We start from the raw sequence: 72,089 nt of genomic DNA, 5'->3' as shown, positions 1-72,089 counted from the left end.
TAAAATAAAGTTGGTAGGAGTGTTTCTACTTCAGAAAGACGACGTCTATTCAAATTTCGCGCCAGTCGCGTAGGAGTGGCGCTAGTAGCGCCACTATGAAGATGCAAATCAGGTTTGCTTTGAACACACGCTATAAGGTAGTGAGCTTCAGCGACTGGACACGGTGAACTGATGTTAGTCAGAATTGCCTGTAAGGCGACAAAGGCGCCATCATCAGCATGCCACTGAGTTTGAACTAGGTTGCGTAATAGGGCTACGAGAAACTGGATGTTCTTTTGTGGCGGCGTTCGTAGCGACAAACACTTCGCTGTAGAAACGGCTTACGAAGTCACCGCCACACTTTTAATAGCGGGCCGACCGGTCCGCTGGAACAGTGAACAGAAAGATGAAAACCCAAACACTCTGATTAAATAAAAGTCGGTACTTATCTTTATTAACGAAGATACAGAAACACAGTAGTGAACTCCGTGTCTACAGAAATCTGTCTAGTTCGAGTCGGAGCGGCTAGGTCAGCGTCGGCTGACGACAAACACCAACTCTGCTGCGATGAACACACAACTGACTAGCAAGTACACAAATCGGTGCGAGTATACAACTGAGCGGCGAATACAGAACTGTCCTAGCGCTCGCGACTCCAGCGCTTAAGAAGCCAGAAGCCAGCGGTGGCGCGCGCAGACTTGCGGCGATTTCCGGTATCGCTGGCGCTGCTTATGCGGACGGCGTCCGGACTTTGATGCTGCCAACCTTTTGGCAGCGGGCTCGGTTGGCATTACTGGCTAGGATATAACATGTTCCACTCGCGATAGTGCAGAAAGATTGGCAGGAATGTGACCGGACGGCCACTCAGCTCTACTGGGAGGGAAGACCATCGTGTTCGACGTATGGCTTTGGCGCACATCAGCAGCAGCAATTTGAGCAGCAGGAGGCACCACAGTGACACAACGAACTGTTACAAATCGCTTACTTCAAGGACAGCTCCGAGCCAGAAGATCTGTAGCGTACATTCTACTGAACCCAGATCATCGCCATTTGCGACTTAAATGGTGACAAGCCAGAGTTCATTGGAGGACAGGGTAAAAGCTAGTTCTGCCTCGGTCCCAGTGATGGCGGTCTATTGGTTAGAAGGAGGCCAATTGAGGACCTGCAAGCAACCTGTCTGTGTGCCAGGCACACCGGATCTACACACGTGGTTATGGTCTGGGGTGCGATATCGTATCACAGCAGGAGCGCTCTTGTGTTTATACCACGCACCCTGACTCGTAATTTTTCCATCAGTCTGGTAATTCGACCCGTTGTGCTCCGTTCATGACCAGAATTCAAGGGTTTTTCCAGCAATATAACTGGCGCCCACATACCTCTGCTGCAACCCAACATGCTCTACACAGTGTCGAAATGTTGCCTTGGCCTGCTCCATCACCAGATCTGTCTCCAATCGAGGACATATGGGACATCATCGATCCACAACTCCAGCGTCATCCACAAACAGCATTAACCGCCCTTATATTGACCGTAATACCCTCAGACTTCAAGAAGAATATAATAATTCCAATCCCAAAGAAAGCAGGTGTTGACAGATGTCAAAATTACCGAACTATCAGTTTAATAAGTCACAGCTGCAAAATACTAACGCGAATTCTTTACAGACGAATGGAAAGACTGGTAGCAGCCGACCTCGGGGTAGATCAGTTTGGATTCCGTAGAAATGTTTGAACACGTGAGGCAATACTGACCTTACGACTTATCTTAGAAGAAAGTTTAAGGAAAGGCAAACCTCCGTTTCTAGCATTTGTAGACTTAGAGAAAGCTTTTGACAATGTTGACTGGAATACTGTCTTTCAAATTCTAAAGGAGGCAGGGGTAAAATACAGGGAGCGAAAGACTATTTACAATTTGTACAGAAACCAAATTGCAGTTATAAGAGTCGAGGTGCATGAAAGGGAAGCAGTGGTTGGGAAGGGAGTGAGACAGGGTTGTAGCCTATCCCCGATGTTATTCAATCTGTATATTGAGCAAGCAGTAAAGGAAACAAAAGAAAAATTTGGAGTAGGAATTAAAATCAATGGAGATGAAATAAAAATTTTGAGGTTCGCCAGCGACATTGTAATTCTGTCAGAGACAGCAAAGGACTTGGAAGAGCAGTTGAACGGAATGGACAGTGTCTTGAAAAGAGGGTATAAGATGAACATCAACAAAAGCAAAACGAGGATAATGGAATGTAGTCGAATTAAGTCAGTCGAAGTAAGTCGGGTGATGCTGAGGGAATTAGATTAGGAAATGAGACGCTTAAAATAGTAAAGGAGTTTTGCTATTTGGGGAGCAAAATAACTGATGATGGTCGAAGTAGAGAGGATATAAAATGTAGACTGGCAATGGCAAGGAAAGCGTTTCTGAAGAAGAGAAATTTGTTTACATCGAGTATAAATTTAAGCGTCAGGAAGTCGTTTTTGAAAGTATTCGTATGGAGTGTAGCCATGTATGGAAGTGAAACATGGACGATAAATAGTCTGGACAAGAAGAGAACAGAAACTTTCTAAATGTGGTGCTACAGAAGAATGCTGAAGATTACATGGGTAGATCACATAACTAATGAGGAGGTACTGAATAGAATTGGGGAGAAGAGGAGTTTGTGGCACAGCTTGACAAGAAGAAGGGACCGGTTGGTAGGACATGTTCTGAGGCATTAAGGGATCACACATTTATCATTGGAGGGCAGTGTGGAGGGTAAAAATCGTAGAGGGAGACCAAGAGATGAATACACTAAGCAGATTCAGAAGGATGTAGGTTGCAGTAAGTACTGGGAGATGAAGAAGCTTGCACAGGATAGATTAGCATGAAGAGCTGCATCAAACCAGTCTCAGAACTGAAGACCACAACAAAAACAACATATTGACCGTGCAATAGGCACGGGACTCCATCTCAAAAACTGATACCCGTTATCTGTACAACACAATGCATGTATGTTCACATGCTTGCATTCAACATTCTGGCGTTTACACTGGCTTCTGAGAGGAGGTGGTGTGCCGCCACTCCATTGGCTGGCATTTAGTTTCAGGTTAGAAGTGAGTAACGATCTACGACAAAAATGTGCTACGATCAGCCTCGCTTTGCATAGGCAGTTCCGCACAGATGGGACTTCGTCGCTTTTTATGATTGTCTGCTAGGGGGCTAGGAATCCAGAGAGCACACACCTTTGAGTACCCCGACTGGTGGACGTGTGTTTCAGCACTACCATTAAAGACGCCCAGTTGTGCAGCGAGGTGTTTGATCGTGATCCGTCGATCACTTCGAATGAGAGTGTCCGCACGTTCCAACGTTGCAGGAGACACTGCAGTGTGCGGCCGGCCGGCAAGCGGGAGAATGGACAGGTTTGTGAGTCCTCGTTGCGATAATGACAGACACCTCTCCCAATCACTCTCTGTGCTTTTGTTCACAACCACATCTCCGTAGACAATCTGCAAGCGCCTATGAATATCTGTGACGCTCCGGTTTTGTACCAAAAGAAACTCGATGACAGGTCTCTGCTTGGAAAGCACCTCCTTTACAGACACCATTTTGAAGGCTACGTACAGCACTGCCACTAACTGAATCTTTAGGAAACTATAGGGGCTGAAGCGGCAATATTCCACGATATTCATAACAAATGCCGCGTTTTTGTAACAGAATCTTGCTGAGAAAAAAAGTGTTGCATTACTCACTGAACACCCTTCGTGCTTCTGTGTATTTTCTTTGCATGACCTCTTTTCGATTGCATATAATTTGTCTTTCAGGTCATTTATAATTTATTACAGAGCAAAATTATTGCCTGCTTACGTTACAGTTTTGTATTTCTCCCCCATGATTTTTATTCTCTTAATAAATTTTCCATAGTTTCCTTTACTGCTTACTAAGTGTACATATTCAATAAGACATCGTGTCTTACTAGTTTTTCAAGTACTGTTTCCCTTTCCTGTGCCTTCAGCTCAAAATCGTTCAAATGCCTCTAAGCACTATGAGACTTAACATCTGAGGTCATCAGTCCCCTAGACTTAGAACTACTTAAACCTAACTAACCTAAGGACATCACACACATACATGCCTGAGGCAAGATTCGAACCTGCGACTTTAGCAGCAGCGCGGTTCCGGACTGAAGCGCCTAGAACCACTCGGCCACAGCGGCCGGCCTTCAGCTCTTCTAACTTCATCCTTGTTTCTGCAAAAGTTATAGTTAAGCGTTAACTCCGCGTATTTTATCCCTCACAACTTCAGAATCGGAAAGAATACAGCCAAAATTTTCAGAAGCGTGTTCTAAATTTATAAATGCTGTAAATGTAGGTTCGCGTATGTTCATCCTATCTTTCTTGATAAGTTATAGGATTAGTAATGCTTCCCAAGTCCCAACAACTTCTTCAGAATGTAACTCATCTTCCTCCAGGTCGGTGACTATCAACCATTGCGACTTTTAATTCCAGTTTGTTAGAACCCTGACTTGCAAAACTGAAATGTTTATTATACATTCTGCATGTCTGTGTGTCCTACCGTTAAGACCCCGTTTTCTGTGGGTATCAAGTTGAAATTGAAGTCTCGTACTAAGGTGTGCGGTCTCTTGACGGTGTGAAACATTTAACCTTCTACGAGGACCTCCGAATTTTTTATGCCAAACCTCTTCAAAATTTCTTCATGTTTACATATTTATTTCGCAACATGATCACCATAGCGATGAACACATTTCTCCCAACGTGAGACCAGTTTGTTGATACTGTCATTGTAGAATGATTCACTTTGTTGACAGAGCCCTCATCTCTGGCACCACTTCACCATGGAAGTGAAGTCCTCGAAGGCTTTCCTTAAGTTTTTGGAAACAGATGAAAATCAGATGGGACCAATTGGAATTCCATGGAGGAAATCCGATGGCAGTGAACCCAGGGCGTCAGGTTGTTGCCGACGTCGCAACGCTCTTGTGTGGTCTTGCATTGTCATGCTGAAGTGAGGATTCTCCACGGATTGACGTACTCTTAGAATTCGTTATTTTAGTTCTCTCAGGATCTCGCAGTACCTTGCAGGGTTTTTGGTGGTGCCTTTAGGAATGAATTCCAAATGCATCAGACTTTGAACATCCCAGAACACTGTGAGCATGACTTTGCCTGCTTATGGCATGATCCTGAACGTTTTTGGCGTCAGAGATCTTCCGTGAGAGAGGATCATTAATGATTTCTGATTTTCGGTGTCAAAATGCTGAATGCAGCTTTCATCAGAATGTCTGTGTGAAATTCTAAGGGACCAAACTGCTGAGGCCATCGGTCCCTAGACTTACACACTACTTAAACTAACTTATGCTAAGAACAACACACACACCCACGCACGAGGGAGGACTCGAACCTCCGGCGGAAGGGGCCGCGCAATCCGCGACATGGCACCTTTGACCGCACGGCCACTCCGCGCGGAGAAGCTTTCATCTGCCTCAGTATTATTACGGAAGCCTCACGTTCAGATGTTCAGTCTCCTCTGTTCCATGTGAGGAGTGAGCATTCGAGGTATCCACTGTGCACACAATTTCCTGTACTACAGTTCTTTAGTAGTGGCTTATATACCCTGTCGTGGTATGCCACACTTACTTGAGAGCTGTTTATATGTTATCCGACGACTTTCTCTGACGAATTCATCATTCTGATGGGTCTCGTTGGTTGCCGGACGCGGCCTTCCACTCCGACCTCCATTTCTGATGTCAATGAGTCAACGCCGTATATAGCTTTCATTCATGTAATATGCATGACTTATAATACCCGAACCGATGTTGAGAACAAAATAAAGAATTCGAAGGCATTACTTTTCAGCACGCCCTCATATGTTTAGCCAGCTGATATGAAGTGGACATGATCTAATTATACGCTAGCGGGGAAAAAAAATCGAAACACCAGGAACGAGTTGTGCTCACAAACAAAAGTTAGAAGGCGTGTTTCTACATCTAAAAGATGACGCCTCTTCAAATTTCGAGCCAGTCACAGAAAGGTGGCGCTAGTAGCACCGTCGTGAGGAAGCAAATCAGGTTTGCTTTAAATATGCGGTGTATCGATCGTGAGCATTAGTTACCTTTAAGATTGGACATAGTGAGTTCATGTCAATCAAGAAAGCCTTTAAGATGAAGAAGACGCCATTATCAGGAGCTCACTGTAATTTAAAGAGGTCGTGTAATAGCGCTACGAGAAGCTGGACGTTCCTTCCGCGATGTTGCAGAAAGACTTGGCAGGCATGTGGCCACTGTACATGACTGCTGGCAGCGGCGGCCAGGGGAAGGCAAGATCGCAAGAAGACCGGGCTCCGTGAGGACGTGTGGCACCACCGTGAGGGAAGACAGACGTATTCAGCGTGTGGCTGTGGCGCATCGGACTATGCTCGCAGCAACAATTAGAGCAGTTTCAAGTTGATCACATCAGGAACAGCTCCGAGTCATCCGTCCTGTAGTGTACATCCCACTGACCAAAAACCACCGTGGTTTGTGTCCAGCAAGAGCTCATTGGAGGGCAGATGGGAAGTCTGTTGTATTTTCTGATGAAAGCTGGTGCTGCCTCGGTGCCAGTGACGGAAGTGCATTGATTAGAACGAGCGCCTGCAACCGATCTTTCTGCAGCGTAGACCCACTGGACATACAGGGTGTTACAGAAAGGTACGGCCAAACTTTCAGTAAACATTCCTCACACACAAATAAAGAAAAGATGTTATGTGGACATGTGTCCGGAAACGCTTAATTTCCATGTTGAGCTCATTTTAATTTCGTCGGTATGTACTCGATTCACCGCCAGTTGGCCCAATTGAATGAAGGTAATGTTGACGTCGGTGCTTGTGTTGACATGCGACTCATTGCTCTATAGTACTAGCATCAAGCACATCAGTACGTAGCATCAACAGGTTAGTGTTCATCACGAACGTGGTTTTGCAGTCTGTGCAATGTTTACAAATGCGGAGTTGGCAGATGCCCATTTGATGTATCGACTAGTACGGGGCAATAGCCGTGGCGCGGAACGTTTGTATCGAGACAGATTTCCAGAACGAAGGTGTCCCGACAGGAAGACGTTCGAAGCAATTGATCGGCGTCTTAGGGAGCACGGAACATTCCAGCCTATGACTCGCGACTGGGGAAGACCTAGAACGACGACACCTGCAATGGACGAGTCAATTCTTCGTGCAGTTGACGATAACCCTAATGTCAGCGTCAGAGAAGTTGCTGCTGTACAAGGTAACGTTGATCAAGTCACTGTATGGAGAGTGCTACGGGAGAACCAGTTGTTTCCGTACAATGTACAGCGTGTGCAGGCACTATCAGCAGCTGATTGGCCTCCACGGGTACACTTCTGCGAATGGTTCATCCAACAACGTGTCAATCCTCATTTCACTACAAATGTTCTCTTTACGGATGAAGCTTCATTCCAATGTGATCAAATTGTAAATTTTCACAATCAACATGTGTGGGCTGACGAGAGTCCGCACGCAATTGTGCAATCACGTCATCAACACAGATTTTCTGTGAACGTTTGGGCAGGCATTGTTGGTGATGTCTTGATTGGGCCCCATGTTCTTCCACCTACGCTCAATGGAACACGTTATCATGATTTCATACGGGATACTCTACCTGTGCTGCTAGAACATGTGCCTTTACAAGTACGACACAACATGTGGTTCATGCACGATGGAGCTCCTGCACATTTCAGTCGAAGAGTTCGTACGCTTCTCAACAACAGATTCGGTGACCGATGGATTGGTAGAGGGGGACCAATTCCATGGCCTCCACGCTCTCCTGACCTCAACCCTCTTGACTTTCATTTATGGGTACATTTGAAAGCTCTTGTCTACGCAACCCCAGTACCAAATGTAGAGACTCTTCGTGCTCGTATTGTGGACGGCTGTGATACAATACGCCATTCTCCAGGGCTGCATCAGCGCATCAGGGATTCCATGCGACCGAGGGTGGATGCATGTATCCTCGCTAACGGAGGACATTTTGAACATTTCCTGTAACAAAGTGTTTGAAGTCACGCTGGTACGTTCTGTTGCTGTGTGTTTACATTCCATGATTAATGTGATTTGAAGAGAAGTAATAAAATGAGCTCTAACATGGAAAGTAAGCGTTTCTGGACACATGTCCACATAACATATTTTCTTTCTTTGTGTGTGAGGAATGTTTCCTGAAAGTTTGGCCGTACCTTTTTGTAACACCCTGTATACCTGGAGTTAAGGCTGGGGGGGGGGGGGGGGGGCGCGATTTCATATGACAGCTGGAGGACTCTCGTGGTTATCCCATGCACTCAGACCGCAAATTTGAACGTCAGCATGGTGATTCAACCTGTTATGCTACCATTCATGAACAGCATACCAGGAAATATTTTCCAACAGGACAACTCTCGTTCACATACCACTGTTGTAACGCAACATGATCTACAGAAGTTCGACATGTTGCTTTGACCTGCTCGGTCAGTAGATCTGTCTCCAATCGAGCACATACAGGACATCAGAGGACGATAATTCCAGCGTCATCAACAACCAGCATTAACCGTCCCTGTATTGTCTCACCAAGTACAACAGGCATGGAACCCAATGCTACAAACTGACATCCGTCAACTGTACGATACAATACATGCAGATTTTATTCCTTACATTCGACATTCCGGTGGTTACACTGGTTATTAATGTACCGGTATTTCACATTTTCACCCTTTAAGCATGTCGTTTGTGCTTAGCTAAAACCGTTATTTGTGATATTGTTGGCGGAGGGGACGTCATGTTAAATGTTTAAGAGGTATTCGTAATTTGTCTTGAGGACCGTGAGGAATGGTGGGGGCCGATGCCACCCGCTGCACATGACGCTCCAGCATCGCCCGACATCGGGTGCAGACTCCTCACTAGTGTTAATGGCTGTGGTGGCGGTAGAAGCGGCGGCGGTGACAGCAAGTGTATCCACCAACCTGTTCGCACATGTTTAAAGAGTAAATGTATAGAAATTCGCTGAAAATAAACGAATTTTAAGAAAACTACACTTGCTGGAGGTAAAACACAGATTCTTCTGGCTATATAACTGTTTTAACTTACGAAAAGTGGACTATTTTCGCAATTAAGTGCGCTGAAATTTGCAGAAAACAAGCGAACATTAAGAAAATTAAACGACCCAGGAATCGAACCCAGAAACTTTAGTCTGGAATGCCAGGGCAATCGGACTATCTTGTGACATCACGGGGTGTTTATGGATGTATGACCCTATTGAGTAATAGGGTAATTAGGATGTGAGCTTGGGCAGTCCAGGAAGACGTATGGACCCACTACTGTCGTTTACTGTGTAGTAAAGTCATCAGAAGATCAAAGCGAATTGTTAAATGGTCTGACAAGATATCTGCATCGTGCGAAAAGTGGCAATTGACTGTAAACAATAAGAAGTGTGAGGTCCTCCACACCATTTCTTAAAAAGACATCGTTAAATTTAGGATACACGATAAACCACAGAAATTTAAAGGTTGACCTTACAATTAGGAACAATTTAAATCGAAACCATCATATACAATATGTTATGAGGAAGGTGAATCGAAGACTGCATTTTAACTAAATTATCCTTAAGAGATGGAACAAGTCTACCAAATAGACAGCCTGAAATATGTTTGGCCACCTTCTTTTGGAGCGCTGTTGCACGGTAGGGAATGCTTACCAGATAGGATTGAGGCAGGACATCGAAAAAGTTCGAAAAAGGGCAGTTCCTTCACGAAATACAGTAACTGGTGAGAGAGTGTAAGGGATAAGATAAGCGAACTAGAGTGGTAGTCATTAAAACGAATGTGTTTTTCGTTGCAGCTAGGTATGATCAATAAATTTCAGTCACTAACTTTCTCCTCCGAATGCGAAAATGTTTAGTTGTCTTCCATCTACGAGGGTGCACTGAAAAATAAAAACCTCTGAATCTTTTATGTGAAAACTTTTATAGCCTTTTAAATAAAACAAACTTTATTAACAATTTACGTATTTATTCTTCATGTCTACCTATTTATATCTCAATGTAGTCACCTTGACAGAGAACACATTTCTCCTAACGGGATACCAGCTTGCTGATACTGATACTGTGGAATGTTTGGCTTTGTTGACAGAGCCACCTCTGCTTGTACAGCTTCATCGTCATTATAAAAGTGAGGTTTCGAAGATGTTCTTTAAGTTTTGGGAACAGAGGAAAATCGGATGGAACCAAGTCGATATCTAACACATGTGTGACCGGTTATGATCTATCTTCCTACCACAGTTGCGCAAGGACGCTCTGTGAATGTTTTAGGAATTTGGTGTTGAACCTACAACCTGCAAGGTAGGAAGACACCATATCATACACGCAGAGTTGAGAAGAGTGCAACAGTACGGACAGTGATGTAATCAGAAAATGATCTCAATGTCAGTTCCACTACACTCCCTGTAATGGAAACGTTATCGCTAACAGAAATTAGTGTACGGGTTCAGCTGTAACTAAATGTTACAAAAACTAAAAATTTAGATTTTCGTTATTAAGGTCTTTTTTACTCTAAGTATGACTTCATGACATAACAATGTTACCAAAATTACGTACAGGATAGTAAAATATTGACACTGGGTGTTCAAAACTGTGAAGCGAAATTCCTAACTATTGTCAGGTTCTTCATTGGTAAGATGGTTGACAAACAAAACTGTGAAGCGAAATTTCTAACTATTGTAAGGTTCTTCAGTGGTAAGATGGTTGACGACCACGTCTGGGGGTCGATAAAAATACAAACAAATTAAATACAATTGGGGCCAGAGATATTAATTACGCTAAAATGCACAATTAAAATACTCAAAATTGAATGGGGTTCGGTAAAGAGCGATCGAAAAGAAGAACACAAACGAATTGATAACTCTGAAGTGGCTGATCAATCCGTTTAGTCAGTTCGGACATCTCGCATTTCTGCTTCAATTATGCCTGATAATCGTAAATATGTTTAACTACAGGTCATGGTTGAATGTACAAAAGAAATAGGAGAGCCAGGGACGACTGCAGTGCTGTGTTGGTATTGCGCGGTTCCAGTAGAAAGACTTTCCGAAGGGTCTTCGTTTAAAGCAGGGACAAAGGGCGGCTTTTGCTGACAGCCTGCACAGTAGCGACCGGTGCCTCATGTGTCCGACAGATGCCCCGTGGTGAAAGGTGTCGGCCTACATGGCACGGGCGTTGCCATCATAAAATTCTCTTTCCCTCAGAACTGCATCTCATAGAATCTCGTAGCTCGGGTCAGGGAAATTACTTGCATGCAATGACTAGTGTGAGTGTTAATGGTTTATATTCGGAAAACGCTGCCATCAACATTTCAATACCATTAGTTCAATTTCATGTACCTCTGTCGTGTGACACATCGAGAAAACCGGATCTTTTTCAGGCATTCACTCTAAGGTGTGTTATTTGTTTGACTTCTTACAGGGAGCTTATGGAGTACGATCAAGGACAGTGAACCCAAGGCATCTATCTGTTACAGATGTCACAGCTTTAATGTGTGGTCTGGAACTGACTTGCTGAAGGAGAAGGTGCTCTGTGTGTGGAGAAGCTCTTTGAAATCGTGCTTTCAGTTTTCTGACGGTCTCTCATGCACCGACATAGTTAAAGGACACAACGCCACGTTACGAGGTACAATTCAGAGCCCTCGAGAGGCAGAGAGTTGCAACTTGTGTCAGCGAAGTGGTGAAGTCGACCGAGTAATATGAATGATGTGTATTACCACAACTGATATTGGGAACATAATGAAATATTCGGAGGAATTATTTTTCTGCACCCCATCGTAATTACAGACAAATGACCGTCATACACAGAAATGGCAAAAGCCATGGGATACCTCGAAATATCGCATGGGACCTCCTCAGAGGACCCAGTCCATTCCACGTAAACACAGCGCACACCGTTATGGAGCGACCACCAGCTTACACAGCGTCTTGTTGACAATTTGGGTCCATGGTTTCGTGGGGTATGCACTACACTCGATCCCGGCCATAAGTTCTTACCAATTGCAATCTGCCCAGCCCACAATCTCCCATGATCTATCGTAACTGATATAGTCACGAGCTTAGGAGAAGCGCTGCAGGCTTGTTGCGCTGTTAGCAAAGGCACTGGCGTTAGTCGTTTGCTGCCACAGCCTATTAACGCCAAATTTCGCAGCAGAGTACTGAAGAATACGTTCCTCGTACGTCAGACACTTATTTCTGCGGTTATGTCACGCAGTGGTACTTGTCAGTCAGCGCTGATAACTCTACGAAAACGCTGCTGCTCTCAGTCGTTAAGTGAAGCCCAGTGCTTTGTCAGTGGTGAAAGGTACTGCTTGAAATTTGATATTCCCGGCACATTCTTGACACTGTGCCGGCCGCAGTGGCCGTGCGGTTCTGGGCGCTACAGTCTGGAACCGAGCGACCGCTACGGTCACAGGTTCGAATCCTGCCTCCGGCATGGATGTGTGTGAAGTCCTTAGGTTAGTTAGGTTTAATTAGATCTAAGTTCTAGGCGACTGATGACCTCAGAAGTTAAGTCGCATAGTGCTCAGAACCATTTGAACCATTTGACACTGTGGATTTCGTAGTACTGAATTCCGTAACGATTTGCGAAATGGAATATCCCGTGCGTCTAGGTCCAAATGTCATTCCTTTTTAATTCCCGTCGTGCGGCTATAATCTGATACCTGAGTACAAATGACAGCTCCGCCAATACACAGCCCTTTCATACCATGTGTACGCGATACTACCGCCATCTGTGTAAGTGCCTATCGCTATCTCACTACTTTTGTCACCCCATTACAGTAAAATAAGAGGGATAAGAGTTTGTACCGGAAGACTGAATTTTTTCCAGTCTGCTTTTCGAGGGAGGAACGATCGAGCAATGGTTCTATGAATCCTTCGTCAAAAAATTATGTGTGAACTACAGAATACTCATTTAGAGTATGTAGCAGAAAATGTCACATGATAGTGACACTGAAGTTGGTTCTATGAGGATAATACGCAAAAGATGGGAGAGCCAACTTGATCAAATCACAGCAAGGCATCATTCTACTGGAGGTTTGAGTCATATTGGCAAATATGAGGTAAACCAAACTCAGACAAGTATGTGACATTACTAAGTGTTCACCCTTATGGTGGTTCCAGATAGACGCAATTGTTAACAAAGGCTCTGCGATAAGAAAGTTCGGTCAATGATGATTGTTACTACAAGTGCCGGTGAGCGATATTTACTATTACATATTTAGGGTAAGGAGACGATGAGTCCATCGCATCTACCGTTTGTCATTGCTGTAGCTACCGGATAAGTGAGTAGGGTCGCTAGTCCTGTGATTAATGTCCATCGCTCGTCACAAGAAGGAGTGTCTCAGTGGGCACGCCAACACCTAGGAAAAGCTGCAGGTCGGGGCAAACGATTATTATCACGGATGAATTCTTGCCTAGCTTGGAACTTTGCAGCAGACGTGTGTTGTTTTCGCGAGAAGCTGGGAATCGTTATGAGTCATCAGACACTTGAGAAAGGACGAAGCAGTGTCCGAGTGAAATATATTTTTTAGATGAACGCAGAGATCTCAAGACTTCCCAGGGTGAACCATTACTGTACATGTCTACAGATATGGCGTTAATGACGCTTATGCACGAACTTATGCCTGTACAAGAGTTGTTCATTTCACCCTACAAGACGACAACACTCAACCACAGAGAGATCGTCTGTTGGACGAATATCTTTGCTAAAGGCTGGGATGTACATGAGAGTTTTTGCTCTCAGGCAGTTTGGTACTCTCAGATAGTACCCGAAGAACTGATTGCACTAGGGGCAAATTTTCCATGATAGTTGCTATCTGACAGTTCCCTGCGAGTACTTTTTGTAAGTGTCTGAGATTATTGCGAGAGCAGATGTCGGAAGCTTTTACACACGGCTGGATGAGAGTGTCTTTGAGAGCTGAGAGATCAGTCTCTGTCGTACTTCTGTACGTGAAGGAAGAGGTTGCAATGGAAGAGCGTCGGGCTGCAGCTGCACGTCTAATACTTTTACTGACAAATAAAGAAGAATCCTAAGGAAATGCAATCCGAAAACAAAGGAAGTAGGTTACAGTACGCTTGTTCGCCAACAGCTTGAATACTGCTCAGCAGTGTGGGATCCGTACCAGATAGGGTTGATAGAAGAGATAGAGAAAATCCAACGGAGAGCAGCGCGCTTCGGTGCAGGATCATTTAGTAATCGCGAAAGCGTTACGGAGATGATAGATAAACTCCAGTGGAAGACTCTGCAGGAGAGACGCTCAGTAGCTCGGTATGGGCTTTTGTCGAAGTTTCGAGAACATACCTTCACCGAGGAGTCAAGCAGTATACTGGTCCCTCGTACGTATACCTCGCGAAGAGACCATGAGGATAAAATCAGAGAGATTAGAGCCCACACAAAGGCATACCGACAATCCTTCTTTCCACGAACAATACGAGACTGGAATAGAAGGGAGAACCGATAGAGGTACTCAAGGTACCCTCCGCCACAAACCGTCAGGTGGCTTGCGGAGTATGGATGTAGATGTAGATGTAGATGTAGACGTAGATCCTATGTTTTCTGATACACATTAATATTCACTAGTAAGAGAAAGTTGGAAGACGTAACTGTTGGCATAGTGTACTTTATTCAAAGCGTTTTTTGCTTACATGTATGTAGAGAAGGACACGTAATTCAATACAATTGCAAAGTAGGCAAGCTAATTAGACTCCAGCATTCTCATAAATCCAGTAGCGCAAAGGAAAAATATAGGTGTAGATGCCAGGATAACCGGGTAGTCCACACCCGCTGCTCGCGGAGACGATCCCAACCTGCGTTGAGCCGGACATCAGAGGACTGCCCTCGTCGCCCACGCAAACGTCCTTGTCGCCTTCACTCACTCCGGCACAGATCATGTTTCTGGTGAGATTGCCGTAGGTGGCATTGCACACGGCGGTGTCTATGATTTCGATATTGATGGCCCGGAGTTCAGAGGGGAGGCTGCCGACAGCCGAGGAGGCGCCCCAGCCGGCGACCGTGGCGGGGCTCCCTACTGCCGTCTCGTTCCAGCTAACGGATATGACCTGCACTCCGGGACCGAAGACGAAGTGCTCTAACACGTACAGCACGCCGATGTCGTAGTCGTGGCCATCGTAGTAGTTGTGCCTCCTGGCCAATTTGACGGTGTGCACGTAGCCGCCGCTGCCCCGGCTCGAACTGCCTGCTCGGAGTCGCATATTCTGGACGGCGCCGTCGACGATGCAACGGGCGGTAGTCAGCGCCCAGTAGCTGCTCAAGATGGACGCTCCACAGTCGCTGCTGCCGCCTCTGAAACACGAAAGAACGCCTACACTCGTTTCCATAAAACAAGTCAAATATAAAAGTGACGATAGCTCAGGGTGTTATGCTCTGAGAGTTACTGACATGAAAATACGGTTCATAAAACGAATTGACACTATCTGATCGAAGGTATATGAACACATATTAGTGGACATTAATATGGGGAACATTTTCCAATTCATGACGGGGCGGACACAGTAGCCAGTATGTACGGGGTGACAATTATTGAACTACAGTAGAGCGTCGATTATCCGAAGTAATTGGGGGACATGGGTGCTCGGAAAACTGGTTTGTTCGGATAAACGAACTGTACATGTTTATTTGCAAAAACAAGCACTGTACAGTAAATTTATTCATAAAAACAGCCATCTCTTTTAGTATTACAAAGTAACATACAAAGGCAACTTCAGTAGGAATATATAGTATGTGGCGCAGTTTATTAAATAAAAATATATGCATATTACATGCGCATTTTGCATGAACAATACACACAGTAAACAAAATTAACGTTTAAAAAAATCCTTTATTTTGCTCTGTCTAAGCAAGCCTACACGCTTACGAGCAGCTAAGTCACGTACTTTTTTCATTACAGATATCTGAAACTGGTCACTTTGTAAGTAGGCTGTTTAGGTTCTTATATTGGTAACGCCACGTAGCGCTCTGAAAATCTCTGGCTGTGCTGTGTGCAGGCTGTGGCTGGTTTGCATTGTTGTTGGCTATTGTAGTGTTGGGCAGTTGGCTGTTAACAGCGCGTAGCGTTGCGCAGTTGGAGGTGAGCCGCCAGCAGTGGTGGATGTGAGGAGAGAGATGGCGGAGTTTTGAAATTTGTCATGAACTGCTATATATATTATGACTATTAAGGTAAATACATTGTTTGTTCTCTATTAATATCTTTCATTTGCTAACTATCTCTATCAGTAGTTAGTGCCTTCCGTAGTTTGAATCTTTTATTTAGCTGGCAGTAGTGGCGCTCGCTGTATTGCAGTAGTTCGAGTAACGAAGATTTTTGGTGAGGTAAGTGATTTGTGAAAGGTATAGGTTAATGTTAGTCAGGGCCATTCTTTTGTAGGGATTTTTGAAAGTCAGATTGCGTTGCGCTAAAAATATTGTGTGTTAGTTTAGGCATAGTCATGTACAATTTTTCTAAGGGGACGTTTCATATGTCGACCCTTAGCCGAGGATACCTCACTGGAATCTTCTGATGTAGTTTGTGTAATTAGTGTAGCTATTGTTTATTGCTAGCGCGTAATTGTAGAGAGAATCTCCTTTGTAGTTGCAGTCTTTCATTGTTGTACAGTAAAACAGTTGTGGCATGCATCTAGATTTGCACCAAGTATTTCGCAGCTGCGCTTGCAATTAATTAGATATTATTTTCAGTGCTATGTTAATGTGTTCTATTATTTTTGCTCTTCAAATTGTGCTTTTCTGTGTTATCGTGTGAAATATTGTGACAATAATGGCGTGTGAAAAACGTAACACTAGGCTCCAAAGTAAACTGAGAAATAATAGTGACGATGAGCGTAGCTTATCAGCACCACTGTGTAGTGAATTAACAGACATTCGAAGTAGTAATTTGGTAATTGTGCATAGGAAAATGGAGCGGGCGGCAAATAATGGTGTAGACAGTTAAACAGGTAGCGAACAGGGAAGCATTATCGATCGATCGGTCAGCAACAGCTCGCCTCAGGAATCCGAAATGACAGAACACAATATTGCAAATACTGTAGACTGAGGTTTTGGGTCCTTACCGTTTTCTCAAATGAGTCAAGACACATTTTCTGCTTGTCAAAATGTGAATGTTGCCGGTGAAAATGCACTGCCAAAAAGCATAGAGAAACAGATTCCAGACACTAATACATTATTATTGCAATTAATGCAACAAATGGAACAAAATCAGAGACAAACACAGCAAAAGCTTCAAAAGTTAGACGCAATGGAAGAAAATCTTCAAAAGTTAGACACAATGCAAGAAAATCTTCAAAAGTTAGACACAATGGAACAACACCAGAGACAAACACAGCAACAGCTAGACGCAATGGAACAAAAGCTTCAAAAGTTAGACTCAGTGGAACGTAAGCTTGAGCAAACACGTGAAGATTTAACTACTGAATTACATAACATTGAATCGAAATGTCAAAAGTCAGTAATGATGTAAAAACACAAATTTGTGAGCATTTTCAACCTATTTTTTCGCGGCATGAAAATGCATTACAGAATCACGAAGCAGCCATAAAAGAACTGCAAACTATTGTTCATGAAAATCATGAGACCTTGCAAGCTAACACTGAATCAGTTGCATCTACCGATTCGGTTACGCAACTTGCAAAAACTCAGGAAAACTTAAAGGACACAGTAGATACTCTAAAAATTGGTTCAGAAAGACACATGGAGGAAATTAGTTCATTATCAGAGAAAGTAGTTGAACTTTCGGATCAGCTAAATAATTTATCTACGAAGGTAGATGATAATCTGAATGACACAAAACCGGTAGTCTTTAATGACACAGAAGAGTGCGAACAAATTAGGAAATTCAAACAAAATCAGAATCAAATAAATACGCAACACCAAAGAGAAATCCTTGAAGTACAAGATCATCTGACACAGGTAATACAAGAATTACGTATTTCAGAGGACACTCGCGCCCCAATACGGGAAGAGGGACATAGAAATACGGAAAAGCCACAAAATAATAACACAGGGCATTTCGGAAGTTATGAAATAAATTGGCAAGGTGCACCGAATTTTGAAATGGAACCGCCGAAACGACGTAACAATGAGCGATCTGCTACTCGCCGACACGGTGATTTTGACTATAAGCTGTTCATTACTACACGTAAATTCAAAACGTTTAAGAATTCTAGCAATGACATTCATCCACAAGCATGGCTCCATCAATTCTCTCATTGTTTTCCTCCTAACTGGTCATTGGAGCACAGGTTAGAATTTATGTGTGGCTACTTGGAGAATGAACCAGCTGTAAAAATGCGATCGGTCATTCACGATTGTCACAGTGAAGGAGATTTTTATCATGCCTTCCTCTCAGCATATTGGTCTCAAGCTACACAAGACCGAGTAAAACATGGCATCATAATGATGAAACATTTCGAACAATCTGAATTTTCCAGTCTTGTGAAATATTTTGAAGAGATGTTGCACAAAAATCAGTACCTGTCAAACCCATACAGCCCCTCGGAACTCATCCGCATTTGCTTAATCAACTACCTGAACATTTACGACATATTATTTTGGCAGGACGTTGCAAAGACGACATTGAAGCTTTTCAGGGACTCTTACAAGAATTAGAAATTGACACTGACAATCGTGGATCGCGAAAACAGGAACACAACAATTACAGGTCACATCCGTCGCAATTCCATGGTGAAAGAAATAATAACTGGACACGACAAGGCTATTCTCACAACACAAATCGTGACAAAAAGAGACACCACCTGTATGACAACCGTTGGCAGAGTAGTAATAACAACAGGGAAAGATCACCTCTCCGCGGTAATGACTATCACAGAGACAATCAGAGAAACAGACAATATGGGAACCAAAATAATTATCATCAAGGGAGACAGAATAACTTTAGATGCAATGGTCCAGAGCACAGTTACGATTCAGGGAGAAATTCTCCACCACGTGACCGACAAGAAAGAAACTATGGAATCTACCGACATGACGACAGACGATATAATCGTAACAACAGACCTGAATTGCATCAGTACTGGCGGGATTCAAACAGAGCAGGGCCCTCTCGACAAGGTGAATTTGTAGAAGTTAGGTCTCCAAATCCCAATAATGATGCGCGCCAACAAAGAGACAGACAATGACTCGCACCGCAGGCAGCCGCAGACAACCACAGTGGTTAGTTTATGTGACAGCTACACGATTTTATCACGACGCTACTAATGAGTAACAAGTTACAATGTTGCTTTTGCAGTGTTTCTGTTTTATATCTGCACCGTTTTTCTGTATTATTCTGGAAAGTAAAACATGTTTTAGTAGTAACTTTTGTGGTATAGCTACAATGAGACTGCCTTTTCCGTAGCACAACAATACGTTACAGCACAGTACTTTCTTCATCACGGCAATAAGCGTAATAACTAAGATACCTGTACACAAAGCGTTTCACTTTTGTTTATCATGAGGTAAGTACATTGGCTTCTGCAGAACTTAGCTTTCGGAGGACAATAACTACGACACTTCCACAGAGATTATCTTACAGCAAGACGCACATTTAGCACTATAGGACACGTATTTGAGTGATTAATTTTGTACTTAAATCATTTATTTTTAAAGATATTTGAAGTACAACGATACAAAGGTTTTCCGTGATACATTTCATTCCATTGCTGTAATCTGTAACACCTGAGAGTATAATTACATTAATCCTCAGGGGGGTACACGCCCACTTTGTGTAACATGTGTTTGGCAAGCACAAGGAGCCCTAGCTAATATGGTATTTGCTTATACAACTTTACATGTCGGTACCATATTTCTCTAACACACAAATTACACAGCTATCTGATCATTTAACTGAGAGATAAACATTTTTTTTATTACATCAGTGACAAATGTTTACGTAATTACACAGTTGGATAACTTCACACTTAAGAGACTGTATTTTGTCTGTACTTTGTGAATTGTTCATATTTTTTCGGAAACATTGTGATACTATGAGAGCTTTGAATGATGTATTTGGTATGAGATCATGATTTTTAAAGTACGTTTGAGGTAGATGACACTATTGAAATGAGCAAAGAATTTTCTTTAGGTTTTGAAATTATTGCAGAAAGCTACGACGTTTTTGAGATTTGACTGAGGTGTTATGATGTTATTATTACGACGACGATGTGTATTATGCTGCTGAGGTATGTTTATGATTAATAAGCTGATGCTATATGAGTTATTTGATTATGCTACGTATCTGTTATGATGAAATATTGAAGACGTGTCAACGAATATATATATGTGTAATAAGGTAAGGAGTAATGAATAGTGGTTAGGGACTCTGACTTGTGAAAAAGGATGTTGGAAACCAAGAACCGTACTTTAAAAGTTATGAAATGTGTGAAAATGCGTGAATGTATCACAATGCCGGCGAAACTTTTTTGGACACTGTTATATTCATAAGATTTTGTTTCTACACATTTGCAACGCAAATTCTCGACCCCTGAAATTTTGTATATGAGACTGTCACTGTAGCGGAAACTGCTGTCATAAATATTTCAGTAAGAAAGTTAAGTGACCACCTTCACGTAATGCATCATGGGCAACCAGCTGCACGAAAGACGCCTGGAAAAAGGCCATTAGTGTGTGCCTTTCAGAGGCACAGGTGGAAAAAAAAGGGGAGGCCATTATCCTCGCTATTGACATTCTTTTGCAGAAAGCATCGTAAATACGACACTCTCAAACTTGAAAACATGATTACACTGTAGAGTTCTTAATTTATGATATTTACTGAAATGAAATGATGAGAAACATTTCATGTCTATTGTCTTGCTAGTTGAAAGATTGTTTACTGCATTATGAAATGCCATATGGCTAGTGAATGACGTTTCACGCCTTGCTTTGCCTATTTTGTTTAATATCTAGTTTCTAGCTGCACTACAGCATTGGTTAAAATAAAATTTAATAGATGTACTAATATAAATATTTTATGCCTACAGATCCAGTAAATAACCATTTTAAAATCTACTTAAAAAAACGAGGGAGCACAAAAAGACATTTCCCTTCACAGGAATTGCATACATAATTTTTGTCAATGACTGGGTAACTTATTTAGTAGTGTAATTTAAGGTGATGCATCACCCTAGCGTTAAGATGTGACATAGGTATTAAACATGGCCATTTTTACTGTAATATTTTTTCTGCTTGAGCTATGTCATGTTTAGATATAAGTTACTGCATTTGCTGCTGCTGTTTGCCAGGCATAGTGCTACTAAATTTCACTTTACATTACTCTGTTAAGCCAGTTTTACTACTGATTTATTTTTCTTGTTTGCTGCTCATTGCCTTATATTAGTTGTAATACTGCTGCTTGGTTTGCCAATTTGCATTTTTTAGTCCTTGTGGTTTGTGTTAATTTGTTATGTGCTGCTGCATTGCCTCGTCCCTTGGTATATATATCTGAGCTCAGTAGATTTAAGTTAGCTTAAGAGGGGATAGACTATATAAGAAACTAACTATGATGGATTGGAACAAATGCATTGAGAAGCTATAAGAAAATGGTTTGGCCAAAAAAAAAGTAGTGTGAAGTGGAGAAAAACTATTTTTGAAAAAGGATGTGAACAGAATACAGAAAGCATGCTTGGATAGGATTTTTTTTTGCTGGAGCAAATGTCGAAATAAGAGGAACGTTCTATGGAATGAAGTTTTGGGTTGGACTGCAGTACCAAATGTTACACTGAAAATAAACCCTGTCCTTTCCTTTTGTGTTATCCCATTATGTGTTTGTGTACCCTTGTGTATTTGTTTTCTTCCTGTCTCTGCATAGTTTCATAGATTTTTTTCTTCTAATACTAAGCTACATTCACTATGATGAGGAATACTGTTATCCTCAAATATAATTGGCATTAATAATATGTTATTTACCTTGTAAATATGCTTAGACATTATTTATTCTGTTTTGTTTTAATGCTCATGTGTAAAGTTGATGTTTCAAAAGTTATTCTGATCTTTTATGTATGTACTCATGTCATAATTCCTGTAACACTGATGTATATGTTATTTCGATTCTTTTGTAAAGCTTATACTACAAATGTTATCTGTATTATTATGTTTTTAATGATGTTTTCTGTACCTTTGTAATTGTATTCTCATGTTATAAAATTGTAATTGACACCAGTTCATCATATTATTAACTTGTAAGTTCCATTTCACTGCACACGTTTCTGTTGGTGATAGTATATGGACAATATGTGAGAAGTAGGGACTGTTAGTGTTTGCACGTATGTTAATAATTCAGCAAGGGACTGGATAACAGCATTGCTGGTTCTAAGGACAATTCCAAAAACTTTGTGAGTGCACAAGTGGTGGTTATGGACTTGCTATATTATCCGCAAGACTTTTCAATGGTGATTGTGCATCTGCACAGTCGCAACAGATGGTTGCTGGCTGTCTCTACAAGGACTACAGTGGGTATGCATCTTTGATGACTCACCAATACCATTATTTCTACAAGGACTGCAGTGGGTCTGCACCTCTGGTGGCCCACCAATACCGTAATTTCTACCAAGACTACAGTGGGTCTGCTTTTTGATGACCTACCTACCAATATTCTTCAAAACTTCGACTGACTACGGTGGGTTTGCTCTGTTGTGGCGCATTACCTGTCTGCATGTCGAGAGTCAGCACTGTCCTTCCGTTGGAAGGACAACACTACGTCTTCAAGACTGCATGGAAATCCACTACTTCCGTGTGCATTTTCTTTTACTGCTCAGACTTTGAGAAAAACACTGCTATTTTACTGTGATGAATGATCAGGACTGTCTTTATGGACTGTGAGAAAATTTTAGCTTTCGACCAACATTGTATCAATAAGTATGTGCATATGATTTCTTTGTTATTGTAATTGTGAAAATTTTTTTTAACAAATATGTATTGGCCAGTGCCCAAAACAATTTGTAAAAATTTTTGTGGGGAGCATTGGGGCTATATAAGTAGGCTGTTTAGGTTCTTATATTGGTAACGCCACGTAGCGCTCTGAAAATCACTGGCTGTGCTGTGTGCAGTCTGTGGCTGGTTTGCATTGTTGTTGGCTATTGTAGTGTTGGGCAGTTGGCTGTTAACAGCGCGTAGCGTTGCGCAGTTGGAGGTGAGCCGCCAGCAGTGGTGGATGTGAGGAGAGAGATGGTGGAGTTTTGAAATTTGTAATACTGGATATCATGAACTACTATATACATTATGACTTTTGAACACTATTGAGGTAAATGCATTGTTTGTTCTCTATTAAAATCTTTCATTTGCTAACTATGCCTATCTGTAGTTAGTGCCTTCCGTAGTTTGAATCTTTTATTTAGCTGGCAGTAGTGGCGCTCGCTGTATTGCAGTAGTTCGAGTAACGAAGATTTTTGGTTAGGTAAGTGATTTGTGAAAATTATAGGTTAATGTTAGTCAGGGCCATTCTTTTGTAGGGATTTTTGAAAGTCAGATTGCGTTGCGCTAAAAATATTGTGTGTCAGTTTAAGCACAGTCATGTACAATTTTTCTAAGGGGACGTTTCAACTTTCATCTTGGGCAGCACACAAGTGGTCGTAACAGAGAACAGAAGGTGACTGTTTACACCATGGGGGCGTGCATTCCTTCAAACTGCGCGGAGCGGCACGCCTCAACTCTATAAGCTGGCGCAGCTGTTGCTGTGAACAGCTTTGATACTGCCGCTACTTCTACTGCCAGTGCCGAGCCGACAGAAGTGTGCTGATTGCTGAAACACAGCGACTGGCGGCTTGGCGGGTCAGCAGCGCCTTGTGAAGACCCCGTTAGAACCAATGTTCCGCCAGCGGCCCAGTGCGGCGACTACTGTGGGAAACTTGGTTTGGGAGTGAGGGGGATGATGGACGGTAGGGTGGGAGAGTAACAGGTGCGAGCGAGCACACAGTTCGGTTAAGCGGTCGTTCGGTTGACCGACGTTCGGATAATCGACGCTCTACTGTATATGAAAAAAAAAACAACGTAAATTAGTTACAACCCACGGCGTGCACACACTTTATTCAACACGTAAACGTCACCAGAGATATTCGGATTGAGGTTATGACATGTTCGATATGCCTGCCACCTGTGCATGTCAGGATGTGGCTGGGGTGGAATTGGGATCTAAAAAAGAACAAGTGGAAATGTTTCAGTTCCGGCCGGCAAACTGCCTCCCGTTTATTGAGAAAACATTTGGTGATTGACCTAGCCGGGGTACATTACGTGAGTTTAGCGCCCCTAATTCGCAAACAGATTGAGCCGGGGCTCAAAAAGTGCACTGAGGCAACCGGCCAATGCGTCTGATCTCGTCGGGGGCCTGTCAGTAAAAGAGAGCGATCCACACGCCTCGTCCGCGCAGCTCCGCGCGGTGGGAGCTCACACGTGATCTCCTGGACCTTTCTGATTGGCTGCTGTAGGAGCTCTGCCTAGGCAAGCGACGCTTTCCTAAGCGTCACCCCGTCAGCAAAAAGGTTGTTTGTTCGTCGAGCACGTGAACAAGCCCTGGGATAGCGGCACATACTGGAAAAATCTGATGTGTCGCCCCCAGGACCCGTGCACGGATTTGTGAAGATCCATTGCCATCCATAGCTGATGCATTTAAAAAAAATCCCTTTTCTTTTATTGAAAATAAAGGACTCCCGTACTCGTCTGTAAGCACCTGTCCACACCATTGGCAACGATGTAGGCAGACGAATAGCGAAATTCTGCATTACCCGCTGAAGTGTCGGAACATCGATGCTGTCGACAATCTCCTGAATGGTTGTTTTCATTTCAGTAATGGTTTTGGGGTTATTGCTGTACACCTTGTCTTTAATATAGCCTCACAAAAAGGAGCCGCCATGTGTTCGGATCCGAAGAATATGGCGACCAATCGAATCCCACACCAGTGGCCTCTGGGTACCCCAGAGTCAGAATACGGTCCCCAAAGTGCTCCTCCAGGACATCAAAACTCTCCTGCTTCGATGGGGTCGAGCTTCGTCTTGTATGAACCACATCTTGTCGAAATCAGGGTCACTTTGAATAATGAGGATGAAATCATCTTCCAAAACCTTCATGAGCCATTCAGTAATCCCCGTGTGTATGATGTGTAGGTATGAGGTGCTTTTTAGTGATTTACATCAGGTTTTTTAGTTGTCTGCAGTTTAACATTGTATGATGTTAAACTGCAAACAACTAAAAAACCTGATGTAAATCACTAAAAAGCACCTGACGATGAATCTCCAGGACTCGAAATGCGTAGTGCAGTAAATAAACGCAGCTTGTGACTAAAGGCGGTTTGTTCTTCATTTTACGAAAGTAAAACAGTCGCGGATGAAACACTGAAAAACAATGGATAAAATTAAGTTACATTTTTTTTAATCTTATGGGACTTAACTGCAAAGATTATCAGTCCCTAAGCTTACACACTACTTAACCTAAATTATCCTAAGGACAAACACACACACCTATGCCCGAGGGAGGACTCGAACCTCCTCTGGGACCAGCCACACAGGTATACATTTTTTAAATAAGTATAAATGTAGATGTTGGTTCCTCTTAAATGTCAAATCTCTGGAAGTTCTTCGTGGATTGCTCTGAAATTTTGACACAACATTGCACACCATCTGGTATAAATGTAATATATAAGTGGAAACGTCATAAAGATGTAAATGTTGGTTTGTTCAAAATCGTTAACCTCCGAAAGTTCTTGATCGATTGTTTTGAAGTTTTGACACAAAGTTAAATTCTAATAAGGGCGTGTTTTAGGTAACCAACTTTTTAATATACGTATTTCGTATTATATGAACACAAGAAAATAGTTAATGTAGAGTACTGAAATTTCGGGAATATTTTTGTCTAGCAAACATATGTATCTAATTAACATTGCAAGGTCACAGATTAATGTAAGTGTGAGAGAAGTCATTGCAATTGTGAAATGTTGGTTCATTAATAACGGGTGTAATCGCCAGAATGTTGAACGCAAACATGTAAAAACGCATGCATTGTGTTGTACAGAGGCGGGGTGTCAGTTTGTGAGATGGAGGTCCAATGCCTTCTGCATCTGGTCGCTCAATACAGGACCGGTTAATGCTGTTTATGGATGAAGCTGGAGTTTTCATCAGATGATGTCCCAGATGTACTCGACTGGCCCAGATCTGGTGACCGAACAGGCCAGCCCAACATGTCGACACTCTATAGAACACGTTGGTTTGCAACAGTTGTATGTGGACGAGCGTTATCCTGTTGGAAAACACCCCCAGGAATGTTTTTCATGAATGGAGCGTAACAGGTCGAGTCATCAGATTGATGTACAAATTTGCAGTCAGGGTGCATGGGATAATCACGACAGTGCTCCTGCTGTCTTATGAAATCTCACCCCAGATCATATCTCCAGCTGTAAGTCCTATGTGTCTAGCGAGCAAACGGATTGGTTGTAGGCCCTCAACTGGCCATCACTGACAACCCTAGCAGAACCAGCTTTCATCTAAAACACAGAGGACCTTCACCCTGCCCTCCAATGAAGTCCCGCTTGACATGATGGAAATCGATAATTGCTCTGGTTTGGGGTCAGTGGAATGCACGCTACAGGTCATCTAACTCGCGGCTGTCCTCGAAGTAACTGGTTTGTAACAGTTCGTTGTGTCACTGCGTTACCAGCTGCAGCTCAAATTGCTGCTGCAGATGCAGTACAATGCACCAGAGCCATACGCCAAATACGGTGTTCGTTTCTCTCGTTGGCGCAACGTTGCCGTCCGGAGCCCAGTGTTCTTGAGACCGTACATTCTCGTGGGCTCCACTGCCATTAACCATGTACATTGGGTACATTCCTGCCAAGTCATTCTGAAGTATCGTAGAAAGAATATCCAGCTTCTTGTAGTCATATTACACGTCCTTGTTCAAACACGTAATGGTGTCTTTGTCACCTCAAAGCCATTCTTGACTAACAAAAATCTCAGAATGTCCCTTCCAGATTAGCTTCAAAGTTTTACACGTTACTGTAATAATAGTTTTGACACAAACAAACTATATACTTTTTAATATATAAATATATCAGTTAAATATTCAATAGTGAAACGTTGTTAGCAAACTGGAAAGTTATATTTATGAGTGGTTGGTTTATGATTACAATACCACTACAGAATCTGAATTTGCATTAGCAATAAGCAAGGCTTGAGGTTAGAGACAGGAGGAAGACGGGACAGAAAGTGGGATGGGACGAAATGAATATTGGAAACGGGAAGGAGGAGATGGATGGAGAGAGGGAGCAGGAGGAGATGGAGAGAGGAGGGGAGACGAGAAGATGAACAAGGAAGGGGAAGAAGGTGATTGATTGAGAGAGAGGGTGAGAGAGGGGACAGGAGGTGTTGGGGAGAGGAAGGGGAAGGAGAAGTTGAACAGGGAGTGCGGCAGAAGGTGATGAACAGAGAATGGGAGCAGGAGGAAGAGATGGACAAAGAAAGTAGTAGGGGTAGAGGAACAGGGACCGGGGAAAGAAGGAAAGTAGGATATATATATATATATATATATATATATATATATATATATATATATATATATATCCATTTCCCATACAAATTACAAACGTGTTCTTTCTGTTATAGCTGGCCCGTGTGGCCGAGCGGTTCTAGGCGCTTCAGTCTGGAACCGCGCGACCGCTACGGTCGCAGGTTCGAATCCTTCCTCGGGCATGGATGTGTGTGATGTCCTTAGGTTAGTTAAGTTTAAGTAGTTCTAAATTCTAGGGGACTGATGACCTCAGATGTTAAGTCCCATAGTGCTCAGAGCCATTTGAACCATTTTTGAACCTTTCTGTTTTCTTTTTTTTTGTATTTAAGGAGACTGAGTCACAGCAAAGCAAGGCTGAGTACACCAAGTCCTCAATAATAAACTGAAGAAGCAAGCCCTATTCCTATTGTACCCAGTGAACAACAGACACAGACCGAAAAGGAAATGGCACAGTTTAACTTTTGCAGACAAAATTTGAATCAGGATAAGCAACATTTTAAAAGAAAACGGTTTATATGTGCTTTTCCATGTCCCACAGACGGTAGGTAGATGCCTCTTGAATTCAAAAAATAAACACCTAGTAATCATGAAAAGTAAGGTCTTCAAGACCATGTGCAGAGATTGTCAGTCTTGCTATATTTAACAGACTGCACTAGGTTCAGAAAACGCCACAGAACTTGGAGACTGCATAAACGACAACCAAAAATACATAATACATGTAAAAGTCCGTCACATAGAGAGAAAGGGTTCACAGTTCAATGTATGTTTAGTCATAGTTATTGTGTATGCTGTCCTAGTGAATTTTTCAAATCCATTTGTAATTTGAAACTTCTGCAAAGTTTGGAAGGTAGGAGACGAGATACTGGCAGAAGTAAGGCTGTGAGTACCGGGCGTGAGTCGTGCTTCGGTAGCTCAGATGGTAGAGCATTTGCCCGCGAAAGGCAAAGGTCCCGAGTTCGAGTCTCGGTCGGGCACATAGTTTTAATCTGCCAGGAGTTTCATATCAGCGCACACTCCGCTGCAGAGTGAAAATCTCATTCCATTTGTAATTTGTTAGAATTGTCAACATAGATAACTTTTAAAGTGTATCTTTGGGTGGTTCCCATCTACGACATCAGTTATCTACTGGAACCTCCCCACGGGTTATCACCTTAACATTGGTGGGTTGGCTTGTGTGTGTCTCTTTGATCCACTGACCTACGCAGGCGGGAGCTAAGCTCTCGGCAGGGTCACCACTCCAGAATGGTCAGTTGGTGAGAGACCGGACAAAGAGTAGTCCTCCTATAGGACTTCCTTCTTGAGAGTTCGTGGGTGGCAACCACATGGGACCTTAGCTAAGTATGATATTAATTCAAATTCCTTGCGTCGGGCTTCTTGTGTTTTGCTATCATTCTCCGATGGCCATCTCTTGTTTTTTCGACCCCAAAGACATTAGGGAGCGAGGCATGAAGGTGTCTTTCACTTTCCTTTCATACCTCTAGCGGCGGAGAAAATGGATTTCAGTACGGCGCCAAAGACGGGAGAGGGACATTGTAGCGTCTGTTCTCAGAGAAGCTGCTACATTGTTAGAGAAGGTGTGGGATGAGAGATGTACATGGGGGAAGGAGGAAGGTGATGGATATAGGGTGAAAGAGGAGATGCACAAAGGAGAGGGGAGGAGGAGAGGGATAGGGAGAGGTGGGAGAAGGAGATAATGACATGGATCCAATTCCCGAACATATTTAGCTTTTGCGAAGCATTGCCGGTTTCGTTAGTTTTACATAATTATAGATTAGGTTCATTATGATAGTTAATCGCAGATATTTTGATGATGACATGTTAACATTAGCGTAACGTGGTGTAAGTGTAACTCATTTCTACATCTACTGTTATCTGTTTGTGTCGGTAGAGCAGTAGGCTAGTAGCTCCTAACACACACACACACACACACACACACACACACACACACACACACACACGCACACACACATCGAAAACATCACGAACCAACCGGTCGTGTAAGCCGAATTTTATCAGTAGGGTCAACATTTATTCTAATTTTATCACTCATGATCACACGACCAACTTATAAGTTTTTATTACTTCCAGGTAGCCAAATTGCAGAACGGTAGTAATGCTACATACATCGCTTATATCTTCTATACTCGAAATCTTTAATAGGAAATAGTTTGTCTGTTCAACGCATTGTTTCTTTAAGGATTAACCGTCCTTATACAGAATTTTTCGATTTGTGATGTATCACTGTAATAAGTACGTTTATCTTAACCCCTACAGAATAACAAGATTCTGGCTGCTGTTGTTGTGGTCTTCAGACCAAAGACTGGTTTGATGCAGTTATCCTTGCACCTCTATCCTGTGCAAGCCTCTTCATCTCTGAGTGAATAATGTAACCTACATCATTCTGAATCTGTTTACTTTATTGAGCTCTTTGTGTCTCTCTACGATTTTTAACCCGCCCCCCCCCCCCCCACCCTCTAGTATTAAATTAGTGATCTCTTGATGTCTCAGAATGTATCATACCAACCGATCCCTCTTTCTAGTCAGGCTGAGCTACAAATTTCCTTCCTCCCAAATTCTATTCAGTACCTCCTCATTAGTTACGTGATCTACCCATCTAATTTTTAGCATTCTTCTGTAGCTCCATATTTCAAAAGCTTCTATTCTCCTCTTGTCTAAATTGTTTACCGTCCATGTCTCACTTCCATACAAGGCTACACTCCATACAAACACTTTCAGAAAGACTGAGTCTATACTCGATGTTAACAAATTTCTCTTCTTCAGAAAAGTTTTTCTTGCCAGTGTCGGTTTACATTATGTGTTCTGCACTTCGATCATCATCAGTTATTTCGATGCTCCAGCACCAGAACTGATCTACTACTTAAAGTGTCTCATTTCTTAATCTAATTCCCTCAGCATCACTTGATTTAATCGGACTGCTTTCCATTATCTTCGTTCTGCTTTTGTTGATGTTCATCTTATATCCTCCTTTCAGGACACCGTCCATTCCATTCAACCGCTCTTCCAAATCCTTTGCTGTCTCTGACAGGATTACCACGTCATCGCCAAACCTCAAAGGTTTTATTTCTTCTACTTTGAAATATAATTCCTACTCCAAATTTTTCTTTTGTTTCCTTTACTGTTTGCTCAGTGATCGAATTACATCGCGATAGGCTACAACCGTGTCTCACTCCCTTCTCAACACTGCTTCCCCTTCTTGCCTCTCGACTCTTATAATTGCCATCTGGTTTATAAAAATATTGTAAATAGCCCTTCGTCCCTGTATATTACCCCTGCCACCTTTAGAATTTCAAAGAGAGTATTCCAGTCCACAAATGCTATAAACGTAGGTTTGCCTTTCCTTAATTTGTTTTCCATGAGAAGTCGTATGGTCAGTATTGCCTCACCCGTTCCTACATTTCTCTGGGATCCAAATTGATCTTCCCCGAGGTCGGTTTCCACCAGTTTTTCCGTTATTCTGTAAGAAATTTGTGTTAGTATTTTGCAACCGTGACTTGTTAAACTGTTAGTGCGGTAATTTTCAGACTTGTCAGCGCCAGATTTCTTTGAAATTAGAATTACTATATTCTTCTTGAAGTCTGAGGGTATTTCGCCTGTCTCATATATCCTGCTCACCAGAAGGAAGAGATTTGTCATGGCTAGCTGTCTCAAGGCTATCAGTAGTTCTAATGGAATGTTGTCTACTCCAGGGGCCTTGTGTTGACTTAGGTCTTTCAGTGGTCTGTCAAATTCTTCACGCAGTATCATCTCATCTTTATCTACATCCTCTTCCATTTCCATAATATTGCCCTCAAGTACACCTCTCTTGCATAGACCTTCTGTATACTTCTTCCACATTTCTGGTTTCCCTTCTTTGCTTAGGACTTGTTTTCCGTAGGAGCTCTTGTTATTCATACAGGTGGTTCTCTTTTCTCCAAACGCCTCATTAATTTTCCTGTAGGCATCAGCTGTCTGTCCCACTGGTGATATATGCTTCCAAATTCTTACATTTGTTCTCTTGGCATTCCTATTTAGCCATTTTGCATTTCCTGCGTCAATCTCAGTTTTTAGACGTTTGTATTCCTTTTCGTCTGCTTCATTAAGAGCATTTTTACATTTTCTCGCTTTCTTTTGGTACCTCTCTCATACATCTGTGGATCGTTAACTTGTCTGTGTACCATATTAGTTATCCATCCGATTCTCTTACAACTGATTCGCACCGTAGCTTAAAGCAGCAGTTCTTAACCATTCTTAGACCATCATCCCTGAGCGCAATCAGACACTAGCTACTGCCCAAGCCCTCCCCCCCCCCCACCCCCCACCACCACCTCACCCTTGCAGTCTGTTGGCCTTCACCCTTATTAACACCAACTTTAGCACCTAACTAAACTACAGAATGAAAGACTTTTCTAGGAACACTTCTATTTTTAAAATGAAGTGTGTGTGTGTGTGTGTGTTGTGTGTGTGTGTATGTGTGTGTGTTAGGATGAATGACGAGGGAATTCGTGGTGCCTTGTTACAAAGCATGCTTCCCCTGCATTACTCCTCTCCATCGCGCAGACTGCAACCCCTTTTAAAATCAGACAATTTCAGATGTGTGCACTGTATTTACTGTTTGTAAATTACTTCTGTACAGGCAGAAATTGGATGACTTCAGGCTGTTAATGCTTTATGTCTAACCACTCTGGTAATGATAATAATAATAAAACTGTCTACAGGACTATAGTAGCCCTTATGTAGTTACGCTGTGTCGTGCTGTCAGTTCATTTATCTGTTTCGAAGAGAGTAATGAAATGATTTCTGGACTACTGCATGTACTATCTACAGCTTGGAGAAGACACTTTCTTAAGATATTTGTAAATTGTTACGCGTATGTCTCACTTTTACCATCAGCAACGTACAGAACAAAGCACAACATATGCGTGTAGTGGTGGGCTATGTTAGGAACCTGTAACCTCCACCGCACTAATGCTGCTGCCTGAAAAAAAAGTAATTATTGATAGCTGATATCATCGATATTAAACTCTTGCAAAACTGTGTTAACAGTAATAATCTTTGGAAAATAATTTAGCTTCGTGACTGAAACAGAATAGAATCTTTTAGTTTTTACTCCTCAGAAAATTTCATTCTACGCTTCAGCGGGTAACTACCCCCAGGTTGGGAAGCATTGGCCTAGATGAAGTGGACTATGGAACATGTTTTTTATTTCATTTTAGTTCTTGTGCTCTATGCATGTTGAGAATCTTGCATGAAAGGGACGTTGAAAGCTGCGCACTGCACTGCAGTTTTTCTCCCCAGGTCTTGCTGCACGAGGCTTGGTAGGGTTTTCTTTACCTCTTACTGGCCCCACTAAAACAATGGTCTGAAAGAACACCTGCATATTCCTGAGTGGCCCATGTGATACGCGGAGTATACAAGATCTGATATGTGAGGTTTTCCGACGATTTTTTGGGCGAGTCATTTCACTGGATCTTCTAGGTTCGCTGTGGAAGCTTTTTGTATGTTAAAGAACATTTTTCCGCTGTTACCGAAGGCGGCAAGAACGTTTTCCTGTCGCACTTTTTCGCAGTCTCCGATTGTGTCAGTGCTTCACGCGTGGATGCCGAATTGCGCTTTGGAGAGAAGTTAGATGGCAGCTGGCAGAAGAGAGAAGAAGAGTGAGAATGGAGCAGTCGTTAGGCAGACGGGCAGTAAGCCGCCAGCAGAGAGGAGAAGAAGACGCCGGACGTAGCGAACGCTCGGAGTTGTCGCTGCTGCTAGCTGAGTGTGTAAGTCGAAATGTAACTGCAAGTTGGTCTTAGCAGCAGGGTAATACGTGAAGGAACCTGATAACATCAGCGCTTTTAGGAATAAAGATTGTTCGTATCCGTACAAATTAGTGTTCATTATGAGAAGACAGTCATAGCGAGTCAATTGTGACGCCATGATTATAGTCTGGGAATGTGGCCTGGATACAGATGTGGAAAAGTACAGGCTTACAGTAACACATCCCGTTACCGTAAATCAGTGCCTCAGCTCAACCTTGCTCCTCCAGTTAAAATTTATGCTCGACTGATAGAACTTTTCGTTAATGCACCCTCACGTGCAACCACATCCCTTTCCACCGCAGAACAGTGCATGCTAAGTACCCGCTCGGTTAATAATCCATCCAATGTTAGATTCCAATTCATTCAGTCTCAATGGGTGTTATGCTGATCACATTGCAAATTATATTCATTTCTCACAAAACTTTCGTATGGGACAGTACCATTTAACCAACCATTACGATTTTTTTCATTAATTGAATGTTATACATTCAGTTAATGTCAATAAATTGTTGGTTTGAGATCCACTTTTTCAGCACCAGATTATCTCATCTTGAACACTATCCTATTCTCATATTACCATTGGAAATCGAAAATATGGAAGGTGGGGAAATGTTTTTGAAAACAAGGTTGTCGTCTCCATAATGCTGCAACGAGTCGAGCGAATTACTTAGACAGTGTTAACCTGAGACAAGATTCTTTTATTTGCAGGGCTTAAAATTATTTATAAATTATTTAGAACTGCGTATGGATATGCCACTTGCGGTGAATGACAAATTAAACATACAAAGAGAGAGGACATTTGATAGAAACATTTTTGCTGTGTTGTTTAGGGAAGGAAGTAGTAAGAGATACTAGGGTCGTATCGCTTTTGATTTCGCCAATCACAGTCCTCAGTCTCTCCACCAGTCAGGGGTAAAACAACACAAACAGCACCATTCATTCATGGTGATCCTGCCAGGATAGTGCTTCGTGGCATCTTGTGTTTTCTATAGTCAGACAAGATAAGGAAAGAGTAATATAACTTAGGTATACTAATATAATTAATGTGTTTTGCTTTAAGCATGTGTAAGGCAATTCTGCATTATCTACGCATTAAAATATTCAGCGTTGTACAATATTGTTGTTCAGAACGTGGAGTCTGCCTCTGGTATAATATTAAAAAGATGTTTAAAAGTTTTATCAAGTTTAATTATTTCCTTGAAAGTAAAATATATTTGCCTAAAATTATATCAAGTTGAATTATTTCTGTGAAAGTAAAAGATAATTCCATATGTCTGTATTTAATCATCGTTAGAATGTATGTAAAAATGGTGCTGTATTGAAAAAGTGCCGCACGGGATTAGCCGAGCGGTCTAAGGCGTTGCATTCATGGACTGTGCGGCTGATCCCGGCAGAGGTTCAAGTCCTCCCTCGGGCATGGGTGTGTGTGTTTGTCCTCAGGATAATTCCGGTTAAGTAGTGTGTAAGCTTAGGGACTGATGAACTTAGCAGTTAAGTCCCATAAGATTTCACACACATTTGAACATTTTTTAAAAAAAGTGATTGTTTATGAACAATAGCATAAATTACTTGCCTCTGAATTGTATACACACAAATCTCTGTATTTCATAGATCAAATACTCTACTCCTAATACATATAAGGTAATAATTTCTTCTCTCTCTCAGTCTCTCTCTCGTCTCTCTCTCTCTCTCTCTCTCTCTCTCCCTCCCTCTCTCTCTCTCTCTCTCTCTCTCTCTCTCACACACACACACACACACACACACACACACACACACACACAGAGAGAGAGAGAGAGAGAGAGAGAGAGAGAGAGATACGACAGTAAATGGTTAATGGGAAATGGTTAGATGGCAAACAGTGAACAAAAATGGTAAATGATGAATTTAAATAGTAAATCGTAAATAGTGAATGGTTGATGGTTAACAGTAAATGGTGAGTGGTAAACGGCACACAGCAACTGGCAAATGGCAAGTGGTAAATGGCAGATAGTAAACAGTAAATGATAAATGGTAGATGGCAAATGGTGGATGGTAAAGTGTGAAGTATAAACAGTGAATGGTAAACAGCAAACAGATAGCAAATGGTAAGTTGAAAATGGTAAATGGTGAACAGTAAACAGTGAACTGTAAACGAAGAACAATAAATGGTGAGGTAAAAGGTGCACAGTAAATAGAAAACAGTACACCTCAAATGGTAAATGGCAAACAGTAAAAGGTGAACAGTAAATGGGAAACAGTGAGCAATGTATGCTAAATGACAAACTATAAACGGTAAAGGGTAAATGCTGAATGGTAAAAGGCGCACAGTGAACAGTAATTAGAAAATTTTAAATCTCAAATGATAAAGCTCAAATGGCAAGTGGTGAATGGTAAATGGTGAACAGTAAATGGTGAATAGTTAATGGTAATTGGAAAATGATGAAGAGTAAACAGTGAATGGTAAATGGCACATAGTGAAAAACGAGCGGTAAATGGCAAACTGAATGTTGAATGGTGAACAGTGAACAGTAAATGGTTTACAGTAAACAGTAAACAGCAAATGGTGAGTGGTAAACAGTGAAGGGCAAATTGCGATTGGTGAATGCAAATGGCAAGTGGTGAACAGAAAATAATCAAATAGTAAATAGTGAACAGAAAAATGTGAATGGTAAGCACTGAGTTGCAAATGATAAATGGTAAAAGGTGCATAGTGGAGAGTAAGCTGCAAATGAAACCTCAAACACTAAATGGCAAATGGTTAATGATAAATGGTGAATGGTAAACTTTGGATTGAAAATGGTGAATGGTAAACAATGAACAGTAATGGTAAGTGGTAAACAATGATTGGTAAATGCTGAGCAGTAAACAGAGAATGGTAAATGGTACACATTAAATGGGGAATGGCAAGCAGTAAATGGCAAATGGTAAATGTGAGAGGTTCCATGCCCTCTTTTGTATGTTACCTCTCATTTTTATCAATTTTATTGATGTTTTATGCCACTGAACGGTGGTAACAGACCGAATAAAATTATTGTAACGAGAGTTTGTACTGAGATCTCAAAATACTTTTCACTTGGTTCCTATGCATGCTGGGTTACTTCCCATGGTGGCCTGTGCGAAGCAAGCACCGGAGGATGAGGCACACTGCGTTTCCGGTTGGGGACTGTACTTCTGCGAATACTGAGAGTATTGTTGTACATCAATGGGTTTAAGTGCCTGGCGGAACGACTGACATCGGTCGAATTTCGCCTATTGTATGCAAGACGAAACAACCTTCGAGACGTCTGAGTGTCGCCACAGGTTATGTGTTTACTGTTCCAGCGCGTCCGGAACAAAGACAGCTGGCACTGCCTGACTGCATTGCCTTGTGATTCTGCTGGGCGGGACTGTCTGGCGCCGGATGGCCGACGGTCTAGGCATGTTGTTTTCGTAGCTGGTCAAATGGCAGGTTCAGTGCCCTCAGCTGAATAGCAGAGACATGATTGGTCAACTTAAACAGAGGCTAGTTGACGTCATAAAGCCATGCTCGAAATTAGAGGGAACGGTCGCTATTGGCGCGAATGATGTTCTGAGACAGTGTGGGATAATTTTGGAATCAGCACTGAATGCTGATTCGCGGATTTCGAGGATAGTAGGGAGTTGAGCAATGTTGGCTTCGCTCTTGCGTTGCGCGGAGCATTCGGGCTCTGATCTTCATCGGAGTGGGACGATCTTGCGACTTAGTCGCACCTTTTTGGCAAAACTTAGAATTTTCGGACAGACTTCGAGGCGAAGTGGTTGTAACAGAGTTGCTAAACAGCGTAAGTCGGCGCCTATATCATCAGAAGGCTGCCTACCGACGACCTGCTACAGATTTCAGGATTGGTAAAATATTTTGCCGCTCAAGCATTGTAGGACCTATCAATTTTATACAGGTCCCCAACAGCAAGAGCACTCGCTTTGCTACAAGACCACCTTGCGTGTTTCTCCATGTGATCCCATTTGTGCTCTCACTACTAATCGCGATACTGCAGTATAGTCGGGAGAGTAATATTTGATTCATTAGGACCTACAGTCATTATCATCAATCCATTGCATCACAGAGAGTAGGAGACTCTTGTTCTGGAGCCAACTCTTATTCTCAGTTCAGTATACCCTATCCTTTAACCCACTGTTTGTGTCGGTAGTCAAATGCCTTTATGTTCTACTGTGTAATAAATCTCATTGTAATATTTAATCCGTATATCATTTCGTAGATATATGCAAAATCCCATTTCCTGTTTTTATTATGATAAAGTTATCTTTTTTTCTCTGAGTAGATTACGATTTTTATTAAATTATTGTGAGTGTGCACTCCTTATTTTGCCTATTAGCAGGGTCCACCATCATTTCCTTTCGTTACCGTTTTGCACGTAATTAATTAGGTGGTAGCTAAGGAGGGGGTCGAGTGCATGTTTAGTTCTCATGCATCTCGCAAATGATGAATGGTAAAGAGTTAAATGAAAAATGGAGCAGTATGGTCAATGTAAAGAATGATGGGCAGCTGAAAATGATGGTCAGTCAGTGTGAGATGATGATCAGCAGAATTGTAATAAGTGTCCCAAAATACCTGTTGCATCGACTCAACCATCAACATTGTGAGCTGCTGTATGCCCTACTTCCAGATCTCTCTACCCTGTTCAACCAAATTCCGGACACCCCTAATACACGAAAATCCGTGGATGCACTGGGAATCAAATCTGGTCCTTCCGCACTGACGGCAGTGGCACTAACCACTCGTCAGTTTTTTGTATATGTAATATGTAAAATATGGTGATAATGATGATGATAATGAATGATGGCCAGTGGGGGATGAAGATCAATGGAGAATGGTGGTCAGTTGTCAATGGACAATATTGGAGAATGAGTATCAGTAAAATTTTAGAAAACTCCTCCCCCCCCCCCCCTGCCTCACCATAAAACTGTAACAAATTGTACCCAAACCTTAACAAATTCCCCAAAATTGTTACAAATTGTCTCAGAGTTGTAACAAATTTTCCTGAAATTGTAACAGATTTGCACAATACTGTGATAGTTTTCACCAAATTTTAGTAAATTTCCTTGAAATCGTGACACATTTCCCCAGACTGTAGTAACTTTCCTTCGGATTTTAACAGTTTCCTGGAAATTGCTCCTAAAAGCGTAAGAAATCGCCTGAGAACTGAAACAAATTGTCTATAAGTGATACAACAAATTGCCCTCTGCTGTGTTTCAGCATTTAAAATTTATGTCACATTTGTGTGTGGACAAAATCTTTCACATCTTTACACCACCGCTTGGTCATTAAATATTATCCCACAACATTAAAAAGAAGTTCAGCATTTTGTGTCATTTTCAGAAAAAGTATAAATACTTGAGCACACACACACACACACACACACACACACACACACACACGCACATGCATGACTACAACACAGATGGTTTGGTTATCAGTGTAGGCTCACTTGGTGAGAGACAGAGAACCAGTGCAGTGTGGAGAGTAGTCTCTGCACGTCTTGGCTGTCCTGATGAGACATACAATGCAGCCAGCTCTATTACAAGAGAGAGAAGACGAAAACTCAAAACAATAGAAAATACTCAAGACAAAATTTTTTATAATTTTTTTCGTACAATGATTCTAAATACAATGTATTGTCATTCAATGTTTTAAAATCCAACTTTTTTTCACTAATTGAAGAATTACAGTGGATCACTAAATTTCCATTCATGTAATGAGAACGTGAGTTTAAGCAGAGTGGTGGCATTCACTGCAAGTTACAATTTACATTTTTCAAGTATTTACACTATTTAAGGTATTAACAATATTTATATTTTTAGATGTATTTACATTATTTACAAATATTCTCACAGTTCTTACCCTAAGCCGCTGTATTGATCTTACCAGGCAGTATCAAATGTTTATCGTCTTGTGCAGATAAAGTATGTAATAATCGAAACAATAAGTTTGTTGGACTGAATTGTGTGCTGCACAGTCTTTTTTTCAATATCATTTAACAAACATTCCTGATAATCATAAATGGTAATTTATATTGCCCATGAGCATTTCAAGCCTTTTGCTCTAAGCACTATGCGTTGGGTTTCATTTTTGAGAGCATTCAGTTTTGCTCTCAACCCTATGAATCCAGTGCTAATTTCTCCTCACAATTAATCATTCATTAAACCCACTTTGCTTTTGTGGACATGTGGAACATTATAAATGCTGTATAATGTGGAATGTCAAACCGCCTAAGCAAATCGATTTTTAAAAAGTTGTAAATGTCTGCTGTGGTTACATGATATGTTGGCCTATCTGTGTCTGCATAACACAATTTAAGAGTCCTTAGCTCAAATTTCTTCAACATGCAGTCATGGTGAAGACCTAGAAGCAACGTCATGGAAATATCTAAAGTAGCCATTCCTGCATAGGTTTATCGAAAATCATGTTAAGTCTGCTCAGTTCAACCAAATTTTCGTTAAATAGGATGCTTCTCTTGAAATTCAGTTTTGTGATCAGAGTGGCAGCTCCGTATCCCCTTTTCAATTCTTTACTAGCTTCAGATCACTCATTTCTCGCACATTTTGCCTAGTTCTACCGAAAACACTGTAATTCATGAGTCTGAAGAATGTTTTTCGTAATCGTTCTTTGCATCGTGAAATTTTCAGCGTTTATATCTGCATACATTTTCATCCAGGCTGACTGAGGCAATGGATTTTGCGCAGAATAAGATTTTTCCATAGACATTGCTTTAAATTTCTGTAGCACAGGGTGCACCCGTCTGCAGGTGGTCGCTCATGTCGGCACCAATGATGTGTGACGCTGTGGATCGGAGGAAATCCTCTCTGGCTTCCGGCGGCTATCAGATTTGGTGAAGACTGCCAGTCTAGCTAGTGGGATGAAAGCAGAGCTCACCATCTGCTGCATCGTCGACAGGACTGACTGTGGACCTTTGGTACAGAGCCGAGTGGAGGGTCTGAATCAGAGGCTGAGACGGTTCTGCGACCGTGTGGGCTGCAGATTACTCGACTTGCGCCATAGGGTGGTGGAGTTTCGGGTTCCGCTGGATAGGTCAGGAGTCCACTACACGCAGCAGGCGGCTACACGGGTAGCAGGGGTTGTGTGGTGTGGACTGGGCGGTTTTTTAGGTTAGATGGCCTCAAAGGGTGCGGGGCAAAGTCAGGACATGCGGGGACCGAACAGGCAATCGGTATTGTAATTGTAAACTGTCGAAGCTGCATTGGTAAAGTACCGGAACTTCAAGCGCTGATAGAAAGCACCGAAGCTGAAATCGTTATAGGTACGGAAAGCTGGCTGAAGCCAGAGATAAATTCTGCTGAGATTTTCACAAAGGCACAGGCGGCGTTTAGAAAGGACAGATTGCATGCAACCGGTGGTGGCGTGTTTGTCGCTGTTAGTAGTAGTTTATCCTGTAGTGAAGTAGTAGTGGATAGTTCCTGTGAAGTATTATGGGTGGAGGTTACACTCAACAACCGAGCTAGGTTAATAATTGGCACCTTTTACCGACCTCCAGACTCAGCAGCATTAGTGGCAGAACAACTGAGAGAAAAACTGGAATACATTTCACATAAATTTTCTCAGCATGTTATAGTCTTAGGTGGAGATTTCAATTTACCAGATATAGACTGGGACACTCAGATGTTTAGGACGGGTGGTAGGGACAGAGAATCGAGTGACATTATACTGAGTGCACTATCCGAAAATTACCTCGAGCAATTAAACAGAGAACCGACTCGTGGAGATAACATCTTGGACCTACTGATAACAAACAGACCCGAAAAATGGTTCAAATGGCTCTGAGCACTATGGGACTTAACTACTGAGGTCATCAGTCCCCTAGAACTTAGAACTACTTAAACCTAACTAACCTAAGGACATCACACACATCCATGCCCGAGGCAGGATTCGAACCTGCGACTGTAGCGGTCACGCGGTTCCAAACTGAAGCGCTTAGAACCGTACGGCCACAGCGGCCGGCAAAAACAGACCCGAACTTTTCGACTCTGTAAGCGCAGAACACGGAATCAGTGATTATAAGGCCGTAGCAGCATCCCTGAATATGGAAGTAAATAGGAATATAAAAGAAGGGAGGAAGGTTTATCTGTTTAGCAAGAGTAATAGACGGCAGATTTCACAGTACCTAACAGATCAAAACGAAAATTTTTGTTCCAACACTGACAATGTTGAGTGTTTATGGAAAAAGTTCAAGGCAATCGTAAAATACGTTTTAGACAGGTACGTGCCGAGTAAAACTGTAAGGGACGGGAAAACCCCACCGTGGTTCAACAACAAAGTTGGGAAACTACTGCGAAATCAAAGAGAGCTTCACTGCAAGTTTAAACGCAGCCAAAACCTCTCACACAAACATAAGCTAAACGATGTCAAAGTTGGCGTAAGGAGGGCTATGCGTGAAGCGTTCAGTGAATTCGAAAGTAAAATTCTATGTACCGACTTGACAGAAAGTCCTAGGAAGTTCTGGTCTTACGTTAAATCAGTAAGTGGCTAGAAACAGCATATCCAGACACTCCGGGATGATGATGGCATTGAAACAGAGAATGACACGCGTAAAGCTGAAATACTAAACACCTTTTTCCAAAGTTGTTTCACAGAGGAAGACCGCACTGCAATTCCTTCTGTAAATCCTCGCACAAACGAAAAAATGGCTGACATCGAAATAAGTGTCCAAAGAATAGAAAAGCAACTGGAATCACTCAACAGAGGAAAGTCCACTGGACCTGACGGGATACCAATTCGATTCTACACAGAGTACGCGAAAGGACTTTCCCCCCTTCTAACAGCCGTGTACCCCAAGTCTCTAGAAGAACGGAAGGTTCCAAATGATTGGAAAAGAGCACAGGTAGTCCCAGTCTTCAAGAAGGGTCGTCGAGCAGATGAGCAAAACTAGAGACCTATATCTCTGACGTCGATCTGTTGTAGAATTTTAGAACACGTTTTTTGCTCACGTATCATGTCGTTTCTGGAAACCTAGAATCTACTATGTAGGAATCTACATGGATTCCGGAAACAGCGATCGTGTGAGACCCAACCGGCTTTATTTGTTCATGAGACCCAAAAAATATTAGATACAGGCTCCCAGGTAGATGCTATTTTCCTTGACTTCCGGAAGGCGTTCGAGACAGTTCCGCACTGTCGCCTGATAAACAAAGTAAGAGCCTACGGAATATCAGACCAGCTGTGTGGCTGGATTGAAGAGTTTTTAGCAAACAGAACACAGCATGTTGTTCTCAATGGAGAGACGTCTAAAGACGTTAAAGTAATCTCTGGTGTGCCACAGGGGAGTGTTATGGGACCATTGCTTATCACAATATGTATAAATGACCTAGTAGATAGTGTCGGAAGTTCCATGCGGCTTTTCGTGGATGATGCTGTAGTATACAGAGAAGTTGCAGCATTAGAAAATTGCAGCTCATCCCAGGAAGATCTGCAGCGTATAGGCACTTGGTGCAGGGAGTGGCAACTGACCTTTAGCATAGACAAATGTAATGTATTGCGAATACATAGAAAGAAGGATCCTTTATTGTATGATTACATGACAGCGGAACAAACACTGGTAGCAGTTACTTCTGCAAAATATCTGGGAGTATGCGTGCGGATCGATTTGAAGTGGAATGATCATATAAAATTAATTGTTGGTAAGGCGGGTGCCAGGTTGAGATTCATTGGGAGAGTCCGTAGAAAATGTAGTCCATCAACAAAGGAGGTGGCTTACAAAACACTCGTTCGACCTATACTTGAGTATTGCTCATCAGTGTGGGATCCGTACCAGGTCGGGTTGACAGAGGAGATAGAGAAGATCCAAAGAAGAGCGGCGCGTTTCGTCACAGGGTTATTTGGTAAGCGTGATAGCGTTACGGATATGTTTAGCAAACTCAAGTGGCAGACTCTGCAAGAGAGGCGCTCTGCATCGCGGTGTAGCTTGCTGTCCAGGTTTCGTGAGGGTGTGTATCTGGATGAGGTATCGAATATATTGCTTCCCCCTACGTATACCTCCCGAGGAGATCACGAATGTAAAATTAGAGAGATTCGAGCGCGCACGGAGGCTTTCCGGCAGTCGTTCTTCCCGCTAACCATACGGGACTGGAACAGGAAAGGGAGGTAATGACAGTGGCACGTAAAGTGCCCTCCGCCACACACCGTTGGGTGGCTTGCGGAGTATAAATTGAGATGTAGATGTAGCATGATGCGTAAACTAGCTTCTTTGGAACGCCAGGCTTTGTGATGCTTAGTGGTGACACATTTTTGTCTCCGGGCATAATGGCAGAGGAGACTGAAACTCATATAATTTTTCTCGGTACTCAAGAGATACTTCTAAAATATAGCTTACGCTTCAGTTGTCAAGTATGCTCATGACATCAAAACCCTCGACAGACATCCACCCAAAATCAGAGAACGTTCGGCATCAAATCACCTCTTAGCCACACAGACTGTTAACTTCTAGGAATGTAATATAAGAATGAGCCTTATTTTGATAATTGTCATGAACCTACTGTTTGCAGTTCTGTGTATATGTAAGCAGTGAACAAAATCATCTCAGGTGCCATACTCAGCCAATCGTATTTGCTCAGTACCGGTAATAGGCTGCAATTTTTCTTGAGAGGTTTCTTGTAATGTGGCCCATGCCAAGCCAAGTGAGGTCACATATCAGGGCGAATCTAGTTCGCATATTTTGAGATGGAGTGTGTGGACATTTTCAAATACATTGGCCAGAAGCAAGTTGTCGGTTTTCGAATATAGGTCAGAGTAATCCCACAAAGTCTTGCATTCAAATAAACTTCACAGTTAGCATTCTCGTTTGTTATCGTGTTCCTTGAACGTTGTTCACGGCTCGTCAAATTTCTGAGCGCCTCAATCGACGATTACTGTTCTTCCAACAAAACAGATTCGCCAATTTGGTACTCTTAGGGACACAAGACTTTCTTCTCGATGTCCCCATCAGTGAACAGTTTATGCTAACTTGATGGGAAAATACCATCCTGTTATTTTGAACTCTTAGGGGTTTAAATACGAGAGACATTTTTCCAGAGAGCACACCGAAAACATGAAGGATCTATGTAGTAACATTCCATGTAACTACAATATTCCACTGCAATAAATTTAGTATAAGTTTTGCGACTGTATTTTTCTACATCTGATGCAATTACGGAAACATGGCCTGGATTTGATTTAGCTGTTTCTTCCATTCGTCCACAGATGTTCATACCTAGTATGTGTGCATTATAATTCGTTAGACTGTGAAACACAACAGTCGGTGTAAAATTAGGTCTCTAATTTAAATTACAGCTATCACGAGTAGCTCCACGAAAAATGGCAATGATCCGAGCGTTGCATATCTATGTGTTGAAGCGATGAATGCAATCTGCACACCCCTACAACTGACACTGAATTTTCGTCATGTAACTGTAATGAACATATGAACGTAGAACTCTATACTGCTGCATATGGCGTGCATGAATGTCGTTACTAACACCTGGTTTCAGCAAGTGTTCAGTGTCCGTCTAAATAGCAAACGCTAACTTTAATTGTTTGTTAACAATTCAGGTTGAATGAACTGATTCTCTGCTTGGGACATGGTACTTTTGAGTGGTTTGAACTGTGAACAATCAACTAAATATGCAGCCAACTTCTCTTTACAATAAAAATAACGTAAACATGTTTCACAAATTACAACTGAACGGTGACGAACAGTAATGCTGCTTCGTGCTAGTCTCGAAAGGTTTTTAACTTAACAGAAATGGTAAATTTCTATGTTCGCAACAGGTAGCATTAAGAAGTTCAAATGCTTCATGTGTTTATAATGTTTCGACACACGCTTTTTCCTTTGTGTTCCTCTTCTGTTCATCCTATAACCACCCACCCCTGCTCAAAGTACTGTATTTTGTACACATTAACATATACATTAATATTGTTTATCTCAGTTATTCATACATGATACAGTGAAGTAGGAAATGACGTATTCACCAAGGTTAATAATAAGAATACAATTAGACACGTAGTGTGTATTGTTATTTGCTGGGTATGAACGAGATATAACTGACAACTAGAAGCTGAGTGTGACTGAAAATTTATGAAAGCCTTTTTGTCTGCAACAACTTTTGGCTGTTTTCTGTGTGTTTCCACGTGAAATATTTTATTCATATCTACGTTGACGCAAAGTTTCATCCTTTCCTTTAACACCCACCTGAAGTTGTGAACTTGAAAAGATTCCAGATTTTTTTAGAAGTCGGTTTGTGGCAATGGCTAAATACCGATCCCTGATGTCATCAGACACGATAGGGCCACATTCTTAGTGTTCATATACATTTGCCTAGCTTCACCTGACTTGGACAATTGGACTTACGGACTAGTGAGACATACACTCAAAGAAAAAAAAAACCCGACGCCCGACGAAGAAATTATCCACATGGTACGGGAATCGGTAGATATGATATACACGCACAGACAACCAAGTGATTATATTTACAGAAAAAATGGACGTTTTATTCAAGAGGCAGAGCTTTACAAATTGAGCAACTCAGTAACGCATTGCGTCCGCAGCTCGTGGTCGTGCGGTAGCGTTCTCGCTTCCCCGCGCCCGGGTTCCCGGGTTCGATTCCCGTCGGGGTCAGGGATTTTCTCTGCCTCGTGATGACTGGGTGTTGTGTGATGTCCTTAGGTTAGTTAGGTTTAAGTAGTTCTAAGTTCTAGGGGACTGATGACCATAGATGTTAAATCCCATAGTGCTCAGAGCCATTTGAGTCACTAACGCATTGATCCCCATCTGGTCCTTATGCAAGCAGTTATTCAGCAAGCATTGATTGATAGAGTTCCTGAATGTCTTCCTGAGCGATATCGTGGCAAATTCTATCGAACTATCGCCTTACAACACCAACTCCCAAGCTGGTTGGAGGGCCCTGCCAATAACGCTCAAAAGTTCTAAATTGGAAAGAGAACCGGCAACATTACTGGCCAAGGTAGGGTTTTGCAAGCACAAAGGCATTGTTTCGCTGTAATGAAAGCCCAGAATGGTTTACCGTGAAGGGCAACTAAACGGGGCGTAGAATATCCTAGACGTACCGTTGTACTGTAATGGTGCCTCGGATGACAACCAAAGAGGTCCTGTTATGAAATGAAATGGCAACCCAGGCCATCAGTCCTATTTCTCGGACCATATAGCGAGTGACAGGACAGCTTGGGACCCCACCGCTGTCCAGGGCGTCTCCAGACCCATCTTTGGCCTAAAATCTCATTGACTGGAATAAAATTGTCTTCAGTGATGAGTCCTACTTAGAATTGAGCATTGACGACCAGTGAAGACGTGTGTGGAGACGCCCCAGAAAGCGGTGGGATACCATGAGCCAAAACATTACGACCGCCTGCTTAGTAGCTTGCTTGTCCGTCTCTGGAACGATATACATAATCGATTCTGCGTGTCAGCGATCCGACAGTTTGCTGATATGTTTATGGAGATAGGTGGCGGCAGATGTCTACGCACAGGTCGTGTAATTCGCGTAAACAGCTGGCCATTGTTTTGCGTACGCGCTGATGGCGCCAAATAGCTGTCTTCCATAGGATTTACATCAGGCGAGTTTGATGGCCGTGACATCAACGTGAGTTCACTGCAGCACGGTTCTGGCTTCGAGATAGGACAATTATACTGTTGATAGGTGATCTCGCCATCGGGGAAGACATCAAGCATGAAGGAATGCAGGCGGTTCGCAGCTGTCAGCCTGTCGTCGATAATTACCAGAGGTACCATGCAAGCGCAGGACAACGGCTCCCATGGCTTAGGCTAATACTGCTCCCATAAGCCTGGGTCCGTGGCGCGCTGCAGGTACCGAGCCGCCATCACCTTGATGACGGCGTCTGTGAAGAAGACCATTGACCAGGTACAGCAAAAATGTGATTCACCGGAAGAGCCGACACGTTTCCATTGATCGACAGTCGAATTCCGCTGGTCCCGTGCCAACTGCTATCGTAACTGACAATGTCGTTGTGTCAACATTTCAGCACGTAGGGGTGGTCTGCTGCGGAGCTCCATGTTCAACAAAGTACGATGAACGGTGGACTCCGAAACACTTGTACGTGCACCAGCATTTTGCTCTTTCGGCAGAAATGCCACAGATCACCACCTATCCTACTTTACAGATCAGACAGGCCTCTGAACCCTACGTTCTGCGAAGAGTAGTGCGCTTCCAACCATTTAGCGCCATTTAGCTTTTTTGGCAGAGATGTCACAGGTCACCACCTATCCTACTTTACAGAGCGGACAAGTCTCCGAACACCAGATTCTGTGAAGAGTCATGGGCGTTCAACCATTTAGAGCCTAATGTTAGTTTCACTGTCCTTCCACTTCTTTCTGACATTAGCACGAGAAAATTCGACCAACTTCGCCGTTTTCGAGACACCCGTTCACTGGCTCTGCATAATAATACACTCCTGGAAATGGAAAAAAGAACACATTGACACCGGTGTGTCAGACCCACCATACTCGCTCCGGACACTGCGAGAGGGCTGTACAAGCAATGATCACACGCACGGCACAGCGGACACACCAGGAACCGCGGTGTTGGCCGTCGAATGGCGCTAGCTGCGCAGCATTTGTGCACCGCCGCCGTCAGTGTCAGCCAGTTTGCCGTGGCATACGGAGCTCCATCGCAGTCTTTAACACTGGTAGCATGCCGCGACAGCGTGGACGTGAACCGTATGTGCAGTTGACGGACTTTGAGCGAGGGCGTATAGTGGGCATGCGGGAGGCCGGGTGGACGTACCGCCGAATTGCTCAACACGTGGGGCGTGAGGTCTCCACAGTACATCGATGTTGTCGCCAGTGGTCGGCGGAAGGTGCACGTGCCCGTCGACCTGGGACCAGACCGCAGCGACGCACGGATGCACGCCAAGACCCTAGGATCCTACGCAGTGCCGTAGGGGACCGCCCCGCCACTTTCCAGCAAATTAGGGACACTCTTGCTCCTGGGGTATCGGCGAGGACCATTCGCAACCGTCTCCATGAAGCTGGGCTACGGTCCCGCACACCGTTAGGCCGTCTTCCGCTCACGCCCCAACATCGTGCAGCCCGCCTCCAGTGGTGTCGCGACAGGCGTGAATGGAGGGACGAATGGAGACGTGTCGTCTTCAGCGATGAGAGTCGCTTCTGCCTTGGTGCCAATGATGGTCGTATGCGTGTTTGGCGCCGTGCAGGTGAGCGCCACAATCAGGACTGCATACGACCGAGGCACACAGGGCCAACACCCGGCATCATGGTGTGGGGAGCGATCTCCTACACTGGCCGTACACCACTGGTGATCGTCGAGGGGACACTGAATAGTGCACGGTACATCCAAACCGTCATGGAACCCATCGTTCTACCATTCCTAGACCGGCAAGGGAACTTGCTGTTCCAACAGGACAATGCACGTCCGCATGTATCCCGTGCCACCCAACGTGCTCTAGAAGGTGTAAGTCAACTACCCTGGCCAGCAAGATCTCCGGATCTGTCCCCCATTGAGCATGTTTGGGACTGGATGAAGCGTCGTCTCACGCGGTCTGCACGTCCAGCACGAACGCTGGTCCAACTGAGGCGCCAGGTGGAAATGGCATGGCAAGCCGTTCCACAGGACTACATCCAGCATCTCTACGATCGTCTCCATGGGAGAATAGCAGCCTGCATTGCTGCGAAAGGTGGATATACACTGTACTAGTGCCGACATTGTGCATGCTCTGTTGCCTGTGTCTATGTGCCTGTGGTTCTGTCAGTGTGATCATGTGATGTATCTGACCCCAGGAATGTGTCAATAAAGTTTCCCCTTCCTGGGACAATGAATTCACGGTGTTCTTATTTCAATTTCCACGAGTGTATTCTGCCCTTTGTCTAAGCAGCTTATCTCAACGGATTTCCCCATCTGCAGCACATATCATCGCTAGGGTGAGCCCCGTCGGCGTCTGCTCCGCTTACATACTTTTGTTACCAAGTCACGTGCCCACAAAGCCACCGGGCGGCATCCAGCGTTGCGGTGGGCAGAGGTTATAATGTTTTGGCTGATCAGTGTATCCACGAAAAATTGTAGAGGGCCACGTTCACTCAGAGTCTGCATTCTGAAATAAATCTGGAGAGGCGAAATATATCCTGAAAGAATTGCAGAGGGCGACGTTTACTCTGAGTCCATATTCTGAAATAAGTCTGGAAGGGATTCTCCCCAGAATTTCCTGCTCAATCAGGGCCTTTCCATCCACATTCTAATTTTACAAAGTTACTGTTACACAAACCGGTCTATTGTGATAGACAATAATAACTCACATGATAATATAATAACATGTGCTAAAGAGGAGCGTCGAGAATTGTGTAAAACTTACAATGACTGCAGAAATTAAAGTAAACAAACGGGAAGTTCCTTATGAACACAATCCATCAGTTGTAAGATGTCCAAAAAAGGACAATTTTGCGGATTCTGAAACAGTTAATGTGATCATAGCGTAATTTTTTTTTTCATATCGAACAGCACGCCTTGGATTTGTGAGAACAGATGGTGAGACACCGCTTTCGCTTTCACAGAAGAACTGAGAAATATCGACCGAATAATAAAGCCAGTATTATACCTGTTGTTTACAGTGAACAAGCAAATTGTGCCCAGAAAATGTTGAGAGATAGTGTCCACGCGGACATATTATCTTACCGTTGCAGGCGCGAGTGCCTGAGAGCATAGTGTTGTGACTTACAAATGAGTACTGCATTATTACATGCGTTGTGAAGAGTGGGAAAAATTTTAATGTAAAAATTTCGGGGCAGAGGTGTAACGTCTGCTTACCTGTCCCCCGCACTATTGCAAGAGATTCAGCATGCACACCCTCGACAAATTGAAAGTCTGTCTGTCGCAGCACTTTTTTTTAAATTATGTTTCGGGGGAAAAACCCTCGGAAGGCTCTGTCCTTGCACCCCTTCTTTTCAGCCTTTACATCGCTGACAAGCCTGCAACCAGATTGCGCAAATTTGGTTATGCTGACGACTGGGCTCTAGCAACAGCCTACAGAAATATAGAAACTGCCGAAGATATCCTTACGAGTGACCTAGGGATTCTCAGCGAGTACTTTAGAAAATGGAGGCTACAACCTAGTGCTACAAAGACGGAAGTATCTGCCTTCCATTTGAACAACAAAATGGCCAACAGAGAACTACAAGTCTATCTAGACGGGAAATTACTAAATCACAACAAACACCCAAAGTACCTTGGGGTTACCCTAGATAGGACACTAACATTCAAAAACACCTGACGAAAACTGCAGCGAAACTTAAAACACGCAACAACATATTGCAGAAGCTCTGTGGCACCACTTTGGGCTCCACAGCATCTACCTTAAGAACATCCGCACTTGGCTTGGTGTATCCAGTGGCAGAATACTGTGCCCCAGTGTGGCTCGACAGCAAACACACACACATGGTAGATAGCCAACTTAATGCAACAATGCGTATTATATCAGGCACAATCAGGCCAACTCCTAGTGCGGCTGCCCGTTCTCAGTAACATAGCCCCTCCTAACCTGCGCCGTGAACACGCTCTGGTTAGAGAATTTCAAAAAATCATGACCAGCCCTCAATTACAAATCCATGAAGATACTCACGACATCCAAGGAAACCGACTCCGGTCTAGGCATCCTCCACTAAAGACCGCACATGCTCTGCACCAAACCAACTTTAAAATAAATGACCGATGGAAAGAGGAATGGGAGAGCAGAACAGCAGTAAACTGCCACAGTATGCCATGCATCTTTAGTAAACCAAAAGGATTTGATTGCCCTCGCAAAGTTTGGTCGACTCTTAATCGCATCAGAACCAACTGTGGGAGATGCGCCGACTCCTTACACAGATGGGCTAAGGCCGCTTGCAACTGTGGCGCTGAGAGACAGACGGTCAAACACATCGTGCAGGAATGCCCACTAAGGGCATACGAGGGTGACCCACAGGATTTCCTAATGGCGACCCAAGAGGCAATCGACTATTTATTATCTAAGCTGGACGTCTGCTTGTGATTGCTCTTCTGTGAGTGTAAATTTACAATTGGCGGTGTCCTTATATACAAACTGTTATTTATTGCTCTGTTTATACATATGTGATTTTTTTAAAAATCGTGTCGTTTCTGTAATTTTTACTGTGATGTTATGAGCCATACGCTAAATAAATAAATAAAACCCTCGGAAACAACAAGATAGGAAACTTGCTGACTATTGCTTATTTATCACATATTTTCTTAGTAATCGCATTTTTGTTTTATGAGTCAGCACGGTGGCGTGCTATAAAAACTGTAAGACTCGTCACAGTATGCCACCACCACCTTAATCATTACAGCCGTCGTCTTTGCAAAGACATGCACTACTAGTACTAAGAGAATCTGTATATAGGATGTATTGTATTATTAATGGTGCAAACACATACAGTTGTGAGTACACGGTACTAGAAACAAAAAAGTTTTAAACATACGCTCTAAAATTAATACCTTAATAGGTATGGGCACTTCTTCATCTTCAATATCGTGAAACTAACCTCTTACATTGCAAGCTTTAGTTTTCCACATTTTGGAAGGAAGCGGTATGGACCAAAACTAGAAAATAATGTCCAGTAAACATGGCCTCTAAAGTGCATACCGTAAGAGCTCTGAGCACTTGTTTAGGAGAATAGACGTTTTACACAGTAGCGAAGATGAACAAGTGGCCATAACTCTTAAGGTGTGCATTTTAGAGCACATTTTTACTAGAATTTTTTTCCCTTTTTTTGGCTCCATATCTCTCAAAATATGGAAAGTAGAGAGCTTGCAGTAGACGAGACTTGTTTCACAGTATCGAAGATGAAGTGCTCAGAGCACTTAAATTATGTGATTTGGAGTTCATATCTATAAAGACTTTTTTGCTTCTAGCATCGTGCACTTTCAACTGTACGCGTTTACGTCATTAATTGCGATGCATCTTGTATATTTTGGTTACCAATTAGTTCTTGTAATACATGAAAGCAGAGATTCCATGTTACAGAACTTGAAGACCCCGGGAAGCATAGTACGCACTGTACTAGTATCGATGTTACAGGAGGGATGGCACCATTCGATACTGAGCGCGAGACGGATCAACACCAAATTCGGAGTTGCAGTGCTGGTTCATCTGAAGAAGTGCAAGATATTCATATATCTGCTGTCAAGATTCGTGAGCATCGGCAGTGACGAACTTTACTTTCTCAATAGCGATAATTTGTGCATGATATATTACAGAAGAGTGAATAACATGGGCACAGTCTATTTCGAAAATATTAATATGTAAATTTTATGAAAGAAGTTATGTTTTATTCAGAAGTGTGGTGCACTGGATCCATCAGAGATATTAATATTAGATATCTAAAAGAAGACTGGTTGCTCCTTGTTTGATTCGCCAGAGTGCTTAGTCTCACGTATTGACTCTCGTTCCTAATACTTCTTCAGAAGTGAATGAGAGAATAATAAACTTCCTTCAGAGATAGCGCTTTACAGATTCTGAACACTGTTGTTTCTGAAGTGTCTGGTGAGTATGATCGTATTTATTCCACTGAACTGTTTCCGTTGCATTAATGGATACCTTAGTAATATTGTAAACAGTATGCTCATGAAATTGTCATTCAATGGTGTTTAGATTTTATTAAGGCAAAACTAGGTAAATACTTATTCAAATTGTAAAAAACTTCTGTTTGCCATAGATGACGCTCTAAAAGTGTTGAGGACGAAGCAGAATGTGCATTGATATCATATATCTCCACTGCATGAGGCACCATAAATTCCCGGTTCCCTGTGAAATATTTTTATAATAAAATTATTTTTTCTGTGTTCTTATTTATGTTTCTTTTTACTCCTTCAGAAATATATTGTAATGAATAGGCAGGTCTGGAAGGAAAGAGAGAGATCACAAGTGTAAGGAGAGCAGTATTTGACATATGAAAGAGATGTGTGTGTGTGTGTTTGTGTATGAAAGAGAGACAGAGACAGAGAGAGAGAGAGAGAGAGAGAGAGAGAGAGAAAAGGTGAGGGAGATACAGAACTTTTGAGAGAGAAAGATAGAGAAGAAATGATTTCTTTCAATGAGAGAGTTCACATACGTGTAAGGACACATGAAATATAGAGGTATATGTGTACATCCTGGACCATGGCATTATTTTACTCGTGTTTTTAATATTACTTTAATTAAATGCAGAGATGTGAACTAGTATGTATTTGACTTTCATTGTCACAATGTTTGCGCAAATATCTTTGATTTACAGGGAAATAACCCAACTTGACACAATTTTTACACACAATTTTAATATTACACCAGAGGTATGTGTGCATACACTATTCTACATAAATAATGCAACGTGACATTTTATGCGTAATTTTATAGGCTACTTCACTGTGAATAACTGGAGAGGAGGGGAAAGAACCATGGGATATAAAGTACAACTAAATCCTGCCATCTTGGATTATGATAGGCTGTTTCTTTTTAATACTGGGCTGTTATTGGTTGGAGACATAGGAGGCGTTTTTAATTTCCTATTAACAAAATTTGGTTAGAGAACTAACCCTTATTGTATTTTGATTGGCTGCTTCATTTTAAATACAGCACTGTGACTGGCTGGCGATAGGTGGAGAGGAGAGGGAAGGAGAGTGGCTTGCTGACATCATAAGAATAATGATGTCGCTGATAAGGAGGGTGGGTGTTATAACATCATTAGTCCTCTCAGGTGTTAGAAGCTTGGGAAGCGTTCCAGAATCCTCATTGCATTCCCACTAATGTGTTTACAAAACTACTGTGCTGTATTTGGTGTCTTTCATGTTTATACTATGAAGCTTCATTTGGGGAACAACCTGTGTTAAAATGAACTGTGACACAGATTCTCTCCTGAAAGTCAGTGCTGGGTTAAATGTGTACAATGCATACCATCAACGTTTTACAATTTTTCGGCCTTAGCAGTGAAACATATGTTGGGGTATTCACAATTCTTTTTTTTTTTTTTTTTTTTTTTTTCAAGCACATCGATTATGATAGAGCGTTCACTAACCACTGTAGCCAAAATCATAATTTGTGTGACTCTGAATTCGTTCCAAAAGTTTATATGCACAAAAAATAAAAAAAGACATAACATGAAATTACTTGATGCATAATTAAACCTTGACAAAAGTGAAACTGAGATAATGTAAGTAAATGTTGACAAGGTTATTTGGTAAAGAGAAGGGATATGCTAAAGATCATCTCCCTTTCATAATGAATTTACTGCAACTTGCGAACGCATGAATAACATTGATCGTATGGCTAGAAAGAGAAGCTGACGTTATCGGTGCAATTGTGTCTGTACTGCCAAACATGATGTTCCAGTTGTCCTAACATGCTAGTGCTGCAAGTTGCTCTGACCATACTCACAGAAGTAATGTAATCAGAACCGCTGTTGGTATTGCTGGCTACCATCAAATGCGTACTTAGGTGTGTGCCGCTGTGAAATCGAACATTGGACTCCATCAGTCTTCGTTGCTGAGGAGAGATGCCTTTGATCTTTGCTATAATTGATCCCCAAGTATAGCCTCGAATTTAAGTCACCAAGAGCCAGAAGCGAAGTGTTTTTTAGAATTTAGAGGAAGGCCTTATGAATTTTGCTCCAAGATAATTTAGTCAAAAAATTCCTTAAATAGTTGCACTTTCCTCGCCAATTGTATAATTATTTTGCTGTTAAAAATTTTCCACCAGACACCTGCAAAATGTTAAATCTAAACAGCTCTGTTCTCAAAAAAATCAACTCAAACTCTAAGTCATACGGACGTAACACTGCAGCCACCAATCAATGGTATTTTTGCTGTTCACGTATTTTTTTAACTTAATTCCCTTGGGACAGCCTGTCAGCACTGTGCAAGCTAAAAAAATTGTTCAAATGCCTCTGAGCACTATGGGACTTAACTGCTGAGGTCAGCAGTCCCCTAGAACTTAGAACTCCTTAAACCTGACTAACTTAAGGACATCACACACATCAATTCCCGAGGCAGGATTCGAACCTGCGACCGTAGCGGTCGCGCGTTTCCAGTCTGTAGCGCCTAGAACCGCTCGGCCACACCGGCCGGCGTGCAAGCTAAAATTCTTTAGAGTTCTGTTGGGGTGTATTTTTCTACATCTAAGAGATGTTTATCTCAGACAAAGTTCTTTTGACACAGTCCCAACTGCCCCCTCCCCATCCACTTCACCATTTTCTTGCAGACCCGAAGTTTTCAGTGCACCTTTCTCTTACAGGACGCAGGTCATAAAAAGCACGATTGCCAAGCTTCAGTCTGAGCTCATTTCATCAGCTTTTACGTTTGATATGATGACAGATTTAGATTATTTTTTATCAGAAAGCTGTACGTTTTCACTGGACAAAAAAACACAGAAACTGCGCAGTATCTGACTTTAGCTGTGTTTTACGAATCGATGTTTCACAATTTTCCCTCTTTTCCCATGATGCAATCCGTCAGCTACAGCAACAGCCGAATGAGTTGTGACTGAACCAGTTGTTTAAACTACAGTGACTGGCAGGTGTAGTTAAGGCTTCTGATGATACTTCGAGGTTTTTGGGGTGTTTTTGATGACTTGGTCCCATTCATTCATTTTACATTAAACATGAATGCGGATGTTCATTTCAACATCGCTTGGGACCAAATATCACCTTTACTTTCAAATCTTCATGAAGTACATACTGTGGACACTCGGGTCTTCTAAGATAATAACAGCCCTGTTAACTTGCATAAGTTGCTGGTTTGACGAACACTCAAAAACCGTATCTATCACATCTCAACTTCTCCTCTAAATAACTTTTGGGAACTGCAGGGAAAACTTCCCCACAATTTGTTAGCTCTACGGGATCTAATCGTCAATGAGTTGCTTAAGCTGCATATACACTACGTGATCAAAAGTTTCCGGACACCCTCAAAAATTTACGTTTTTCATTTAGGGGCATTGTGTTGCCACCTGCTGCTAGGTACTACATATCAGCGACCTCAGTAGTCATTAGACATCGTGAGAGAGCAGAATGGGGAGCTCCGCGGAACTCATGGACTTCGAACGTGGTCAGGTGATTGGGTGTCACTTACGTCGTGAATCCTATGGAACACTCTTGGGATGTTTTGGAACGCCGAATTCGTGTCAGGCCTCACCGACTGTGAAGAATGGGCTGCCATTTCCCAAGAAACCTTCCAGCACCTTATTGAACGTATGCCTGCGAGAGTGGAAGCGGTCATCAAGGCTAAGAGTGGGTCAACACCATATTGAATTTCAGCATTACCGATGGAGGACGCTACGAACTTTTTAGTCATTTTCAGTCAGGGTCCGGATACTTTTGATCACACAGTGTAGCATACCTGAAGAAACTTACCAATGCTAGGTGAGGTGTTACTCTGTATTAGCGTTATTTCTCCAAGGGGTGATTAGTTTTTGTGGGGTGTGCTTATTATGTGCGAAAACATTGGTTTGGTGCCTAAGTTCATAGCGTTTTTCCATAAGTTTAATAAACACATGAGATACACAAACAGAGACTTTAGTCATGTATAACATACTCTCCTTCACTGTTTACAACAGTCTGGCAACGCTGGTGTAGCGTTTCGATTCTGAGACCGTAGAAATCACGTGGCTTTGAGGAGAAGAACTCGTCGAGCCATGTTGGGAGCGCATTTTCAACCGGAAAGAAAGTTCGTTGTAGGCTGTTCGGCAGACATCGAAAAAGACAAAAATATGAGGGTGCAAGCTAAGTATGATAAATAAGATGGGTGCGGAATGACAGCCAACTCATCTCGCCTATAATTTTTCTTGTCAGTCTAGCAGAATTCGGCAGGCGTTATCGTGGAGTAGCGTCTCTCCACACAGTCTTCCTGGTCGTTGATCCTGGATTGCGTGAGGGAGAAATCTCAGTTGTTGACAATAAATATGAGGAGTGGTGGTTACAACTCGTGGAAGCAATTCGTAGTATACCACACCGTCGCTGTTCCACCAGATGCATAACGTTGTCTTTTGTGGATGTGCGCAGATGTTTGTACGGGGAATTGCTGCTTTGTTTGGGCTTTACCGTTCCTTTCTTTTATTTATGTTAATACACCATTCCTCGTCATCAGTAACGATAAAGAATAGGAATGATCAGTGTTGTTCACAAGCCAATTGATGACGAGCAAGCAGAGTTGCAGATGGTTGTCTTTTCCGATTCTGTAGACGTAACTAACTCAGTTTCCTGGAAATCGTTGCTCGCGGGCCATGTGCCAGCCGGGATCCGGCCCTGTGTGGGCTGCAGACTATTGTGCGCGTTGATTAGCTTGTCTGCCAGGATGTTAATGTCTTCGTAGTCGCCACCGAAAATGACGGCGATCCACACGTTCATTAGTACACACAGAGAAGCGTCCTTCCAAAATCTTCGCGCTTTTGTACTGAACATTATTTTGAATTGCGGGCAATCGCAGGCAAATGTCCACATTTTTATAAGAAGGCAAAAAATTCCGCTCTGGCTATGGATAATTTCTTTTACTAAAACCACCACCCGTTTCACGCCAGTTTAGGCTCTTCCCAGATGTTGTAAACAGGGGTTAGAAAAGAAGTATTTTATAATAGTTCTTTCTACACTGGCTTAGTAAATATTATTATATGAATCAGAATGGTTCTGTGTATCAGGTACTTACACAAATTGTGCCTACAATATTATTTTACGTTTTTCTGAAGCCTCTCCCCGTCCTTCATGTCTCTGATAAACTAAAACCAGTTAGAAGCGAGTGGCAAACTGATAAAAAGGCGGTCTCCCTAAAACAAAATAAAACGAATATTTGGTGTGGAGAGAAGAAAATAAGCCCTACAAAGCTGCGAAAGGGGGACAATGTATATAAGCACCAATAAAGAAATACTACATTATCGGCTGGTTGCGAAGCGTGCACAACCATAAGGAACACTGAACTAAATAGAGCCCTATGCAAACAGTTATGAGGAAATCTGCATGGACCGTGGTATCCAAAAACCTAGCGGGATAGCGCTAGAGAACGTCGTGCAAGTCCGCCGAAAAGCGAAGCGTGAAAGAGGGAGACGAGTTGTACATGAAAATCAATTACAGTTTAAATCAGCAGGTGATACAAAACATGGACGATGTGTGGATAATAAACTAATACGATAAGTCTTGTTTGATGCAGTACAGTTCGTAATTTTTATTCCACTGATAGTTTCTATCTTGACTTACCAAGAACGTTTGTGATTTTGGCTTAGAGTATGCTGTACCCATGTACCTGATTTTTGAACCTTCCCCGTTGCATGGAAATGTCGCACTAAGGCGGAATGATCACAGTTCTAGAGTACAGTGATGTGGATCATTATGGATTAATGCGTTTAAACGATATTCAGCAAACCCCGATTGCCTTCCTGAACGTGGGGAGCCAATAATGTCAAAGCGATCCACGTTAAAACGAGAAAATCTTTCCTTGCCTTGTTCTGTCCAACAGCACTATCCCCATACACAGCGCTGATGTTCCTGGCTATCTACGCTGCTGTCACCCCTCTACTGAACTCAGGCAGAAGAATATGCCAGAAATGTTCCGATTTCCCCACTTGGCATTCCATTTCCTAGCGTTCACTAACTCCAAATGACAATATGTAAACTCAAACAGTGAACTACAAATAGAAATGACAATTGATAAATGAACCCACAGTAACCGGAATATCAACATGCAATATAAAAACGCTACGAACTTATCAACCAACGTAACAGAATTGGCTAAGACCCGAAGATTTCCTCTGCCTCGTGATGACTGGGTGTTGTGTGATGTCCTTAGGTTAGTTCAGTTTAAGTAGTTCTAAGTTCTAGGGGACTGCTGACCATAGATGTTTAGTCCCATAGTGCTCAGAGCCATTTGAACCATTTGAGACCCGAAACCGTATCTTTACCAACAACTTTCCAGAGCGAACATCCTACGGGAATACAGCTTGGAGACGTCCTCGACATTGACGATATTTCAACAGGTGAAGACGTCGCCATCTGCGAGTCACAGATGCAACGAGAGAACACTGTGTTTTTCAGAACATCTGAATTTTTTCCATTCTAATTTTCACTTCTCTATGAAGGTGGGAAAGCGTGGTTCGCCTCCCTTCCTTATTGTGTTAATCATGAGGAAGATAGACAGTGCTTTGGGACCTAACTTTTACGGTAAGCCGACTCACTTTGATTTGTATCTTTAGGCTGATAGTTGTCTCCAATCAGCTCAGCATGGAGGCGTACTTCTTACCTTGGTTGATACGGCCTCCGTCATCTCAGATGCGGAACGTCTGTCACAATTTTTGTTGTGCTATCGACCGACCATAAAGCGAGTGAGCGATGAAAGTAAGGAGATGGCACCCGAGTCTACGACCTTTTTGATTCTCCAACAGCACTGTCCGTATTCTGCGGAAACATGGTATCATGGTGTGACGTATGTTTCTCGACACAATCTAAGATTAGGGTTGTTTTAGTCTGTAAAGGATGTTCTTGATTTGCATAAGGTGTGTGTCCACGGTACCGATTGCATTTGTGGCACGCCATACATTGATCGGACCTGCAGACAACCTTGGAGGTGGGGCAACCACAGCTATGAGTACTCATCTTGGATAGTAATAACCACTTCAGTTGCATTTAGCCCTTTATTACTGGATCACAACTGGTTTAGTGACACTAAAACCCACATTTTCAGGTGAACATATGATTAAAACATCCCTGTACTATTCAGGAAAAGACGAAAGACGAGTATGAAGTTGGGTTTACAGTCTCCAAGGATATGCGTAGATCTGTTATTGCTTTCATCCCACATAGTGAAAGAATTTGTACTCTGCGTATGAAAGGCAAATTTCACAATGTGAACATTGTGAATGTATGTGCACCAACGGAAGAATTAGATGAAGATATTGTGGACATCTTCTAGGATCAACTACCGGAGGTTTGTGACAGAATACCCAGATACGGTTCCAAAATAGTTCTTGGCGACTATAATGCAAAACTGGGAAAGGAAGAGGCGTTCAGGAGTGCGTTTGGCAAGGAAAATCTGCACGATGAAACTAATAGTAATGGTACGAGGGTTGCCCAGTTCGCTTCTGCAATCAAGTTGAAGGCAGTAAGTACCTGTTTTCCAAGGAAAAAACATCTACAAAGGGACATGGATAATACCAGGAACAAATGAAGCAAACCAAATAGGCCGTATATTGATATCAAAGAGGTGAACATCCGATATGGAAAATGTGCGCACTTTCCGAGGAGCTGAGTCTGATTATTATCTAGAAGGAGCCAAAATGGGACAGAAACTTGCCGTGGGTGCCAAAGGAAGTAGTACGAAAGTAAAGAAATGAAATATAGAACAACTGAAAGATAGATCTACTGTTCAGGAGCGTCAGAACAGGTTGACAAAGGAGTTACAAACAAAAGATGGTGGAGATGATATAGACAATGGAACTCTATTAAAGACACCATTAGGACAACAGCACATGAAATACGGGGGAAAACAAGGAGACTTAGGAATAAGACTGGTATGCTGAAGAATATAGACAGGCAGTGGAACAGAAAAAGAAAGGAAGGCTGAAATGCTTGCCGCGGAATACTAGATCAAATCAGGTATAATGTAATGAAAAGAGAATAGAGATAGCAATATGTATGAGGAAAAGAAAGGAAGCCAAGAAGAGAAAGATGGAGGAGATTGAATAGCACTACCAAAGAAATGAAAGCAGAAAATTCTACAAGAAAATTAAAGAAGGAACTGAAGAATATAGACCGAAAACAACTGCTTGTAAGGACAAAGAGGGAAATCTGCTGACAGATAGACAAGGTGTTCTGGATAGATGGAGAGAATACTTCAAGCGAATTTTGGAGGGCAATGTTATCAGGAATGAGCAGCCCCTCTATTATACCGAAGATCCAGAAATAGAGGAACCAACATTAGAGGAAGTCCGGAAGATAGTTTATTGTCTAAAAGTTACAAAGCATCGGGAACAGATGAAATAACTGCAAAATATTACCTGTTTATTTCCAAATTGATCACCATAACTGTTACTACATCTATCCCACTGTGAGACAAGACGGTCAATGCCTTCATGGAAGAAAGTTTCCGGTTGTCTACTGTAGTAAATCAAGACCTGTGGGAATTTCTTCCTCTGACAGAAATAAGGGACACCACCTCTATCATAGCCATATTTGACATGGTCTTGGATGTTTATAAAATTTCCTAGTACGCAGGCGAAATTATGCCACATACACATTTTTCCGTTTATGTATCGGTAGTTACTTACGCTACAATATTATAACATGAAAATCAATGTTTCAGTAAAGATTAGTAAAAGCGTGTAAAACAGAATATTATCACTTTTTATTTTGTAAGGCCATTTTAAGGCATTCGAGACCACTGAATGTATTTATATTGTAACTAATCTTCATAAGCTGATCCACAAACTTATTAGTTGGTTGGTTTAAAAGAGGGGAGAGAGAGGTACCAAACAGCTAGGTCATCGGTCCCTCGTTCCAATTAAAATAATTCCACAAGGGGGGGGGGGGGGGGAGTAAAACAAACGGGACACACAAAACAATGCTGGAAAAAAGGAAAACCACAAGAACGACGGAAGGGCACCAAAAACTAAAATAGACAAAAGTGGACAAGAAAACCACAGAGAGAGGCAAGAAACAGGTAGAAGGGATAAAAACAAGAGAGCAAATGACCGTTGATGGCCGACCACGAGAATAAAAAGGATAAGCCAGACGCTCTGCGACACATTAAAACATCCAGCCTAAAAGCACTAGGGCGAAGAACACAAAGGGACAAAGGACATGCTCTAAGAATTAGACCGAACGCTTCCTGTAGGGGCCGCTCAGCAACACACAGGTGTAGCGTACAAAATGCAGAAGTCCTCTGCATACAGATAAGGTGAGACGGACAGCCCTAAAGCTGCTGCTTGACTGTTAACAGCCACTAAAAATAGAGATACACTCAATACAGAGCTTTTCGTAAGTAAAAAAAGACGGCAACAAGGTGCTGGCGTCTGGAAAAGGCTGTTCCGATGGCAGACTCGAGAGACACAAGATTATCGGTGGTGGAGCGACCCTGGCGGAAGCTGCCCTGGCATGCAGCCAGTAGGCCACGTGACTCCAGGACCCAACCCAACCACCGACACCATACGTTCTAGTAGCTTAGAAAGAACGTTGGTGAGGCTGATGGGCCGATAGCTATCCACATCAAGAGGAGTTTTTCCGGGTTGGAGCACAGATATGAAGGTGATCTCCCTCCATTGTGATGGAAAGACACCATAGCACCATATAAAGTTGAAGATGACGAGGAGATGTCGCTTATAGTCAGACGAGAGATGTTTAAGCATCTGTGGAGCCGATCTGGTGCAGGAGCTGTGTCAGGGTAATGTGCAAGGGCACTGCGGTGCTCCCACTCTGTAAATGGGGAGCTATAGGGTTCAATGTGGCGTGTAGTGTACGAAAGGACTTGCCCTTCTTTCATCCGCCGTTTGACAGTGCGAAAGGCTCAGGACCGGGGGGGGGGGGGTAATTCTCTGACGCAGAAGCTCGAGCATAGTGCTCAGGAAAGAGCTCGGCAGTCGTGTTGGCGTAGGTAGACAACATGCCATCGATATCGATGGTAACGCCAGGGACACCTGCTGGGGGTCTGGTACCCACAAACACGTCTGATCTTCATCCCAACTTGGGAAGGTGACGTATGGCACCCAATGGTAGAGACATACCTCTCCCAACTCTCCTGTTTCTGTCTTTTAATAAGCTGGCGAACGCGGGAACGGAGCCGTATAAAGGCTATCAGATGCTCTAGGGAAGGAAGGGTGCCGCTTATGTCGCTGTAGGGCTCGCCGACGATCCTTTATTGCCTCAGCGACTTCCGGCGACCACCAAGGTACTGACTTTCGCCGGGGGCACCCTAAAGAACCAGGGATCGCGTTTACCGCCGCAGAAATTATCGTTGTCAAATGTTTTTTATTCCAGTCTTTGATCACAATATCAGCGTAGCCACTTGCAATAATGACCGTGTGGATAATGTGGCCCATTCTACACCTTATTTTAGATCTATGTGACTATGCTGTGCTGATTATATTTATATGTTTTGACGATGCCATTATGGGTTTATCACTTTAGGACATGGTGTAGAAAAGATCTGAGGATGGTCATTACGGACTGAAACCGGTCATCGTCAAAAGAATTGAAATTGTGATCAAAGATTGAAATAAGAAACATTTGACAGTATTTGATCACTGTTCGTATACGCGACTATGTCGCAGCTGGTGGAATTATCGTTATAGTGATCTGCTCAACCACAACATCGATGGCATTATGTGAGGGATATCCAACAGCGACAGCAGAGGTTAAGGCTTCCCAGTCAGCCTTGTTGGAAGCCCATCTGGGTAGGCGTCTGTGGGCATGACGCCAGGGGAGTGACAGGAAGATAGGGAAGTGGTCACTACCAAACAGGTCGTCATGTGCTCTCCAGTGGATAGATGGGAGAAGGCCAGGACTGCAAATCGAAAAATCAATCGCCGAATATGTTCCATGTGCCACACTGAAGTGTGTGTGTGTGTGTGTGTGTGTGTGTGTGAAGGGGGGGGGGCAGCTGTATTTAAGAGGCTGAGGTTGACTTGTGACAGCAAAATTTCGACATCTCTGCCAGGGGTTATGGGTGTTAAATCTCCCAAAAGTAGCAAAGGTTTACGGAGTGGATCAGTCAGTGCAGCCAGTACGTTCAGGGGTACTGCAGCATCGGGAGGGAGATATACATAGCAGACAGTTATTTCCTGCATCGTCTGTATCCTGACAGCCAAGAGAAGTTTGAAGGGGCAGATGTTCACTACATACCGAGTTCAGGACACAGACACAAACTTCACCTAACACTCTATTATGGTCGCTACAGTACCTGTGACATACCTTATAGCCACAGAGGGCAGGGTCCGCATTGCCAAGAACCAGGTTTCCTGGAGGGCAATGCAGAAAGGAGGTGTAAAGCTTAACAGTTGCTGTAGCTCAGCCATGCAGTGGAAAAAACCACCGCAATTCCACTGGAGCATGACGTGATCGTGAGGCTGGGAAGGCATGGAACATTCAATGAGGCAGTTTATGCCTCATGGTCACCTGCTGCCACCGACTTATTGCCTGAGCAGTCTATATCAATTATGTCTGAGGGTCTGGCGGGATCTAGGTCCTCAGCAGATGCCAGAATCGCCACCTCATCCTCAGATGCAGAGCTTGTAGGTAATGGTAGTGTGGGCGCCACTGCAATTCCCTTTGTCTTGGGGGTCTTCTTTTTGGATTTCTCTTGCTGTTCCTTGGGTTTCTCTGTCTTGGAGGGCTTCACTGATTCATTTTCTGGGACTGAGGATGAGCATGAAGCCCTACAACCAGCTGCTTTTGCGTTCAGCCACTGGTGGGTGTCATCTTGCTACTAGTAGAAACCTGGGAAGGGAGTGGACTAAGGGACCCCTTCCTAGCGAGAGAAGCCAAAGAAGACTTATGGTTCTCCAGCTGAGATGTGGGGAATGATATCCCCAATAGTTGGGGGGGGGGGTGCTGCTCCCAAAGTAGGTAGTGTGGGAACATCAGGGGGGAAGTGCCACCCCCCCCCCCTATCAAGGGGGCTGTGAAGTCATATGGCTCTGAGAGATGACCAGAATTGGTGCTATGGATGGGGCTGGAACAGTAGTTATAGCGGTGGAATAAATTGTTGTCATGCGCACAGGATGGAGCCTATCAAATTTCCTCTTAGCCTCAGTGTAGGTCAGTCGGTCCAGGGTCTTGTATTCCATTATTTTCCTTTCCTTCTGTAGAATCCTACAGTTCAGAGAGCAAGGGGAATGGGGCTCTCCACAGTTGACACATATGGGAGGTGGGACACATGGAGTGTTGGGATGTGATGGATGTACACAATCTCAACATGTGAAGCTGGAAGTACTATGGGAAGACATGTGCCTGAACTTCCAACACTTAAAGCACCGCATCGGGGGAGGGATATGTGGCTTGACATCACAGCAGTAGACCATAACCTTGATCTTCTCGGGTAATGTGTGATCCTCGAAAGCCAAGATGAAGGCCCTGGTGGCAACCTGATTATCCCTCGGACCCTGGTGGATGCGCCAGACTAAATGGACACCTCGTCGCTTTAAGTTGGCGCTCAGCTCGTCATCGGACAGTAAAAGATGGTCCCTGTGCAAAATAATACCCTGGACCTATTTAAGCTCTTATGGGGTGTGATGGTGACAAAACACCCCCTAGCTTGTCACAAGTGAGTGAGGCCTGTGACTGACCAGATGATGCTGTTTTTATCAAGACTGACCCTGACTGCATATTGGACAAGCCCTCCACCTCCCCAAACGTGTCCTCTAAGTGCTCCACAAAAAAACTGAGGCTTCACTGACAGAAAAGATTCGCCATTAACTCTCGTACATAGGAGGTACCAGGGCGAATAAGCTTCGCTGCCATCCTTAGCCTGGCGTTCCTCCCATGGTGTGGCCAGGGAGGGGAACGATTTGGGGTCATATTTCTTAGTACTGAAGTTAGACCTAGACCGCTTAGAGAATGCTGGTGGTTGACCGCCAGCAAGAGATGATGTACTACGCTTCATGGCGTGTCATGCGTGATGCGTGATGCCACCCACTCCGACCAGGGCCCTCCCTGCAGGTGCCACCAACTGCAGCAAAGTCCACCTAGCAGAATGGCCTTTGCTGGGAGTCCCAATGCCCCAGGGTGACAGGCATCTACTCCTTAGCATACGTGGGGAGTTAACGGCGCAGGCATCAGCAGAGAGATCCCTGTGTTGTCAGGGGGCTACAACGAACAGGGTACATGATGGCCCCACCACAACAGACTAGCTACCATGGTGGATGTCAGGTGCAAATGAACTAAGAAGTCCATTATCGTCTTCAGCGTAGAAAGCGATACTGTACAGTGGATGGAGGAAACCGCACCCAGGAGGGTGACCTCGTCCAACAGCTCTAGAACGAGCGGAAATGCAGATCCACGTCGACGAAGAATGCGAGAGGTCTCAGCCCATGATGGACCATGTAAGGCGCCCATCCCCAACTGGCTCGCTCTTTGGGAAAATTTGGAACGATGGAGGTCGAACCTTACAGGGGACCATCATGTAAAAGCCGAAACGTGAGAGTCTCCTTTTAGTCGCCTGTTATGACAGGCAGGAATACCTCAGGCCTATTCTAACCTCCGGACCTACAGGGGGGACAAACTTATTAAGTTGTTATGGAATCAGAAAAAGAATCACAGAAGATTTGACCTTAGGTGTAATTCAGGTAATACACAAGAAAGGAGACAAGACCTGGTGTTCAAATTATAGAGGAATTACCCTTCCGAATTTAACCTTTAAGATCTTCTCTAGTATCATCTACAACAGGTTAGCTCCACATGCAGAAGAGATTCTGGGGGAGTATGAGTGTGGATTTCGGCCTAATAGGTCAACAACAGACCAAATATTTGTGTTGAGGCAAAAACATGAAAAGGCATATGAGTATAGTAATGACCTTGATAACCTCTACATACACTCAAGCAGGCCTTTGATAGTCTCGATAGAGCATAAATGCTAAATGGTTTACTGCTGCTTGGTATACCACCGAAGTATGTCTCACTTATGCAAGCAACATTGGCTGGTTCCAAGGAGGCAGTGCGAGTGAATGGAGAACTGAGCAATTGGTTTAGCATTAGTAAACAAGTCACACAATGGGACGCACTCTCTACAATGCTGTTCAATCTGACTCTCGAAGCAGCCATGTGGAAGCTTCAGATGTCTGGTTGCATAGGCACAAAGTCGACTCACATATGCGCATACGCTGGTGATGTAGCAATTATTAGTAGAAGAAGGGTATCACTAGAAAGGACAAGAAAGAAGACACAGAACCTAGGGCCTCTCTGTAAATGAACCATGGATTTTACCAGGAAGGAAAATAATAACTTGGATAGACTATCAGCAGACGGTTTCTATTTTGAACACGTGCAGAACTTGGCCTATTATCGCTCTTATATTAACAGCATTGATTCCATGTCAACTGAAATGAAACTGCGCATCGTAACCCGTAATAGTTACTTCCAGACGTTTAAGAAATTGTTGGTCTCTAGGTTATTAAATAGGCAGCTGTAGGGACAACTATATAAGGTCATGATCAGGTCAGTTGTAATCCACAGACGCGAAAGATGGACGTTAGCAAGTGTTGATGAGCAGCAGCTCAGAATATTTGAGAGTGCGGCGCAAAATCTACGAGGGAGTTCAGGATAATAATGGTTTCTGGAGATCTAGGACGAATACTGAGCTGCACCGCCTCATACAAGGAGCTGACATCGTAAGAATTATAAAAAGTATAAGAGTAGCCTGGCTTGGACATGTCCTCAGGATGGATACTGGAAGAACAACTAAAAAGATTTTTGAATGGAGGCCAACCGGAAGAAGACAGAGAGGAAGGCCACGAAAACGGTGGATAGATGATGTGGAAGAAGAATCCGAGGATGGCGGAGAACCGGGCTGGAGACTGCAGAAGGAAGGAAACTTCTTGATGAGGCTAAAAACCACATCATCATCATCATAAACTAAAGTGCCTTGTCGATTTAGCCCCGTCCCTCTCTCCATTGTCATCCTCTTCAATTCTTGATACGATTTTATCCCCATATCTTCTTTGATGTTATTAAAATACATTGCTCTTGGCCTGCCTCTTGGTTTTTTCCCCTAAAACTTTTCCTTCAAATTCATTCTTTAGGAACTGGTTGTGTCTCATTATGTGCCCTATCATTTTTGATTTTCTTCTTCCTATATAATTTAGCAGCGTCCTGTTCTCATTGACTTCTCTTAACACCTGTTCATTACTTTTTATATCTACCCAGCTTGTTTTCGTCATTCTTCTCCGTATCTACATTTCCATTGTTTCCAGTCTCTTTTTCTCTGCCTTTCCCAGAGTTCACGCTTCACATCTGTATGTTAAGACCCTCCAGACGAAAGTTTTGGCAAACTTTTTCCTACTTTCTAAGCTTATATGATTGTCTGTTAGTAAATTCTTTTTATTTTGGGAAGCTTGCTTCTCTTTATATCTGTGATACATTTATTGTAGTCAGTGATTGTGCTCCCCAAATAACAGAAGTTCTCAACCTGGTCTGGAACATCATCTTCTAGTATAATATTAACTTTACCATTTTCTTTTGTCTTCCCTACTACTATAGTTTTTGTTTTCTTCTTATATATTTCTAGATTAAATTCTCTTAGGATTTTGGCAAATTTTAGCATCATAAACTCCATTTCCTTTACTGAGTCAGCATGTACTACTATGTCATCTGCAAAACGGATACAGTGTATACGTTCCCCGTTAATTTTAATTCCTTTGGTTATTCTTTTCAATTTTTCAATGGTTTTTCAATAAATAGAACAAATAAATACGATACAGGGTTTTAATACCGTGAGAAGAAGAAGAGGCTTGTGAACTGAGATGGAGGTTCTTGCTTAAATTCTGTTTGGAATCCTGGTCTCTCTTTGCCCAAACAACAGAGCGGCGGAGGTAATAGCTCACCTGCTACTGACTAAATTCCACTACCGGTAACTTCTGACGCTGATCATCTTTGGTTGTGTGGCGGGCGCTAGTTTTTTACTGTGTGTGTGTTTTGTGCTTTGAACTTAGCAGATCACTCACGTGATAAAGTAGAGCTGCCAGGGGAACTGCGAGATGTTGGCGGGCGCCCCGCCGACTATCCTTCCGCTGAGCCGCGGCCTCGAAGGGATGGCGAGGTTCCTGACGGCCGCGTAAGCACCGGCGGCGCTGAGCGCAAAAGCCAGGAGCACCAGCTGTCCTAGTCGAGACATCTCTGCAGGAAGTCTGTCGCTGCTTTGTGTTGGCCACTCTTTATATCTGCTGATATGGTAATTTCCGTCTGGCAACTTAAACAACTTGATTATAGAATAATCTCACAGACGATGTACTTGATCGCCCTTTGTTATCGAAATTTGAATTTGCGGTACTTATACTTGCTTGATAACCTCGACGGAAAAAAAATAGTGATCATCAAATACATGTCTCTGTGGTCCAAGGGCAACTATTAGTATGAAAAGCTGTCGCTTTGGGACCCAAAGTTTTATGAAATTTTAATCAATTGTATTCACCTTTTCATTTACGAACGCCGTTCAATAAGTAGTGCAAGCAATTTTTTTTGTGAAAGCAGGTTGGCTTTATTCAGAATTGCAATACACCATACCGTTCCCCACACTTTTGGCTACAAAACACTATTTTTCCGCATAATCTCCGTTCAGTGCGACGACCTCACGCCTGAAGGCCTGTATGTCCGCACGGTTCTACTCTCCTGGTCGATGTCGGAGCCAACGCCTTGCTGCACCAATAACAGACCCATCATTCACGTACTGCTTCTGGCGAAGTGCATCCTTCATTGGGTCAAGCAAATGGAAGTCGGAAGGTGTGAGATCTACGCTGAAGGATAGGTGATGAAGAAAATTCCAATGAAATTTTGTGAGGTCCTCTCGGGTGCGCAGGCTTTTGTCATGGAGAAAGAGAAGCTCTTTCCCATTTTTATGGTGACGAACACGCTGAAATTGTTTCTTCAATTTCCTTGTGTTAGCACAGTACACTTCAGAGTTGACCGCTGCACACCGTGAGGGAAGAATTCAAGCAGAATAACCCCTTCAGAATCCCAGAAGATCGACGCGATGATTTTACCGGTTGAGGCTGCTGCTTTGAACTTTTTCTTCGGGGGATTCAAATGGTTCAAATGGCTTTAACCACTATGGGACTTAACATCTGAGGTCATCAGTTCCCTAGACTTAGATCAATGCTGTTTGCAGATAGAGCTCACAGCGGAATGGTTCCGCTGGCATGCACTGCCCGCTTATATACAGAGCAAGTGACCTTGGTTACGTAACGCACTGATAAGGGACTTAGACTCTGCAGGCACCAGCCAGAGTGTGTTATCCCGGACGCGCGCTGTAGGTGTTTTAGCAGCGCGCTCCGCTGGTGCGTCCGCCGGACTGGCGCCGAGCCAAGTCGGGCGGGTTGCGTCACCGACCCGCTAGGCGCTGAGCGGGCAGTGCTGCACTATGCTTTGTTAATTGTTTCAAACTGTTGCATCCTTAAGCCCACGGTTCGCGATGTACGCTCACCGGTTCTCGGCTGACGCTACAGATCATACTTTATTAATAATTATAATACAGGTTTACTTTCTCAGCAAGTACACCAAGTCCTTTCATCCATACATGTATTTTTTCATCATTACTAACTTTACGACAGGAGCGGGTATACAATGTAAAAGGCATATTACTGTAGACATAACTAGGTCTAGACTGGGACTTAGCATCTATTCCACAATGCCAGGTCTTGTAAGCGATGACATCTCGGTCGGCGAATGATTCGAATCCAGGTAGAGAGGCATTCTCACATCGGACAATAGCTAGTGTAAACCATCCACTTCCAGTACTCCCTGTGCCAGCATCAAGACTGAAATTAACTCTACATCCACGGAGACTTAGAACTACTTAAACCTAACTAACCTAAGGACATCACACGCACCCGTACCCGAGGCAGGATTCGAACCCGCGATCGTTGCAATAGCACGGTTCTGGACTGAAGCGCCTAGAACCGCTCGGCAACAGTGGCCGGCTCTTCGGGAAGGGGGGGAGGGGGGAGGGGGGGGGAGAGATAGGGTAGAGCCACTCCATGGATTGCCGTTTTGTTTCCGGTTCGAAGAGGTGAACCCATGTTTCATCGCCTGGGAGATGTTCGACAAAAAACTGTCACGATCGGCCTCGTAACGCTCAAGCAATCAGATGGACCTTCGTTGTCTTTACGGTGATCTGTTAGGCAGCGTGGGGTCTAAGGCGCTGCAGTCATGGGCTGTGCGGCTGGTCCCGGCGGAGGTTCGAGTCCTCCCGCGGGCATGGGTGTGTGTGTTTGTCCTTAGGATAATTTAGGTTAAGTATTGTGTGAGCTTAGGGACTGATGACCTTAGCAGTTAAGTACCATAAGATTTCACACACATTTGAACATTTTTTTAGGCAGCGAGGAACCCGGCGAGCGCACAGCTTTCAGTACCAACTGGCGCACGAGTATCTCAGCACTACCAATAGAGTCGTCCGGTTGTGCAGCCCAGTGCTTCATTGTCATCCGTCAATAACCTCGAATTAGAGCGTCTACATGTTCGAACATTGCAGGAGTCACTATTGCATGCGGCCGGCCGGCACACGGGAGATTGGACAGGTCTGCTCGACCCTGTCCCTCCGTTAGAGATGCCATTTTGAAGGCTACGTATAGCACCACCACATATCGCAACTTCATGAAATTATAGCTTCTGAAGCGTGAATCTTCGACGATGTCCCAGAAAAAATTCAACATTTTTCAACGGAAACTGGCCGAAGAAAAAACTGTTATATTATTTATTGAACTCCCGTCGTACGTTTAGAGTGGTCGTTGACGAAAAGACACGTAAAACGTATTTACATAGGAAAACAATGATAGTTTTCGAGGATTATCCATGAACTGTAGGTGTAAATTTAGTAAAAACGATTGGTGGTTGGTTCTGGAGATTCTGCTGAAGACAGCCTTTTATTTATTTTACGGAAGATGTTTGTAAGTTTTTATGAAGTGAGATTGAAATAAAAGCTTATGTTTTCTAAACGTTTATTAGAAATCTCATATTTAAGGTTAAATAACGAGTAAACTGTTTTGGTCTACAACAGTAGAACAACCGTTTATCAGAAATTTTGCCCAATTTTTTCGTATCAGAAGCCTTGATTCTGACAGATCTGGGTTGATTACACACCCTGTATGCTTC

At 43.0% G+C, this 72,089-nt stretch overlaps 1 protein-coding gene across 1 annotated transcript; it reads right to left on the bottom strand.

Moving 5' to 3' along the window:
• Positions 1-14,673: 14,673 nt before the first annotated feature.
• On the bottom strand, positions 14,674-69,117 carry LOC126088370 (trypsin beta-like). The gene is made up of 2 exons (XM_049906508.1): positions 68,948-69,117; positions 14,674-15,307 (listed from the first exon to the last, which is right to left on the bottom strand). The coding sequence occupies exons 1-2, from the start codon at positions 69,115-69,117 to the stop codon at positions 14,704-14,706; spliced, it is 774 nt and encodes a 257-aa protein (XP_049762465.1). The 3' UTR covers positions 14,674-14,703.
• Positions 69,118-72,089: the final 2,972 nt, after the last annotated feature.

The sequence above is a fragment of the Schistocerca cancellata genome, chromosome 6, assembly GCF_023864275.1.
Source record: "Schistocerca cancellata isolate TAMUIC-IGC-003103 chromosome 6, iqSchCanc2.1, whole genome shotgun sequence".
In the NCBI taxonomy this organism is placed as follows: domain Eukaryota; kingdom Metazoa; phylum Arthropoda; class Insecta; order Orthoptera; family Acrididae; genus Schistocerca; species Schistocerca cancellata.
Note: the sequence above shows the minus strand (reverse complement) of the source record. Positions and strands in the feature narration are given on the sequence as shown.

What these genes read in the sequence shown, in the direction of transcription:
- LOC126088370 (XM_049906508.1), bottom strand. Translation starts at nt 69,117, where the DNA reads ATGTCTCGACTAGGACAGCTGGTGCTCCTGGCTTTTGCGCTCAGCGCC. An exon ending in TGGCAGCTCTACTTTATCAC is followed by an intron (nt 15,308 to 68,947) that starts GTGAGTGATCTG and finishes TTCGTGTTTCAG; the next exon opens with AGGCGGCAGCAGCGACTGTG.